The following is a 57,213-nucleotide window of genomic DNA, read 5'->3' on the forward strand; positions in this document are numbered from 1 at the left end:
TGCACTTTAAAAACCTCTGATAAAAATAGAATATATACTGTGTTTTTATAAATTACACATTTAGCGTAGATGAATTTCATTACATTCCCCACCCCAAACTTTTTTTTTAAAAAATTTTGCTTTTTTTCCTTGTGTGAACTAAGATGATCATCACTAAGTCTTTGAAAAACATGTTTGTACCACGTGATTCTTTAAAACATTTGTACCACATTATTCTTTGGACATTTTTGAACAACATGCATCCACAAACTGCCATTTGTTTACTGAAAACATTTTTGTACAAACCCAGTTTAGGAATTTGATCTGTTATTACACTGCTAGCGAGCAAAAAAATTTGCTTCCTTGAAATCCCCTTTTAAAAAATGAGAAACGATGAGGAGGATTTTCTGACTGTAAATCTAAAAAAGTGTCAATATGACACCGCATTAAGAATAGAAAACAAAAATAAAGTATTTACAGCTTTACAAAGGAAAAAAGAAAGAGGTCATCAAAATCATTTCCAGCATTTTTACAATTAAATTCCTTTTTTTTTTCCTTTTTTTTTTTTTTTCCTCTGGCAAGCTTTGATCTGGTGCCACACACACGGAGCAGGAGCAGCAGCACGGCTGGACTTGGAACCAAGGACCTGCCAGAAACCCCCAAGGACCAACCCCAGCTGCCCCAAATGAAAATAAACCCCGACCCCGAGCTTGAAAACACCTTTTCTGCTTTAGAAATGGATTACACGTGGTTACACAAAGACACCGACACCATGGGAACCTCCACTGTCCTACACATCCCCCCGTGACGGTGAGCTCTGCACCCTCTGCTACACCCACATCCCCCAGCCACCCCTCTGTGGGTGTCCCCCCCCCCACACCCCAATTCCTGCTTGGGAATTCCCTCTGTGGCTGCTCCTACCCATCCTACCCCCACCTTCCTGCTTGGGGTTCCCTAGCACCACTGTGGGTGCTCCTGCCCCCCACACCCCAATTCCTGATTGGGAATTCCCTCTGTGGCTGCTCCTGCCCACCCCACACCCCAATTCCTGCTTGGGAATTCCCTCTGTGGCTGCTCCTGCCCACCCCACACCCCAATTCCTGCTTGGGAATTCCCTCAGCACCCACTGTGGGTGCTCCTGCCCACCCACCCCCCTTCCTGATATGGACATCCCTCTGTGGCTGCTCCTCCCCACCCCACACCCCAATTCCTGATATGGGAATTCCCTCTGTGGCTGCTCCTGCCCACCCCACACCCCAATTCCTGCTTGGGAATTCCCTCTGTGTGTGTCCCTGCCCACCCCACACCCCAATTCTATATGGGAATTCCCTCTGTGGCTGCTCCTACCCATCCTCACCCCAATTTGCTAGCACCCACTGTGGGTGCTCCTGCCCACCCCACACCCCAATTCCTGCTTGGGAATTCCCTCAGCACCCACTGTGGGTGCTCCTGCCCACCCCACACCCCAATTCCTGCTATGGGAATTCCCTCTGTGGCTGCTCCTGCCCACCCCACACCCCAATTCCTGATATGGGAATTCCCTGCCCTCAGCACAACAGCTCCTGCCTTTGGGAACACTCAGCCTTTTTCCTACCGGGACACTCACAGTTTTAATAAAAAATAACAAACCCAGGGCAGAAGGGCAGCACAACCCCCACAGCTGCTGGGGCTGTGGGGCCAGGAGCGTTTCAGGGTGAGGGGGCCAGGGGCAGGGCCGGGAGGGGACAGGCAGGGCAGGGCTGGGAGCATTCCTGGGTGAAGGCAGAAACAGGGGCAGCCTCTGGGAGGGCAGAGCCCGCGGCAGCTCCAAGAGAGGATGACCAGGAGGGCAGAACCAGGGGCAGCTCCAGGAGAGTTCCTGGGTGAGGGCACAGCCAGGAGCAGCTCTGGGAGCGTTCCTGGGATGAGAGGAGCCAGGGGCAGCTCCAGAAGGGAGCCAGGAGCAGCTCTGGGAGCGTTCCTGGGATGAGAGGAGCCAGGGGCAGCTCTGAGAGCGTTTCTGGGTGAGGGCAGAGCCAGGGACAGTTCTGGGAGTGTTCCTGGGATAAGAGGAGCCAGGGGCAGCTCCAGAAGGGAGCCAGGAGCAGCTCTGGGAGCGTTTCTGGGTGAGGGCAGAACCAGGAGCAGCTCTGGGAGTGTTCCTGGGATGAGAGGAGCCAGGGGCAGCTCTGGGAGCGTTCCTGGGTGAGGGGAGAGCCAGGGGCTGCTCTGGGAGTGTTCCTGGGATGAGAGGAGCCAGGGGCAGCTCTGGGAGCGTTCCTGGGATGAGAGGAGCCAGGGGCAGCTCTGGGAGTGTTCCTGGGTGAGGGCAGAGCCAGGGGCTGCTCTGGGAGTGTTCCTGGGTGAGGGCAGAGCCAGGGGCTGCTCTGGGAGTGTTCCTGGGTGAGGGCAGAGCCAGGGGCTGCTCTGGGAGTGTTCCTGGGTGAGGGCAGAGCCAGGGGCTGCTCTGGGAGTGTTCCTGGGTGAGGGCAGAGCCAGGGGCTGCTCTGGGAGTGTTCCTGGGTGAGGGCAGAGCCAGGGGCTGCTCTGGGAGCGTTCCTGGGTGAGAAGACCCATGGGCAGCTCTGGGAGCGTTCCCGGCAGGAAGGGAGCCAGGAAAGGAGCCGGGGCAGGCTCCAGGAGCTGATTCACTGTGCTGAGCAATGCCTGCCCCAGCCACTGAAGCATCACAGACATCCAGACTTGGCAGGCGCTTCCTCAGCCTCGGGAGAGGCTCCTCGGGAGCAGCTGAAGTTCAAAACCCTTCAAAACCCTTCGAACTGCTGATTTCAAACATGCGGTCCCAGCCCAAAAAATACCCCAAATCCCCACCCCACCCACCAGCTTGCAGCCCTAGTGAACATCACATTTACCACTTTGGCCACCTAAGAAACAACAGGAATGAGCACTTTGGAATGAGGTTTCTCTTCCAGAGAAAAGTTATTTACAGGACAGACCAGGCTTTGGAAAGCCCCTGACCCCAGGAGCCAAGGAGTTGTCACCTACTCTGCACTGAGCATTGCCAGCAGTAAGGACACCACGGGAATATCCTTGGATCCACCACGGGAATATCCTTGGGCTTGGGCAGAATCCCTCAGCTGTGGCTCTGCACTCCGTGGATGCTGATGGATCAGCCTGGTCCCTCCTTCCCAGCCTGGAAAGCTCAGGGAGCTCCTCTGACCCACGCGGCCTCCAAGCCGCTCCGTGTCCAGGCAGGAGACGAGCTGACAGCCAGGCAGCAGCACAGCAGGGGAATCATTCCTGTGCCCACAGTTCCCCCAGGAACGCCCCAGGCCCTGCCCCTGTCCATGGCCATGCCAGACTGAGGGGTTCCAGCCAGGAATGAGCCATTTTCCAGGACACCCATGCTCTCCATGGAACGGAGCAGCAGGATCTGCAGCTCCAGAGATCCAGAGGCTTGGGCATAGCGCTCTGGAAGCTCACAGGAGTGGCCACTTTGCCTTTCCCTAACACTGAGAGGCTGCAGAAATCAGGATTTTCCCTGTCCAGCCCTAGCACTGCTCCTGCACAGCATCTCCTGGCAGGCAGAACAAACACATTTGGAATTTACTCTGAGTTCCAACCACTGCTTAACCCCACAGCTGGCTTTGGGCAGTATCAACTACGCTCTCAATCTTGGTTTAAAAACAAACATGAAGTTATTGGCTGAGGTTTATACCCTGTTTTTACCTGGCTGAGGTGCTACAATTCCCATTCTAACCGTGGGGCTGGAGTTTCCTCAGCCACCACCGTGTGATCTGTCTTTGATGCTGCTTCTCCTGGGTAAAAATGCAGGAAGATGGGCAAAGCCAAGGTCTTGCCACTTTCTCACAGAGAAAGCACGTGGCTGTTCCTCCCCAGTTCGAGGGCAGCAGCACTTTGGGATTCAGTTTTCTAAAAGGGATGACAGCATTTCCCAGTGCTCAGCTTTCCCCAAGAACCGTGGTCAGGAGCTCTCCCAAAGTCCTGTCTCCAGCCTACACCTAGGTCAGTTCATCCTCATGCTTCACCTACACGTCATGGAAGCAGCATAAAATGGAGTTATCTCTCTGTCTGCAAAGGAAAATCTGCAAACACTAAAAAAAAAAAAAACAAACCCTGAAAAAAAGAGACAAACCAGGGCTGACTCCCCTCCTAACCCAACCACTGGAAACAAAGGCATTGTGATACAACATTCCACCTCAAAAGAAGCTCTACAGACATCTAAGTGTGCAAATGTGGGTTTAGCTTTCCTTTTCCCAAGGGATAACTGTAGCCCAGCAGGGACCAAACATTCCATATAAATAAGGCGAGCTTTTTTTTTGTTTTTGCATAGAAGTTACTCAGTGATAGTCCCCCCCCAGTGACCCCTCCTGTGCCCCCTTGCTTTGCCACCGAGCTGAGTCCTGCTCCTCCAGCTCCTGGAGTCCAGAAGAAACCTTGGACACATCCCAAAGGCTCCCTCACCCCAAAAGGTGGGATGGAGAAAACCTTCTGAATTTTGCTACAAGCTGTCTCCAAACCCGCTGTTATTTTTAAACATTTGCAGTTCAATTTGGAGGCAATTCTTTTTTTTTTTCTTGTGCCAGACATTTGTAATTGCACCACAATTGTCTTGGTTTTGCTGCTCTTTTTGCCAATGTTGCTTTTGCCAATCAGTGCAGCAGCTCAATAAAACCAGCAGCTTATTGAAGTACCCAGAGCCTCTGCAGCACCATCCTCTGCTGCCAACCAGCTTTGGTTGTTTGTGGTTTGGTTTTTTTTTTAAATAATATATTTTATAAAAACACCTGCTATTAATATTCCACTGGAGCTCAAAGTGGCTCAGCTTGGGGCAAAGGCACAATTAAAACACCGTGTTTTCCTACAGGACTCTGCATTTATGGTTTGTAGAACAATAGAAATGTACAGCACCAATCCTTGGCTGGGAGGGGATGCGTGAGGAATGAGTCCTCAGAGTCCCTCTGCAGGGGCTCTCGAGTCTTTCACCTTTCCCCCAGCAATTGGTTTGGAATTTTTCTTCTCTCTCCATCTCCCCCTTGACTGGAATGCTCCCGCTTGCTATCAGCTGACCATGGGCTCCACGTCCGTCTCTCTGTCCAAATCATCCTGAATTTCATCTGTGTTTCCTGAGTCACTGCTGGCTACGGAGCTGGGGGATGGAGAATTCCTGCAGGGAAACACAGGGAAAGGTGCAGCAAAAAAGTCAAATATCCATGACTGAAGAAAGAAAAAAAAGTCTTACAAGAAAACAGTCACTTTCCCAATACTATTAAAAAAACTCTTTATTAACCTCAAACATTGGAGTTTCCCCAAGCTATTCAAAAACCCCTTTAATAACATTAAACTTCGAGTTTAGAGCAAATATCAGTGGAAAAATCAAGGTGCCACCCCAGCCATGCCCAGCTCAAACACAGAGCTCAAACCTGTCCCAGGTTTACTGATGGGAAATGAAGAGCAAAGACTCTCAGCATCCCTAATACCCAGAGCCCTGAAAATTGAAAGTTTATCATCTTGTTCTACCGGGGTTGAGCAAGAGATAAGAGAAATCCCTCATAGTGTAAGGTTCTTAACACATGAGAAGATTAAAAAACAAGTTCTTCATGTAAGTCCAGAGTCGAGATTTAATTTGGGGTTTTAAGAGTTCTAAATCTGAGATGTTAAAGAGTGGAAGTCCAGCTGAGCTGGAGCTCCCTGTGCTTAGGAGCAGCTGCTGAACCCCTGGGGCTGCTCCAAGGAACAGGAACCCCACACTCCCCCTTCCAGGGCTGAGCTGGGACACAAGATTCTCCAAAGGACAAGGCCACCAAGTGACAGTGTTGCCTTTAGCCCAGGCTGGCAGGAATTGATGCTTTTAAGTTTTAGCTTTAATATTTCTCAGATTCTGTGCTGCATTTGTGTGTAACTCTGATCTCCACACGGAGTGTTAGCAAGTTCTCCTCACAGATTAGTCAGACAAAACAATCCTTTTCCAGCCCCACAACCAAGGGGAACTATTGCAGCTTCAGGCCCAAAAAGTGTAAACAAAAGTGAATTGGGGGGAAGCAAACTGGGAGAATGTGACTTCATTCCCTGAAGCTGTAATTGGACAATTAACCCACAATATGCAAATGGAATAAACTTATAAAAGTGTGAAAACTGATCCCCCATGGTCCATTCTTGGGTGTAGCCAGGCTCTTGCCCTGCCCAAGGTGTATCTTTGAAGGCCTTTTCATGAATCCCTACTTTATTCCTGTAACAGTGTCCAGCCTCTGCTCTAGGTGCCCTCTCCAGCATCAGACCCAGGATGGATGTGCCTGGTTTTCAGCTTATTTTCCTACCTCTGTTGAGGTCAGGATGGAAGGCACTGGAGCTGACAGTTTGTGTTCAGATTTAGGTGTTTATTAAAATTTCTTACCAGTGTTACAGTCTCACAGCAGTGAGTTCTGCAGTTCTTCACCAACAAGGCACTAAACGGCCAACAAACTTTTGCTGCAAGGTCTTTTAAGGCTAAACTGCCCAAGTAAGAAATTACACCTGAATTATTTTTACTTTTAACCCAATAATTGATCCCTCAAAGTCTGCAATGCAGACTTTTCTGTCCAGTTACAAAATATCACTGAAACCCGTGGACAAGAAGGAAGAAGAAGGTGAAGAAGAAGGTGAAGAAGGTGAAGAAGGTGAAGAAGGTGAAGAAGGTGAAGAAGGTGAAGAAGGTGAAGAAGGTGGTAAAGAAGAAGGTGAAGAAGAAGGTAAAGAAGAAGGTAAAGAAGAAGGTGAAGAAGAAGGTAAAGAAGAAGGTGAAGAAGAAGGTAAAGAAGGTGAAGAAGGTGAAGAAGGTGAAGAAGGTAAAGAAGGTAAAGAAGGTGAAGAAGGTGAAGAAGGTGAAGAAGGTGAAGAAGGTGGTGAAGAAGAAGGTGAAGAAGAAGGTGAAGAAGAAGGAGCAACCTCTGCCCTAAAACCTCCATCTTGCTCTATAAATATATTCTAAAACCCCAAACTCTAAGTTTTCCACCCTGTGATATTACACACTTCTAATCAACTCTAATCAACCACAATCCCAGTTCTATCAATCAATTCTGGAAGCTTCTCCACGGCCCCAGGTCAATGCAGTGTTCTGCTGGGGGTCAGTCAGTGCCTGGCAGCACAGAAAGGCTGAAATGCTCAGCGTGCAGAGCTGCAGCAGGAGGGAGCAGGGAGGAGCTGCTGGGGCAGCAGAGGAGCCCTCACCTGTCAGCTGAGCCCTTGATGAGCCTCCTGCAGGTTTCCATCTGCACGTCCAGGCCCCGTTTCATGCTGCACATCTCCATGTACTCGTGCAGGTGCCGGTTCATGTCGCTCTTGGCTGTGGCCAGTTCCAGCTGAAGGGCAAACAATCAGCTTCAGGGCAGGAGCAATCCCACTTTTCCTGCACTTCTCTCCTTCTCCTGCACTCCTCACAGTGCCTCAGCTGCCCAGAGCCCACCCAAAGACCCCACAGTGCCCATTTCACTCACTGCTCCCGACTGCCAATGCCCCCACGAGCCCAGGAAGGGCAATCCGAGCTCCACGCTGCCTCTGAACAGCCCTGGTTTTGCTTTTTATTAAAACTTTTCTGTTGCTAACACTACCACAAAAGCCATCCTGCTGATTTTATGCCTTCTAAAGTAGCAGATATATCTTAAGTGTAATATAACTCTCCAAAAGCTTATAAGACCCAGCTCAAAAAAAAACCATTTATCACCCTGGAGGGCTTTTCCTGCTCTTGGCACCTTGTCATTAATGAAAGCAGCTCCAGGCAGGACAGAGATTCTGAGAAGCTCCAGCTGCTGTTTCTGGCCACCTGTGAGGCCACGTCCTGGGAAGCATTTCCCAGGGTGAGGGTGGACATGCAGAACAAAGGGGGGGAAAAGAAAAATCGTGTGTTTTATTCCCTTTGTTCGGCAGGTTCTCTCTCCACCAGCCTCAGATTTACGCTCAGTGCTGAAGCATGGAGCAATAATAGCCCAGAGAATGGCATTTAGAAAAATCCCCAGAGGGAAATGCCTTTGCATTGTTGGATATATGGACATTCCTGCTTCCCTCTGGGACACCCCAGAGCACAGCCCTGTGCTGTGTCCATCCATCAGGAACAGCTCCCCTTCCTCACCTCTATCTGCCCTATTGTCTCCTGGTACTCCTTGTCTCTCGTTTTGAAGAAAGACTCTGTCTCGTGGATCAAGTTTCCCAGGTTTTCTTCCTGCAGGGGAGAGGAGGACACAAAAAATCAGCAAGAAAATAAAGGAATTCAGGAATAAAGGAATTCTCAAGTTTCCCAGGTTTTCTTCCTGCAGGGGAGAGGAGGACACAAAAAATCAGCAAGGAAATAAAGGAATTCAGGAGAGAACTGAAGATTTTATTTAACCTCCCTGGAAATGCAGGTTATTGTGTTCTTTCCTGCACTGATTTTTTAATTACACTGTTTCACAGACTAGGAATATTCTTCTTCAATCTGGAATACCAGGAAAACACATTTCTGTGCCATGACCACAGCTCTGGACACGCAAAGTGAGGTCTGATCAAGGCTCCAGCAATTAAACCCGTGCACCTGCTGCATTCCAAAGCACCGACCCCCTGGATTTTCCTGAGCCTGATCTCACTTGCACAGACTGGAATTGCTCTCCAGCCATGAAACTTTTAATTTTGCCTGCACTGACCATGCTGTTACTCCCAGCTTTGCACTGGAATTCTCATTTTCCAGTTCCATATCACCACTCTCCAGTGCACGCACGGATTCCCACTGGAATTCCTGCACTGCTGGATAAAGCAGGAACAAATGCTGTCCCACAGGAAAGCTCCTCCTTTGGACTGACAGCACAGGCTGGGCTCCCAAACACACAGAGCTGCTTGGTGCTGCCCAAAAAGGCACCACAGTGTCACTGTTCCCTCTTTCAAGCCTTCAACCCTCTCAGTTTTCCATTAAAAAATGATCCTCAGTTTAGCACAGCTGCACCAATGAGTGTTAATGGGGTTTCCGTGCTCTGGCCACATGTGTGGCAGATTTACAGGGCTCATTGCTGGTACCCACACCAGGCTATCCAGCCTGGAGTTACAAGAATCATCCCTCTGATCCTTTTATATGCAGAGGAGCTTTAAGGAGGAAGGTCACAAAAGAAGGTGGTGAGGGCAGCGTGTAAGAACTTGAAAGGAATAAAACCCACGGAAGGAAGATTCAGGCATGTAAAGCACATGTTAAAGAGCAGGCACAGCCGGAGCAGTCTTTATTCTGAACCTCCATCTACAAGCCAAATCTACCCTTTCCTTGTATAATTTTCATTTAGAAGGATTTAAGCTTCTTAAAATCTTTAGAGTTTCCCCCGCGCGGGGCCGGGGCTCAGAGCTATTGCTGTGCTTAGCCAGGCACGCCCGGCTATGCAAATCAGCTGTCATTAATTCCTGCGCGAGGCTGCTCGTTATCACCCTGCCACTCTCCCTCTCCTCGTTATCACCCTGCCACTCTGTGCTGCTGCTATCCCTGTGCCACTCTGTGCCCGTTATCCCTGTGCCACTCTGTGCTGCTGCTATCCCTGTGCCACTCTGTTATCCCTGTGCCACTCTGTGCCCGTTATCCCTGTGCCACTCTGTGCTGCTGCTATCCCTGTGCCACTCTCTGTTATCCCTGTGCCACTCTCTGTGCCCGTTATCCCTGTGCCACTCTCTGTTATCCCTGTGCCACTCTGTGCCCGTTATCCCTGTGCCACTCTGTGCTGCTGCTATCCCTGTGCCACTCTCTGTTATCCCTGTGCCACTCTCTGTGCCCGTTATCCCTGTGCCACTCTTTATCCCTGTGCCACCTCTGTTATCCCTGTGCCACTCTCTGTTATCCCTGTGCCACTCTGTGCCCGTTATCCCTGTGCCACCTCTGTTATCCCTGTGCCACTCTCTGTTATCCCTGTGACTTTGTGCCACCCTGTACTGTGCCCGTTATCCCTGTGCCACTCTCTGTTATCCCTGTGCCACTCTGTGCTGCTGCTATCCCTGTGCCACTCTCTGTCCCTGTTATCCCTGTGCCACTCTCTGTCCCTGTTATCCCTGTGCCACTCTCTGTTATCCCTGTGCCACTCTCTGTGCCCGTTATCCCTGTGCCACTCTCTGTTATCCCTGTGCCACTCTGTGCCCGTTATCCCTGTGCCACTCTCTGTTATCCCTGTGCCACTCTGTGCTGCTGCTATCCCTGTGCCACTCTGTGCCCGTTATCCCTGTGCCACTCTCTGTTATCCCTGTGCCACTCTCTGTTATCCCTGTGCCACTCTCTGTTATCCCTGTGCCACTCCCTGCTCCAGCTCCCCGTGGTTTCTGCAGCCCCAGCAGTTCCCAGTAATCCCCAGAGGCTCCCTGAGCTCTGGATGGATGGTGCAGGAACGGGAGGTGGAGCAGGAACCCGCGCTGGCAGCCAGACACCCCCGGGCTGCTGCCTCAGCATCTTCCCTGGCTGCGAGGGATCATCTCCCACCTCCCCCCCGTGCTGCTCAGGATGCAGTAACACGGCCAATCCTGGCCATTCCATCATTCCCAGCTATTCCCAGCCCCATTCCCAGGCCAGTCCCAGCAACTCCCCAGCCATCCCCAGCCCCATCCCCAGGCCATCCACAGCCATCCCCAGGCCCATCCACAGCCATTCCCAGCCTCTTCCCAGCCCATTCCATCATTCCCAGCTATTCCCAGCCCCATTCTCTGCCAGTCCCAGCTGTTCCCAGCCCGTTCCCAGCCCCATTCCCAGCCATTCCCTGCCACTCCCAGCCCATTGGCATCCTTTCTCAGCTGTTCCCAGCCATCCTCAGCCATTCCCTGTCATTCCCAGCCCATCCCCAGCCATTCCCTGCCATTCTCAGCCATTCCCAGCCATCCTCAGCCATTCCCTGTCATTCCCAACCCATTCCCAGCCCATTCCCAGCTATCCCCAGCCATTCCCTGCCATTCCCAGCCATTCCCAGTCATTCCCAGCCCATCCCCAGCCATTCCCTGCCATTCCCAACCCATCCCCAGCCATTCCCAGCCCATTCCCAGCCATTCCCTGTCATTCCCAGCCCATTCCCAGCCATTCCCAGCCCATTCCCAGCCCTCTCCAGGCCGGTTTCAGAAGGCTCTGGAGTGGTTGGATTAGCTGCCTTTCCCTGGGATTTCAGGATTAAAAGGAAGCTGTTCATTATCCACCAGTGCCAGCAGATCCCCACTGACTGGGCAGAGGGAAGCCCAAGATTCAGGGGTCCAGAGGATCCCTGGGGCTTTCTGTGCTCCTGCAACCACAGGTTCTTTGTCTGGAATGGGATTCACACTCTTCAACACCTCCCCAGACCATGCCAAGGTTGCTCAGCTCCCCACAGGAACAACTGTGCAACCCCTCTCCACTTATTACCATAATAAAGTGGGAATGATAATTCACAGAGAAAGTGAGGTGCTGTGGAAGATCACAGAATCCCAGACTGGTTTGGGCTGGAAGGAGCTTAAAGTTCACCTAATTCCACCCCATCAATGGGCAGGGACACCTTCCACAGTCCCAGGCTGCTCCCAAGCCCATCCAGCCTGGCCTTGGGCACTGCCAGGGATCCAGGAGCAGCCACAGCTGCTCTGGGCACCCTGTGCAAGGCCTCTCCACCCTCACAGGGAAGAATTTTTCCCTAAAATCAAATCTAAACCTCCCTCCTGTCAGCCCAGAGCTTTAGAGAAAGCTCTGAAGGGTGACAAATTCCCTGATGGTCCTGGAACAGGCACCTTGGATCCTTCACCTCTCACTCAGTATTTGAAATGCTCAGTCTGAAGGAGCCAAGGAAGTAAAGTTTCGCCAACAAAGTGACTGCACAGACTGCAAATCAACCACAGAGAGAAGGCACTAAGAGGATTTTAAAATCAAAGTCAGTCTGTGTGGCAAACTAGATCAGCAGTGCAACACCCACAGGCTCAAATGGCTGTAAAGGAGTAGCTGAGGGTGAGTCTGTGCAGGGAAGAGTTGGAGAAGATAACGGGGATGAACTCACCTCTCCTTGCAGGTCAATGGAGGGGTTGCAGTTGGTGAAGTCCTCCCACAGCAGCAGCGTCTCCTCGTTCTCCTCCCACGTTAAACTGTCACAGTCGTCATCGAAATCAAAGGTCTCGCGGCTGGGAGAACAAAGAGCCATCACTGCAGCCCCACTCCCTCAGTCCTCTAATTAATCGTCTAGAAAAATGGGCTATGAGAGCTGAATGGGAACAATGCAGCGCTGGAAATCCTCACAGCTCCTACCAACAGCCTGGGGCACTGCCCAGGGCTCTCTCTGCTGGGCTCCCTGCCACCCCAGGGCACAATAACAGCTCCTCTTGGAGCTGCTGCTGGAGCACAGGGCCTGGCTCTGCCCTCCACATGGAGCTGCACAGGAGCCTCCCCTGCCTGCAAAGCCACAGAAATGTCTGGAGCTGTTCTTTCCTCCAAAGGAAAGGAGCCCAAACACAGCTGGGGGATGTCACAGGGCTCAGAACCCACGAGGATTTCACAAGGGAGCTCAGCCAAGGGCTCTCCTGCAACCTTGGAACAGAGCAGGGCTGGAAGGAGAAAGACCTGAAAGGAACCAGGGCTGGAAGGAGAAAGAGCTGGAAGGAACCAGGGCTGGAGGGAACAAGAGCTGGAAGGAACCAGGGCTGGAGGGAACAAAAGCTGGAAGGAACCAGGGCTGGAGGGAACAAAAGCTGGAAGGAACCAGGGCTGGAGGGAACAAAAGCTGGAAGGAACAAGGGCTGAAGGAATCAGGGCTGGAAGGAACAAGGGATGGAAGGAACAAGGGCTGAAGGAATCAGGGCTGGAAGGAACAAGGGATGGAAGGAACAAGGGCTGAAGGAATCAGGGCTGGAAGGAAGCAGGGATGGAAGGAACCAAAGCTGGAAGGAACAAGGGCTGAAGGAATCAGGGATGGAAGGAACAAGAGCTGAAGGAACCAGGGCTGGAAGGAACCAGGGATTGAAGGAACCAGGGCTGAAAGGAACAAGAGCTGAAGGAATCAGGGCTGGAAGGAAGCAGGGATGGAAGGAAGCAGGGCTGGAAGGAACCAGGGATTGAAGGAACAAGAGCTGAAGGAATCATGGCTGGAAAGAACAAGAGATGGAAGGAGCCAAAGCTGGAAGGAACCAGGGCTGGAAGGAACAAGGATGAAAAGGCCGAGCCCCTGAGATGTGCAGAGCAGCACAGACACTGCTGCAGCCGCTGAGGGCAGAGCACAGGGCAGGAGTGGCCTCTCACACCCTTATCTGCCCTGCCCTTGTGCAATGAAGGAAAGTCACAGAGCTCACAGCAGTAGCTGCTCCTCGTGGTGGTTAAGGAGCCCTGACAAAGAGCTGGAATTTCTCCCTGAGCTGCCTGGATTCCAGGCTGATGCATTTTTATGGCTTTAGCTCACTTCCTCTGAGCTGATAACATCTCAGGGCTGATAACAGCCTGATGTTGTCCCGGGAGGCTGCAGAGCCTGGCAAGGGCCAGGAGGTTTGTCTGGATCAGCAGCACTGTAAAAATGTCATTTTCAACACTTGGACACTCCTGATTGTGCCTTTTGCAATTCCACTTCTTCAAATTGTTCTCTTTTTCCAACATCTGTTGTGGTCAGAGAGCACAAAGGCTCCTGAGCTGACCTCACACAAAATCCACTTCAGTTCTGATTTTGTGCTACTTAATTCTTAAAAATCAAGTTCATTACAGCTAAAAAGCAGGTTGGTTTGTTTCTGTTAATGATACCAGCTCCTTGCTCTATTTCTAAGCTATTATTTTCTGCTTCACAAAGAGCCCAGGCCCATCCCCACCAACATTTTCACCCCAGCTTGACAGAACAAGGCTCCTGTAGCACTTTGTGCCACGGGTAGTAGGACATGGAGATCAGAATTTCATTAGCAGCACCAAAACCAACTGGTGATCACCGGGCAGGTTTGGGAACAAAATTAAAACCTAAATCCATGACCAACCTAGCAGGTGCATTTAACTTCTTGCTTTTCTAAAAAATCCACACACTGCTTGCTGCCACATTGAATTTAGCAGTGGAGAAGTAAAAAAAAAAAACCTGTATTTATTACACTGATTATTACTGAGGGCCTAAAGACACGTGAAAGGAGCCCTAACAAGGGGAATTATCAGAGGTTATCCCTCCCACACAGGGGATTCGGGCAGAAAGGAGGAGATGCTCCCCTGAAACAGAACTCCTGGCAGAGTCTGACAGCACAGGAGGAGCTGGTGGTGCTCAGACCCCCCAAAAACCCTGTCCTGCCCTGGCTGGGAAAGTGCCACCATGGTATTCTCTGAAAAATCCTCTTTGCCCAGGATTTTCTCCTGGGAAGCTGAGAGGCCTCAGAAAAGAATGAAAACAATAATTCTCTGATTGCTGGGAACGTGGTCTGGGGATTGTTTACCAACAGCTGCATCTTTGATTGGTTCCACGTGAATGGATTTTAATTAATGACCAATCACAGCCAGCTGTGTCATGAGCTTTCAGTGTCATTCTTGTTCAGCCTTCTGATGTATCATTTCTCTATAGCTTAGTATAGTTTTAGTATATAATTTCTTTTAATATGACATAATATCATAAAATATCAGCCTTCTGAGAACATGGAGGCAAATTCTCGTCTCTCACCTCGTCCTGGGGACCTCACAGCATCACAGGGAAGCTCTGGGAGTTCTGCTGTCCCTGCAGGGGCTGCCAGGGGACACCCCCATCCCCTGGGCTGCTGCCGGGGCCTTTTCTCTGCTCTCCCAAAAGACAACAGCACAGAGCCCAAAAAGCCTCACCAGGCTACACTTGTGGATATTTTGGGGGGTTTTAGGAGTATTTTGGGAGGTTTTGGGGGTCCCCACCTGCGTTTTGAGGCTCCCAAGATGGAATTTAGGAATATTTGGGAGTATTTGAAGGGATTTGAGGAATATTTTGGGGGGTTTGGGGGGTTCCCACCTGCGTTTTGAGGCTCCCAGGGTGGAATTTGGGGACATTTGTGGGTGTTTGAGAAGGGTTTTGGGGGTCCCAGGAGATCCCAGGCTGGGGTTATGGGATATTTGGGGCTATTTGGGGATATCTGGGGGTATTTGAGGAATATTGTGGGGAGGTTTTGGGGGTCCCCACCTGCGTTTTGAGGCTCCCAGAGTGGAATTTAGGAATATTTGGGACTATTTGAAGGGATTTGAGGAGTATTTTGGGGGGTTTTGGGGGTCCCCGGAGCCCAGGCTGGGGTTTGGGATTGGGGATGGGGTTTTGAGGAGATTTTGGGGGTGGGGAGTTAGGCTCCCAGGGTGGAATAATTTGGGGGTATTTGAAGGAATCTGAAAAGTATTTTGGGGGGTTTTGGGGGTTCCTACCTGTGTTTTGAGGCTGCCAGGGTGGAATTTGGGGACATTTGTGGGTGTTTGAGAAGGATTTTGGGAGGTTTTGGGCGTCCCAGGAGATCCCAGGCTGGGGTTAGGGGGATATTTGGGGCTATTTGGGGATATCTGGGGGTATTTGAGGAGTATTTTGGGGGATTTTGGGGGTCCCCACCTGCGTTTTGAGGCTCCCTGGAGGTTTGGGGGTCCCAGGGTGGGGTTAGGGGATATTTTGGGGTGTTTTAGGGGTATTTGGGGGGGTTGGGGGTCCCTAGCCTGGCCCTGATGGCAGAAGGGGACACAAGGCACAGCTCCAGCCACCTCCCTGAACTGCTCAGACAGCACCACGGGCTCACAGTCCCTCCTGGGCTGCTCCAAACTTCCTGCCTGGGAGCAATGTGGTTTGGGGTGAAGCTTCAGGCAAAATAAACTCCAGTTCTCCCGGGGTGGGAGACTGCACTTTGCAGCAACAGCTGACAACACCAACACTCCTGACATCTGTAAATTGTTGGCCACTGATCTTCCAGACACATGCACCACTCCCATTTGCCTGCAGCCCAACTGAAAAGCATCCCAAAAAACCTGAGATGTTTGTATCCACCCCAAGCCGAGCTTTCAGTCCAAGTTCTATCCAGCCAAGCAGCAGCAAACTCCAGAAATCAAATATTCAGCCCAAGATGCAGAACAGACTCCTGGTTTTGACTCTTTTTCGTTGCATTTTTCCCCTTTTGCAGCAAGCCAGAACAGCAAAACCAGTTTGTATTTCTTATATCCTCTGCAGTTCCTCCCACTGGAGGGAGGAGCAGAAATCCGACAATTTCATGTGAACTTCCCCAAAACCTCCTGGCCTGTGCCACGCTGCCAGCTCAGGGACTGCAGGCTCAGGCTGCTGTCAGGAGCAGTTTCTCAGGGGTACTCACAGCTGGTTGAACATCCTCTTCATCTCATCCGTGATGTTGAGGGAGCAGCTGACCTCATCGTCCGAGAAGCGCCCGTTGTCGGCGTCCTGCTCCGACAGCTCCTCGTCCGACGGCAGCTTCCGCTCCTTCTTCTTGGAAGCCACCTGGGGGGCAGAGAGAGCGCTGACTGCAGGGCTGGGCAGGGCAACGGGGGTGCAGGGAGAGCACAGGGGTGAGGCTGATCCCGGGATTCCCTGCCTGGCCTGAGCAGCGCGCACGGAGCACAGGAAGCAGGAGAGCGAAGCGAGCTGCAGGGGCTGCCAGGGCTCGGGGGACGCTCACGGAGCCAGCCTGGCACCTGCCAGGGGCCATGCACAGCCTGCCGTGAGCCAGGGCAAAGCAGAAGGGGCAGCAGGGCCCGGGCAGAGAGCAGTGACAGAACTCTCCCTCTCCTGCCGCCACCACAGGTGCGGCCTCCAGAACAGAACCCCAGCAAGGAACAGACAGGAAACCTTTCCAGAGAGCCTTTACTCCAGGGAGGAACTTCCAGAGAGGAACTTCTAGAGAGGAATTTCCAGAGAGGAATTTCCAGAGAGCCTTTATTCCAGGGAGGAACTTCCAGAGAGGAATTTCCAGAGAGGAATTTCCAGAGAGCCTTTATTCTAGGGAGGAATTTCCAGAAAGAAATTTCCACAGAGGAATTTCCAGAGAGCCTTTATTCTAGGGAGGAACTTCCAGAAAGGAATTTCCAGAGAGGAATTTCCAGAGAGCCTTTATTCTAGGGAGGAACTTCCAGAGAGGAATTTCCAGAGAGCCTTTACTCCAGGGAGGAATTTCCACAGAGGAATTTCCAGAGAGCCTTTATTCCAGGGAGGAATTTCCAGAAAGGAATTTCCAGAGAGCCTTTATTCCAGGGAGGAATTCCAGAAAGGAATTTCCAGAGAGCCTTTATTCTAGGGAGGAACTTCCAGAGAACCTTTATTCCAGGGAGGAACTTCCAGAAAGGAATTTCCAGAGAGCCTTTATTCCAGGGAGGAATTTCCACAGAGGAATTTCCAGAGAACCTTTGTTCCAGGGAATAAATTTCCCACCCCAGCAGCAGCAGCAGCAGCAGATTGAGGATCCTCAGCACACAAGAAGGGTTGGCTGAGCCATGGAAAAGCCTGAAAAGCCCCCAAGAAATGAAGCTCAGGGAACTCAAGGGACAGCCCTGCAAGGGGCACAGAGGGAACACACAGGATGATCCCAGATCCCAGAGGGATGGGAACACACAGGATGATCCCAGAGGGAAGGGAACACACAGGATGCATCCCAGAGGGATGGACACACAGGAGCCCCAAAGGGATGGGAACACACAGGATGCTCCCAGAGGGGATGGGAACACACAGGATGCTCCCAGAGGATCCCAGAGGGATGGGAACACACAGAATGATCCCAGATCCCAGAGGGATGGGAACACACAGAATGATCCCAAAGGGATGGGAACACACAGGATGCTCCCAGAGGATCCCAGAGGGCTGGGAACACACAGGATGCTCCCAGACCTCAGAGGATCCCAGAGGGCTGGGAACACACAGGATGCACAGCTGGTGCCAGAACCTCAAACACACAATCCACTCCCACCCTACAGCAGTTTTCCCTCTCCTTGGCACACCCACCATCCCTTGCTGGCCTTGTTCTCCTGGTCATTTTAACCCCTGCAGGCCTGAGCAGGAGTGTGCTCTGCAGTCACCTCTGAGCACAGACTCAGCAATTCTCCTCAGAGACAAGGAGGAGGCCCTGGCACCATACAGTGGCTCAACTTGAGAGAGAAATAATTCTCCCCTAAGGAGGTTTGAGTCTTTTGGGGAACACAGGGGGAAAACCATCAAACATTTCACAGCTTCACCAGCAGAGCCCACAAGGATCTTTTAGAGTGTTTCTGACAGCACTTGGCACACTGTGTGCTACCACTACACACAGAAAAGCATCAGATTGACTGAATTCTGAGCAAGACACATTTAGATGGAAGCAGAAGGAAGGTGGGTTAACCAGAGCTGAAACTGCAGTTGTGACAAGACCAGCTGCACTGGGAGTGACAGCCTTGATCCAGCAGAGCTGCCACTGCTCGCTTTTGGAGCAAATTAAAGGACTTTCCTTCGAGCTCCAAGGAAAGCAACTGGAGCAGCCAGAGCTCACCATCACAGAAATGTTATTTCTGGCCACAGAGCTCGAGCCAGAAATAAGAACATGCAGATGGCAGTTCCACGAGCTCAAAACCTGTCACTTGTGAAGGGAACAAATGGGAGGGAGGAATGATACAAACCTAGACCCTGCAACACTGCTTTATTTCCCTGCATTCAGTACAGACTAACATCAGACTCACAGCACAGCTTAAAGATCATCCTGGGACTCCTTTTTTGGTCCAACTCTCTGCACTTTGTGCTCCTGGTGCTGCAGCAGCTCCTGCAGCAGAGCTACCCTGACAGACAGCGGGGGAAACACAGCTACAGAGAGAGCGTTCAAGAAAAGGCAAATGACCTGGAGCACACTGCTCAGCACTGCTCCCTCCTGCCCTGCCCTATGGAAAATTCAGGGCCTAATCACCTGGAAAATCTTGGAAACGTCTTCCGAGTTGCGCTGCTGCGCGACATCGCACAGCTTGGCCGTGATATCGATTCGGCGGCAGATGTCCATGTCCACCTTCATGGCCTTTTCTTGGATCTTTGTGTCCAGGTCTGTCATGGGCTGCAGGAAGGACAGCAGGGATTATCTTCTATTATTAGACAGTTCAGGCAAGAAGAGATACCCCACAGTATCTCTGGAACCCCAGTGCTAAAGCTCACACCCTGCTCAGGGCAGGCAGAGCACGGGCAGCGCCCGGGCACAGAGCAGTGACACAACTCTCCCTCTCCTGCCACCACCAGCACAGAGCCCCAGCAAGGAACAGACAGGAAACCTTTCCAGACAGCCTTTATTCCAGGGAGGAATCTCCAGAGCCTTTATTCCAGGGAGGAATTTCCAGAGAACCTCCGTTCCAGGGAATAAATTTCCCACCGGGGCAGTCTGAGGACTCCACAGCTCACCCCTGATTCTAACAAAGTTCCAACTCAGAGGGATTTGCCACCTGAAAAAAACCTGCACCCACCCCAGAACAACTGCTCAGTGTGGCAAGGGGAGCCTCGGTGGGTCAGGAACAGGGAGGGACAATGGAATGCCCAGAGAAGCTGAGGCTGCCCCAGCCCTGGAAGCTGGAGCACCCTGGGACAGTGGAAGGAGTCCCTGCCCAGGCCAGGGGCTGGGGCTGGATTGTCCTGAACGTCCCTTCCATCCCAAACCATTCTGGGATTCCATAAATAACACTTTAAAAATGGAGAGCACCCCGTGTGCAGCAGAGCGGAGTGAAATGTAAATCCTGGTGAGGATGCAACACCTCCCCTCTTGCAGACACAAACGTTGTGCCTGCACAGAGAAGCTGCTGAAAAACCAGAATCCAGGCTCCACAGCAACTGCACACAGAGCATGGGACCAGCAAATCGTGGCTGGATCCAAAGAGATCCATGAAAACCTTGGCACAGAGAACACTCCTCACTGGCACTGACCTGGCTTCCAGCCCAGCTAAAGCTCTGCATGAAAATTTCTGTGTGAAAATACTGCCTGGTAGTAGCTCTAATTTCTGAGATCCTCCCACTCACACAGAAATCTGGCTCCTTATGAAGGAAGAAACACCCAAAGCATATTTTCCATCCTAGCTGAGACTTGCTCTCCTGGACAGTTCCACTCCTAAGCAACGCTTCCACCTGGGACACAAAAGTGCAAAAACCCTTTGCAGACCATTCTTAAACAACAAATCCCCTTTTCTAAGAGAAAAATTTGGGCTTTTTGTTGGTTTGATTTGCTTTTCCCCACCATTTTTAGTTTTAAATTATTACAGAGTCTTCTCCAGGCCCTGTGAACAACCTTTAGAGTTTGAGGCTTTTTTGGTTTAAATTTTTACACAGACTCTTCTCCAGGCCCTGTGAATAACTTTAGAGTTTGAGGTTTTTGGGTTTAATTTTTTACACAGACTCTTCTCCAGCCCCTGTGAAGCACCTCTAGAGTTTGAGGTTTTATGGTTTAATTTTTTACACAGTCTTCTCCAGCCCCTCTGAATCACCTTTGGAGATTTGTGTTTTCCAGACACTCTGAGGAAAATAAATCTCTCAACACTGACACAACCTCACTTGCTGAGCTGCTGATCCTTATCTGCAGGAAGGAAAGAGCCACGTGCCAACATTTTGCGCTTCTCTATTCTAAATATTTGCCCACAGCAAGCGCTCCCAGTGCTTTCCTCGGGTTCCCTCACCCCTCAGAGCCAGCCCAGAGCACTTTCCCCGAGCCCAGAGGATGCTTGCCTGCAGCAGCACCTCCCTCTCTGCACACACAGCAGCTCCTGGCTGAATGGAGTCAGGCCCCAGCCCCAGCAGCCTCTCCCCTCCAGGCTCTAACCCAGCACAGCCACCCTTGATTAACCACAGAAGGACACACAGCTAATTGCCAAATTTCCCATGAGCAGATCTAGCGGCCCCGAGAGAATGGATTTGACACCTGGGAGCGGGTTCTGCAGGTTTCTGTGAAGTCAGGAGAAGGCTGTTGTGTGCAAAAATTACAGAATAAATCAGCGTAACAGGGCTTATTCCTCAAGACAAATGGCTTCAGCACTACCTCAGACTTACTGAGAAAGGCACCTTAATATTCACCTGGCTTATCTTTCCAGATATCTGCATAAAAGAATTTTATCCACTCAGAGCCTAAAAGATCCTCTGGCTTTGAAGAGAGCTCAGTATCTAATGAGACATGAGGAAATTCCTGAGAAAACAAGACTTTTTTGTTTTGTTTTGTTTTGTTTTTAAAGCCATGAGGTTGAACCAACCCTGGCAGCAAAGCCAATACTGAAGCAGGATTCATCTTTCCAGAGTTCATTAAGGGAGATGGGAAGCATTTATTCCCCGCTGTGAGGGTGGGCAGGCCCTGGCAGAGGCGCCCAGGGAAGCTGTGGCTGCCCCTGGACCCCTGGCAGTGCCCAAGGCCAGGGCCTGGGACAGGGGAAGGTGTCCCTGCCACGGCAGGGCTGGAACAGGATGATCTTTAAGCTCCTTCCAACCCGAACCAGCCCACGATTCCACACAATGTGTTCCTTTAGGAACAGGATTTGTTTGCACGGCTCCAGGCAAAGTCCCCGTGCCAGCAGCCCCTGGAGCTGCCCAGGGCTGAGCCTGCTCCCCATGTGGGACTTCTCCAGCCCTTTTCTCCCAGCAGCTGTGGGGAAGGGAGGGAGGGCAGAGTCCTGGCTATGGGTAAGCAGCAGTTAATGCATCTCCACACAGACCAGACAGGAAGCAGGGGAGGGGGATCTGTCTGATGCATTCGATCCCAGCAGCCATCGCTAATTACACAGCAGCACTCGCTAATTACACAGCAGCACTCGCTAATCACCTGGCTGGGGGTAAAGCCATGTGCAGGACACACTCCCACAGAGGGCCCTCTGTACTTACATCACTCATCAGACCCTTAAAGACCACCAGCTCTGCCTTCAGCCTCTCAATCTTCTCATTCAGCTCCTCCTGCAGAGCTTCTGCTTCCTGGGCCTCCTGCAAGGGAAACACCCAGGAGTGAGAGCCCAGCCCTGCTCCCCACTCAGCCTGAGCAGGCTGGCTAAAAAGGGGGTTCGAATGGAGCTCCATTCTTTTGGGAAATTTAATTGTTACCCTCTGTTGTAAATTGCACTCCCTCCTCCCACTTTGTCACAAACTCTGTCACAAACTTTGTCATTTCCTGCTCCAGCTTCCCAGCGTTAGCACCGTCCTCTACAGCAGCACAGCTGCTCTAGCCAGAGGGCAAATTTTTAATTAAAAGACAAACAAAATGCTGAGCAGCATGAGGAGAGCTGCAGAAAGCCCTGCACCTTTCACCCCACAGTGCCCAAACCTCACCTCTCTCAAGGTCTCCACCATGGATTCCAGGCTCATCCTTCTCGTCAGCTCCTCTTCCCATCTGAAAGACAAGAGGTGCAAAGGGTCAATTCCACAGAAAAGCGGTTTTCCCCCTCAGAATGACACGTTCTGATGGCTGTGGGAGGAAATGTGACAGTTCCTGGAAATGCAGAGCAGATGGCGTCCCTCAGCCAGAACAGGGAGTCTGTGAGGGAAGGAAAGCTGTCTCAGCTTTTACTGGGACCAGCATTCCTCCAGCAGAACCAGGGGATCACAGAGCTCTGGGCTGGGAGGGAGCTCCAAGATCCCATTCCAGGGATCCATCCCCTCCAAAATCACCTTCCACTGTCCCAGGGTGCTCCAGCCTGGCCTTGGACACTGCCAGGGATCCAGGGGCAGCCTGTGCCAGCCCCACCCTCAGAGGAACAATTCCTTCCTCATTTCTAACCTAAATTTCCCCTCTTTCAGTTCATTTGATATTTGGCTGCAAACGAGGTGGGAAGTTTTTGGTCCAGAAAGAATCAGGGAAGTTATGCCAATCAAAAATGTTACAATTTCCCAGTTCAGTCCAAGCCATCCATGTGTTTCTGTGCCTTCTGTATCCAAATCCTCACTGATCTCCGTGCCCCAGCCTCTTCCCAGCCCTCCAGCTGCCAGGAGAACACTCCAAGGAGTCCCCAAGCGCTGGGTGCCCACCCTCAGTACTGGGGGTGCCAGGGAAGGAGACAGAGCTGAAATTGTTTCATTAAAGCTCACACAGTGGCTGAGGTCACTATGGGGCCCTGAGCAGCCTGGTCTGTGGAAGGGAGTGAAATAAAATAACTTTAAGGCTGCCTCCAACCCAAATCCTTCTGGGGTCCTACAATTGTCTTTATAATTGTATTTTATATTGTATTGTATTCTATATTGTATTGTATTTTATATTGTATTGTATTTTATATTGTATTTTATGTTGTATTGTATTGTTTGTTTTAATTCTGTTTTTGAGCACTGAAACCCTTTACAGCAAACCCCAAATCTGACCATTTTAACTGGAAACATTCTGGATAAACGCTGATACACACCCATAGACTTGGGTTTGAGTCGGGCAGGAGAGGGAAAGCCAAGCGTGTGTCCCTCTTTGAACAGGCACCAGTGCCACCCCAGACCCGCCTGTCTGCCGGGACAACAGGAATTACCCTCCTGGAAAAGAAGCTTTGGCTACCACAAATCACAAAGAATCCCGTGAACAGACTCTCCACGTGCCACCACAACCATTCCTGCTGCTACCTCAACACTCCTCGGAGTTTCAGCTGGAACTGTGAGGCCAGAAATCAAAGAAAACACAGTGGTTAAATCCACCAAGACGCAGAGACTCAGCCCATTTCGCAAGGCACAGGGCACTGGGGATGGATGGCTGCAGGATGAGCCCATGGAGGCTGATCTGGTGCCCCTGGGCACAGAGCTCATCCCTGCAAGGACCAGAGGGGATGTCTGGCCAGGGAGGAAATCTCTGAGGACGTTCATTCCCACCCCAGCCACCCTTCCCTGCTGCTGGGGGACAGAACACCCAGCAGAGCAGCCTGTGAGAGCTGCATTTGTGCAGGAGTGCTGCGAAGGATGAAAGTTTGGCAAGAAAGTCTCACAGATATGTGTGCTTAGCAGAAAGATTTTTAAATGTAGAGTCTGATGAAGGAATAGAGATGGAATATAGAAGAAAAGAATTGCTGAGCCAGTCTTGCTGGATAACCAAGGAGGCAAAGGGTGTGTTAGTTAGAAGGGGTTTTTATGACTTAGAGAAAAGGATAAACCCACCCCAAACAAGAAGATGTTTTTACCAAGCAGAAAGACAGCACAGGCAAACAAGTCAGCAAATGTTGCAAGTAGAAAAAAGGTCTCAGAATTTTCCACTGCAAGAAAACTGAAAAACAACTTCTGGCTTAAACTGTAATGTACTAACTTTTAGTGATTGGAGCATAGTAACATTAATCTGGTAATTATAGTAGTTATGATAGGCTATAGATAAAAGTTAAGGTATAGATTGGTTCTACCGTACTAAGATGCTCAGCAAAGAAAAGTCTAGAATGCATTGTAACCAAAACCAAAGGGTCTCCAGGCCTGCCTGCAGCTGGAGCTGCCAGCTGTGGGCACAGCTCTGTCACACACAACCCTGGACTGCTGCAACCTCTTGGATACAATAAACTACATTTTGGGGAGCCACCTGGAGTCCTGCATCCCTCATCCAGGCTCTTGCACAGGAGGACTTGTTGTGCATCTTTTTACCAGCATGGATTCACTGCCAAGCAGGGGAAAATATTTAGGCTGGAATTTGCATTTGTCACCAAACGTTGCAGCTCGGATTTCCATGCCCTGGGTGGGTTCTGTACTAATTACATGTGCATTGCTATAAAAATAGCAACTTTGCCTTTCACGTTCTAGTATCAGAGGCAAGAAGGTGAAATTAATTAAAGCAGGCAATTATATTGGCAATGTGTGAGCTGCCTCTCCTGTTACAGGGCAATCATCCCTCCTGCCTCTGCTGCCAGTGGATGGGAGTCGAGCAGACGCTGCAAAAATTGATCTGCTGCTTCTCAAGGTCTGAACTCCTGCGAGGAGGGATCCTGGCTGCATCCAGCCCTCCTGCTGAATTCCTGCCTCCTCACCCTGCCTTCTGCAGAGGGAGGGAGGGATTTTTGGAGAACGTCATCTCTGTGTTTTCCCTGACTCTGCCAAAAGGCAGGAGAAGGGATTTGAGTTCCTCCCCAGCAGGTCAGCCAGGGCAGCTGCCAGAATTACACATCCCCTGCTCAGACCAGCCTCCCTCATCCTGCAGGCAGCCCAGCAGCTCCATTTCTTCACTTGGTGCTTTTTGCAGAGATTTACAGCCCTAATTCCTGCCCAGCAAACCCAAACCAGTGTCTTCTTCAGGACAGGGGAAAGGTGCCACCCTCCACACACCCTCCTACAGTCCCTGTGGTTCTCTTAATCACAGTAACAATAAAACCATCAGTGATTTTTAATCAGTTCCAACCAGTTTTTCACCAGATTTTTTTTAAAGTTCCTGCCTGACTGAAGGGAATTTTCACAGGTCTGGCTAGGAGGGTCCTGCTAACCATTAATGTCAGAGCACATCCCTCCCACCCACCACCAAGCTGATTAACCTCATTTACCAGCTCAGAATGCCAATCTTACTTTCCCCTCACACTTAAACCTCGGGAGAATATTCACAGTGAGGAGAGGACCGAGCCAGGCAGGGGATGACAATGGAGAGGAGGATTAATTGTGCATCTCAACTTCCAGGGAGGTGAGACAATAAGAACATTGCTCATTCTGTGATCATCCTGTGTTTGCTGCAGCACACCCGACTTTAAAGGGACCTTGGCAGCTGTGCTGCTGCACATTCCCAAAATCCAGGAGTCAGGGCACTGAGAGGATGCTAATTATGGCTCTGCTGCCTTTATTATTCACCACATTCCATTATTCTCCTGGTCATTTACATTAATCAGTATTCCTCTCCTCAGTTACCATCTGAGGTCAAATTGCAACCCCAGCAGGTCGTGGGTGCCCCTGTGCTCCCTGGCACACAGAACCAGGGGGATGCAGCCCAAACTGCCCCAGAGGGCCCCAACAGCTCCAGGAGCTCCTCCATCCCAGGTGAGAGGGGAGCACCTCCATCCCCAGGGAGAGAGGAGCACCTCCATCCCAGGGAGAGGGGAGCACCTCCATTCCAAAGGAGAAGGGAGCACCTCCATCCCAGGTGAGAGGAGAGCACCTCCATCCCAAAGGAGAAGGGAGCACCTCCATTCCAAGGGAAGGGGAGCACCTCCATCCCAAAGGAGAAGGGAGCACCTCCATCCCAAAGGAGAAGGGAGCACCTCCATCCCAAAGGAGAGGAGAGCACCTCCATCCCAAAGGAGAAGGGAGCACCTCCATCCCAAAGGAGAAGGGAGCACCTCCATCCCAAAGGAGAGGGAGAGGGGAGCACCTCCATCCCAAGGGAGAGAGGAGCACCTCCATCCCAAAGGAGAGGGGAGCACCTCCATCCCAAAGGAGAGAGGAGCACCTCCATCCCAAAGGAGAGGGAGAGGGGAGCACCTCCATCCCAAGGGAGAGAGGAGCACCTCCATCCCAAAGGAGAGGGAGAGGGGAGCACCTCCATCCCAAGGGAGAGAGGAGCACCTCCATCCCAAAGGAGAGGGGAGCACCTCCAGCTCTGCACAGCAGGAGGGGAGCAGGAGCTCCCTCATCCCTGAGGGTCCCTTCCAGCCCAGGAGACTCCAGATCCCACAATTGTGCAATAGCCAAACTGCTGGGAAGCCAGCAGCCTTCCCACTGCAGCAGGAGACGAGCTGCTGCTGCTGCTCCCCAAGCACACTTCATTTCTTGGCTCACATGCAGCAATTGCAATGGTTTCCAGCTGCAGCCAAAAATCCTTTTTCTGACTCAGAAACGTTGCCATCCACAGCTCCCAGACTTTGGGGCTTTTAATTACATTTTTAGTTCTTTCTTCTAAAAAAAGATCAGCGACATGAATTTGTTCATGCCTAAGCCAGGCTTTTTTTTTTTTTTTCCCTTCTTTCCCACCTTCCAAGGACGTGTCACTCCCATCCAGCCACAAATAAAGGGCAAGCCTGACTTTTCTGAAGCCCTTTTTTCCCAGATGTGACACATCACATTCTCACATTCCAGGGCCATTCCGTCACTCCTTCAGCCCTGCCTCGCTGTCTGAGAGGAGAACAAAGGAAGCCCGGGAAGGACACGGGGCAAACAAACCCCCGGAGCAGTCAGGATTAGCGTGGCTCCAAGCAGTGTCCTTGCAAAGCTGAGTCACAGCACAGCTCTGCTCCCTCCGAGGTTGGGAGAGCAGCAGGGAGATGGACACACCTGGGGACAGCAGCGCTGAAAAGCTTCCCCAGCTTCTCCAGCCTCGGTGTTCATGGAATTGCACCAAGCTCTGCACTGGCACCAGCCCCAAAACGCTTTGCCACTGATGCCTCAGGTTTAGATTTTCTGGTTTTCACATTCTGAGCTCATATCTCAGGTTTTAGATTTTCTATTTTTCACATTCTGCGCTGATATCTCAGGTTTTAGATTTTCTATTTTTCACATTCTGTGCTGCTTTGGTGTGCGGGTCTGAGCTTCACATCAGGGCCTGGTGAGCTCTGCACAGAGCAGGGAGACAAAACAATTCCTGCTCTGCTGGCACCAAGGACAAACGATCCAAATCTCAGCCCAGAGCACAAACACCGTGGGCTGGAGAGAGAAAAACAAGGATGGGACTGCACGGGCTAAAGCTGGAATGGGACAATGAACTGCAAGGTGCAAATGGAGCAGAACTGATAAAAGTGAGAGACCCCGTGAGCGGTCGTGCATTTTGTGGCCATTTTGGGTTCACTTTGTGACCATCCTGGATTCATCTTGGGTTCATTTTGTGCCATTTTGGTTCCTCTTGGATTCATTTTTTGACTGTTTTGGTTTCTCTTGGGTTCAATTTGTGACCATTTTGGGTTCATTTTGTGACCATTTAGGTTTGTCTTGGGTTCATTTTGTACCATTTTGGTTCATCTTGGGTGCAGCCCTGGCTGGGCTCTTGTGCTGCCCAAGGTGGATCCCTTGAGGAGATCCTTTCAATAAATCCCTACTTTATTCTTTAATTCTGTCCAGTTTCTGTTCTAGCTCAGCCTTCCCAAGGCATCAGCACTGCCTCAAAACCCCTCTCAAGGAACGAGATCCTCCTCCTTCCTCCTGTCCCGGTGCCTCGTGCAGCTCAGGAACACAGAGCGGGGAAGGGCAGCAGATTCCCAAAAACCCCTTTGGAACAGCAAGTCAGTTCCAGACAGGTTTGCCTTGCAGAGAGCTGTTCAGTAATTGACTTTTGGAGGGATTTGAGATGCCTGGTTTGATTTAACCAAGGAACAAGGCGCTCACAGGAGGCACCAGGTACAAACATGCCGGGTTCAGAATGGTTTTGCTCAAGGCAGAAAGGCACAAACAGAGCAGTTGATCATTAATGACGCCTGATGGTATCAGCTGGGTTATTCTTTCATTAAAAATACCCCTCCCTCAAGGAATAAAACATTCATCAAGTCATACTTAATGACAAAGAATTTATTCCATAGGTAAACTCTTCAGGAAGATCCTTTTTTGTAGGGTCGTGGAGGGAAGAAAATCCCCAAAAAAGGGAAGGGAAGGGAAGGGAAGGGAAGGGAAGGGAAGGGAAGGGAAGGGAAGGGAAGGGAAGGGAAGGGAAGGGAAGGGAAGGGAAGGGAAGGGAAGGGAAGGGAAGGGAAGGGAAGGGAAGGGAAGGGAAGGGAAGGGAAGGGAAGGGAAGGGAAGGGAAGGGAAGGGAAGGGAAGGGAAGGGAAGGGAAGGGAAGGGAAGGGAAGGGGCTCCAGAGCTATCAGGTTTAAGTCTACAAGGGGAAACTGAAGCGTTGGTTTGAGCAGCAGCCATAAATTGCCCATAGAGACAGGAACAGTTCCCAAACAGCAAGAGCCAGGACACTGAGCACCCCAGGAACAGAACCGCTGCATCTCCCTGCAGCACCCAGCGTGGCAGCAGCTGCGCCCAGCCCTGCTCTGCCGGGGCACAGCAGCCCCTCCCCTGGCACAGCCCGGCTGCCAGGGATGCCCCCGAGGCCGTGCCCCATCCCAGGGCCAGCCCTGTGCTCCCACGCTGCTCCAGCGGGGCTGGGCTGCTCCGGGGCCCGGCGGGCACCTGCAGGAGCCTGAGCACGAGGCTGTGCCCACAGTGGCACCACATGGCACCCGCAGGAGCCTGAGCACAACGCTGTGCCCACAGTGGCACCACATGGCACCTGCAGGAGCCTGAGCACAACGCTGTGCCCACAGTGGCACCACATGGCACCCGCAGGAGCCTGAGCACAACGCTGTGCCCACAGTGGCACCACATGGCACCCGCAGGAGCCTGAGCACAACGCTGTGCCCACAGTGGCACCACATGGCACCCGCAGGAGCCTGAGCACAACGCTGTGCCCACAGTGGCACCACATGGCACCCGCAGGAGCCTGAGCACGAGGCTGTGCCCACAGTGGCACCACATGGCACCCGCAGGAGCCTGAGCACAACGCTGTGCCCACAGTGGCACCACCTGACCCACAATGGCACTGTGTGCCCGTGCTGGCACCGTGTGACCCACACTGGCACTGTGTGACCCACACTGGCACCGTGTGACCCACAATGGCACCGTGTGACCCACAATGGCACCATGTGACCCACACTGGCACCGTGTGACCCATGCCATGCTGGGCATGTCCCTGGCAGCGCCCAGCCCCTGGCAGTTGCCCAGGCCTGGCCCAGGGGTACAGGATGTGCCCACAGATGCCACCCCACAGGCACAGCGCAGCCAGCAGCAGCTCAGGGGTCACTGTGCTGGGCACTGGTGGCACTGCCACGGACCTGGCAGCCCCCAGATGAACACGTGTGATCCCACCCAAAGGATCCAGGCCTTGACCCTGGCACCAGCCAGGGCACGCACCTGGGCAGGGGTCTGGCTGCTTGGAATGGCAAAGGATCGTGTTCCAGACCTCCCCAAACAGACCCAGAGACACCAAAGCTCTGCTGCAGTGCCAGGTCCATTTAACCATTTGTCAGCCATGGGAAGAGCCACCTCTGCCCCCTCCCCAAACCCGTCCTGGGGCTGGAAGGGAGTTTGGGATTGTAAACACAAACAGGAGCTCCAAGGGTCTGAACCACGCAAAACGGATTTCATTTTAAATAAAGAACTCTGGGAAGCCTCCCTTACTTTCCATGGAATCCCACAGTGGCTTGGGTTGGAAGGAGCTCAAATATGATCCCATTGCACCCCCTGCCACGGGCAGGGACACCTTCCACCACCCCAGGGTGCTCCCACCCCATCCAGCCTGGCCTCGGACACTTCCAGGCACAGGGCAACCACAAACTCCCGGCTCTTGTTAAATAAAACAAGAGACCAAAAGGAAAAAACCAAAACAAAACAAAAAAAAACAAAACAAATGAACAATTCACCATTCTCTCTGATTTTGGAGCCCTTGCCTAAGAGATCATTTTCCTTCCAGTTTTCATTTTGCACTAAATTAGACATAAAATTGCATCGACCAATTAGATTGTTCACAATTGCTACCTCTGTCTAAACGAGCATTTTTAAGATGCTGCACAACACAGGGATTCCTCCTGATTAACCCAAGCGTTGATCGTGTTGATCCCACATGCCCAACCTCATTGAGGCAAATTAAATGTGACTTGATGGGCTCCATGGAGAACATATTAATTTAATGGGAAGGGCTGATTCCATTAGAGCCTGGCTGGAACAGAGGATGCAGCACTCAGTGAAGTTGTGTTTCTGCCTGTTGCAACGCCCTCTCCACTGAAGCTCTTTGGCCAAAAACCATTCCAAGCATCAAAATTCCCAAACATCAGAGCCACGGGGGAGTTTATCCTGAATCTATTGTGAGAAATCAAATCTCTGCCCAGCAGAACTTCCCAATCATCAGAGCCATGGGGGAGTTTATCCCTGAGTCTATTGTGAGACATCAAATCTTTGCAGAGCAAAACTTCCCCAACAACAGAGCCATGGGGGAGTTCATCCCTGAGACATCAAATCTCTGCCCAGCAGAACTCCCCAAACATCAGAGCCATGGGGGAGTTTGTTCCTGAGCCTCTGTGGTGAGACACCAAATCTCTGCCGAGCAGAACCTGCCCCCTTTGCGCTGCTCCTGTCGGGTGTTTCCCCATAAAGGAGAGGTTTAATATTAAAGCCTTATTCCAGACCTGGGCTCTACTTAAAGCAGCAAGCAGACCTTTGAACAGCAATTCCTTGTGAAGAAAATTGCTAAAAGGAGTTACTCTACAGGAAAACATTGCCTAATTACAGCCCCTGATTACACCCAGCGAGGCAGATGCTCCAGCCTGCCAGTGGAACCACAATAAAAATCATCTGCAGGTTCCTTTGTGTCTCCTCCTGCCCACACGGGCTGTTCAAACAAACCCAGGTTTAATGACACCACAGGTCAACAACATCAAGTAAAAGCAGCAGCTGTGCCTGCATTCCTTCAGAGGGAAAATTAGGGGGCTCTCAGCAGAGCAGGAGGAGCCACAGGGGCTGTGACACCCTGCAGAGTCACGGCTCCTGGGTGAGCCACCCTGCACCACACTGCTCTGCGAGGCTGCTGGGGAAGATGAAACAGGAAAGCCTTATGAATATGATTGCCTGGCAAAAGATTTTGAGAATACAGAAACTATAAGCGAGATTGAAATGAAAGCAAGCTTTGAGATACCTTAGTTACTGAACAACAAAATAACAATAGTGTAGCCAGCTGAAGGTAATCCCCTTGTGATGGAACAACACCCTCTGCTTGCAGACAGGCCCAAGGGCCAGAGCAGACCCTACAGCTTGGCAGAAGGGGCACAAAGAGGAGTTTTTAGGATTTAAAATGTAGCACAGTATGGTAATGTAGTGATTCTTATAGGCTGTATGTAAATGCTATAGGATTTGTATATTGTACTAGATTGGTTAGTGAAAATCAGAATATTCAACAGAGAAAAAGATTTATTGTATTGTAACGAGAACTTTGCTCTCTTACCCCTTTTACTCTCGTATCCTTTTACTCTCTTACCCTCTTACTCTCTACCCTCTCATCCTCTCTCTCCCTCTCCTCTCTCAGCCTGCTCTGAGCTGTGGCTGGCAGCTCCCAGCAGGGCCCTGCACTTGGCCCTTTGCAATAAACCCCAAATTCCAAGCCCTTCAGAGATCTCTGTCTCCGTCCATCCCCACCGTCCCACCCCCCAGTGCTCCTACAGGAGAGCACTGTCCTCTGAACCCTGCACCAGCTCAGGATCCCTCTGCTCGTCCCTGCCCAGCCCCTTGCACAGAAATGCACCCCCAAGGACACGAGGAGCTCCCTCAGAACCTCCTGTGGGAACCCAGAACATCCCTCTGGCTGTCCAGGACCCTGCCAGGGGGCTCAGAGACCCTGGCACAGAGCCCAGAACACCTGTGGGTTTGATTATGGAGCAAATTACCAACCTTAGCTGAAGATCAGCAAGCCACAACAGTTTAGGTAGAATAATTGTGAAGTTATCACGGGGTGGAAAAGTAGATTTTGGGGTTTTTGGTATGGGGGTTCAGGAGGCAACATGGAGGGATCTGGGCGTGTCCAGCCTTTCTCCTTCTTGGCCTCCATCTTCTTCTGTGATGGTGGCACTTTTGGATTGGTTTAGAGTAGAAGCTCACTGTCTAACATAGATGACAGGTATTGGGAAGTAATTGTAAACATTGTACACGTAGTTTTTAGTATAAACACATAACACTGCCCTGGGGCAGGCAGAGTGCCTGGAACTGTCCTGTGGACGGACCTCGGCAGGGCAGGAGAAAGAATTTTATAGGTAAGATACAATAAACAACCTTGAGACCGAGAAATGAAGAGCTCTGACTCCTTCAAGCGCCGGGCTGGGAAAAGAGACTTTCTAACACATCTCGGGGTCACTGTGAGCAGCTGGAGACCCCGAGACCTGCCCAGCACGGCAGGTGAGGCTGCTCTGGGGGTCCCAGTGTGCCCCACACCCTCGGGTTGCTGTTGTTCATTGCTGCCCCGAGATGTGCACGGTGTCTCTGCTTCGGCCCGCGCGGCTGAAGGACGAGTCTGGACTCTTCAGTTTTCGGTCTTGAGGTTGTTTATTAATTCTTATCTATAAAATTTTCTTTCTGCCCAGCCGAGGTCTGCTCAGCAGGGCAGCCACAGGCACTCTTTGTGTTGTCCTTTTATACTACAAACTACGTATAACATATTTACACTTAATTCCCAACACCTATCACCTGTGTTAGACAGTGAGCTTCTACTCTAAACCAATCCCAAAGTGCCAGCATCACTGCACAAAATGGAGAACGAGAAGAAGAAAGGCTGGACACACCCAAGTTCCTCCACCTTGTCCCCATAACCCCCATACCAAAAATCCTAAAATCTACATTTTCACCCTGTGATCGTTTTGTTATTACACCATTCAAACCTGTGTGACTTTCATGTCCTCATACCAAGCTGGTAACTTGCTCCAGGGGTCAAGATCAAATCCCCAGGTGTTCTGGGCTGTGTGCCAGGGTCTCTGAGCCCCCGGCGGGGTCCTTGGCAACCCTGGGCACCCGGAGGGATGTGCTGAGCTCCGACACCACACAAGGGAGGAAACCCCCAGGAGATCCCCTGGCCTTGCACAGACCTGCTGATGGTGGACTTGAGGTTTGCTCAGTCTCACACCCAGCCAAGTGAAGGAAAACCTGATCACTGTCCTGGTTTCAAAGCCATTCCACAGGAGAGCCCTGAACTTCTGTAAGTAGAAGTCTGGACAGAAAAGATTTGTACATCTCAGCTTCTTCTTGCCTAATCCCATTCCTTACTCTCCTGGAGACAAAGATCAGGCTGAAGGCAGCAGAACCCAGCCTGATTATCATCACTGATGTGCCTATTCCACAGCTGTAAATGATTTATAACATTGTTTACCAGGTGAAACCCATGAGGATTGTCCAAAGCCACAACTCCCACCCACGATGGCCAGGAGTACACGCTGCTGAGGAGAACCTGGCCGTGGAAATTCATTCCTTAGTTAATTCCTTCCCAAGGTTTCATGGAAGCTCACAGCACCTGTGCACTGCAGCCTGGCCCTTCTGCTGCTCCTGAGCTCAGGAAACCAGAGCTGCTCCAGAGCAGCTTCACCCTGAGGAGCAAAACCACAAAAGGCCTCTGCCTGTGCAATCTGTATAAATAAAGCATCCACACTCGAGAAATTGGGAGTGTAATTAAAAGTACATTTTATCACACCTCCCACCGTTGTGCCATGGCAGGAACACACAGTTTCCTGCAGAGAGAGGATTTGGGGTTAGTCATAAACTGCTCTGGCTGATAAGGCACCACCAGGTGTGCAGAAAGGCTTAGGCTGTAACTTGTGATGCGATAAGGGAGACAGAACGGAGAGAGAATGAGAACTGAACTCTGCTTTCTGTCTCTTCCTCTGCACGTTTGTGCCCAAGCTGTCCCAGCCTGAACCACAAGAAGTAACAGACCAAGCTGGATTGGATTTCCCAGAATCCCAGGATGGTTTGGGCTGGGAGGGACCGGAGAGCTGATCCAGTTCCAATCCCTTTGCCATGGCAGGGACACCTTCCACAATCCCAGGCTGCTCCAAGCCCCGTTCAACCCAGCCTTGGACACTTCCAGGGACCAGGAATCCTCAGCTTCTCTGGGAACCTGTGCCAGGGCCTCACAGGGAATGACTTTTCCCCTCTGTTTTACCCCTGGCAGGCTGCAGGCAGAGCCAAGGCTGGTTTTATTTTCCCTCTGCACCAGCAACTTAAATTCATTTTTCACTCCTGTCAAAACCTTGCTGACAGTGTTTACAACCCCTGAACAAATGCATGGCTCTTAAGCACGAACAAATCATTCTGCAGTGGGTTCTGCTGCAGTTTCTGACAGCTGAAATGCAGGTTTTGGGGAGGCAGAGCTGCCAGGGATGGGGAGAGGGATTTATGCAGCTCTGCCTCCCATTCCCAGCCATTTCCTGGGACTGCAGCAAGCCAGAACTGCTCCCAACAAAAGAACCTGGTGGGAAACAGCAGCCTGGGAAAGGTCTGTTCTGGGGGAGAGGGAAATCCCTGGGAAATCATGGAAAAGCAGCCAAGAGAACAACCACAAACAAGTGCACAATGACAAAAACATCAATGGGAACGCTGGACAAAAACATCAGTGGGGAAGGGGAAAATGGGCAGCACAGAGAAGAGGAGCCTCTCCAAAGCCAGATACCCCTAAGAAGTAAAAAAAAAAGGGAAATACGGTGATGAACTTTAAACTCCCAATTTCTGAAGCTGGCCCTCGTCTGTTTGAGACAGCCTTGGAGCAGAGACACCCCAGGGACACGTGAGCTGCCAAAAAACTGAATTGGCCAATTATTTTTTCCCTTTCTCTATACAGACTTTTGTTAACAGCAAAGGGCAAATTTACACTGGGCACATCCTGGTTTCAGTCTGGGAGGATGGCATTGGCATCACATTTCCAAGGTCTTCTCCCATGCTGGTGCTTTCTGAGGGGTCTCAGGGTGCTGCTGGGAACTCTTGGACTGGCACAACTGGGGAACAGAGAGGGAAAGGAAAATGGTTTGGGTTGGATGGCACTTTAAAGACCCTTTATTCCAACCCCTGCAAGGAAGGGAGAGGGGAAGTTCCACAGAACTCAACTAAAACTGGGAAGAAATCCCATTTTTGCAGAGCCCCAGCAGTCTCTGCACCACACAGGTTTGTAGCTCCTCTCTGATCAAACCGTTTTCTCCCCAAGAGCAGCTCCACACTGCTCTCTGCACATTACCAAACCCTTATCTGCTGTGCCACCGAGGGATCCAGGGAGTGCTCCCCAGGCCTGGGAAGCCAACGCTGGGCACAGCTCAGGAGCAGCCCCACGGAGGCTCCCAGTGCTGCACAAGTGCTGGCACAACTGCAGATAAAGCCATCACTGCAACTCCTTTGCAAACAGGGAGTCTGAAAAGCACAGGATTACATTGCTGGGAGTGCTGCTGGCTACAGTTCATTATCAAATCTGAATTCCCACCAAAGAGAACCTCCAGCAAACAGAAGCACTACAAACCCCCTGCACTAACACAGCCCCTCATGAGCACACATTTATTTACATTTCTTTTACAGCTCTGCCTGTTGACAAGCTGCAATTTCATGGGGTTTAGTGTGGGTGCATTCAGGTGTTTTATCCCAACACTGTGGCACAGGCAAATATCAAAAACTGCTGGGAAAATTCAGCTGAATAAACTCACTGATGACCAAGCTCCTCGAAGAAAATACGACCAAACCTCAGCAGCAGATGCTTTAGAATCATTAAGCCTGCAGAAGATCCTGGGCTCCTACAAAACTTCAGCAAAGGGCAAAGAACAGACAAGCTGAGCCTGAAGAAAGCACTGATTTAAGCCAATATTTTTTTTAACTTCCCGCAGAAGTCCCAAACGCAGTTATTCTCTGCTGAGCCTGAAGAAAACACTGATTTAAGCCAATATTTTTTTTAACTTCCTGCAGAAGCCCCAAACCCAGCTATTCTCTGCTCCTGAGAAGGTGCTCTGTGTCTCTCTCTATGGCATGCAGGGGTTAAATTCCACCCTGAGGGTCTGGCAGCCAGGCCCAGGCAGCCCTGGACAAACCAGAGGCAGAAGCTGGACACCCTGAAGGAGTTTGTTCTGCCAACCCTGCAAGAGCAGGGCAGGAAGAAGAAGCCCAGCCAGTGCTTTTAAATCCCATTTCACTCATGCGATGCCTTGGGACGGCTGCCTAGAACAGAGGCCAGACAAGATTGAGAGAATGAAAGTGAATATTTGTTAAAGGCCTTCCACAGACACACCTTGGGCAGGCAGAAGCCTCCAAGGCTACACCCAAAATGGACAATGGGCACGAGATTTTCAGACAATTATAAATTTTTAGCCCCATTTGCATATCAGGGGTTAATGCTCCAATTACAGCTCCAGGTAATGAAGTCATTTACCCCCAGTTTGCTGCCCCCCAACTCATTTTGTTTATACTTTTGGGGCCTGAGGCTGAAGGGTGTCCTTGAGTTTCAGGCCTGGAGAGGAATTGTTGTGTCTGAGCAGAACGGGAGAGCAGCAGCTGAGAGAACAGGCTGTGGAGTTCAGAGCACTGAAGCAGTGCAGGGTCTGAAAAACAGAAAAGCCAAATCCTAAGGCATCCAATGGACTATTCATCATCTGCAACTCTTCTGGTGCAAGTGCCAATGGCAGAAACTTGTAGGGAAGGTGAAAAGCAGCTCAGAGAGCTGGGGCAGACAAAGGGAGGGAACAGCGTGTAAGTGTGCCTTGAGATGCCTTCAAAGAGCTCAGCCCATCAGTGCTGACAGCAGAGCCCAGCACAGAATGGCACAGCACAGCACGGCACAGAATGGCACAGCACAGCATGGCATAGAATGGCACAGCACGGCACAGAATGGCACAGCACGGCACAGAATGGCACAGAATGGCGTGGTACAGAATGGCACAGCATGGCATGGCACAGAATGGCACAGCACGGCACGGCACAGAATGGCACAGCATGGCGTGGTACAGAATGGCACAGCACGGCATGGCACAGAATGGCACAGCCCAGCATGGTACAGAATGGCACAGCATGGCATGGTACAGAATGGCACAGCACGCATGGCATAGAATGGCACAGCCCAGCATGGTACAGAATGGCACAGCACAGCATGGCACAGAATGGCACAGCCCAGCACAGAATGGCACAGCACAGCACAGAATGGCACAGAATGGCACAGAACAGCATGGTACAGCACGGCACAGAATGGCATGGCACAGCACGGCACAGAATGGCACAGAACGGCACAGCACAGCCCAGCCCAGGATGGCACAGCACAGCACAGAATGGCACAGAATAGCCCAGCAGAGCCCATCTCAGCACAGCCCAGCATGGCATGGCACGGCACAGCACAGCCCAGCCCAGCCCATCATGGCACAGCATGGCAGAGCACAGCACGGTACAGAATGGCACAGCCCAGAATGGCAGAGAATGGCACAGAATACCACAGCACAGCCCAGCCCAGCATGGCCCAGCACAGCACAGCACGGCACAGAATAGACCAGCCCAGCACAGCATGGCACAGGTTGTTTACAAGGCAGCTCCCGGCAGAACTGGAGCAGTGCTTGGAAGGGGGGATCTCTGGGAACGGGGGATCTCTGGAAAGGGGAGATCTCTGGGAAGGGGGGATCTCTGGGAAAGGGGGATCGTGCCTGAGTCACGGGATAATGGCTGCAAAATCCAGCCTTTGTTTGTTTGGGGACACTTGGAAACTGCCTCGTGCTCCTTGGTTATTGAAATGGAATAAACCAGCAGGAGATGGGCACAGGCATGCCTGGACTAAATGTAATAGGGAAAAGATTGAAATTTTAAAAATGAATAAAAATAATACAAAAATCTTATCCCAGCCTTCAAGAGAGCCTTGATAATTTGCTAAGATGCAGGAGTTGCCCTCCATGCCCTGGAACCTGGTGTTAAGCAAATATTTGTAAGGAATAAAAGCTCTTTGCCAGCTGCCCCCAAACATGACCTGGAGCTCCCTGCACTGGAGATGTCACTGCCTCCATGTCCTGAGGTCCCCAAAGCAGGGGGTCCCACCCTGTTTCACCTTCCCCCACTTCTTTTTCCTTCACCTCCCCTCCAGAACATGAACTTAGGGGAACATAAAGCACCCAACAATCAACCCCACAGGTCCTGAAGGGCTCTGCCAGCACCAGGAGGCCTTGGCAGGACTCACCTCGGAGGCCAAGCACCACAAGAGCTTTGAAATAAAATCCAGAACACGAGCCTTGACTTGATTTTCAAGGCTCTCCCTCAACTCTTTAAGTAGCATGAGAAGAACCCACATTTTTTCACATCTACCTGTATTTCCCCTTCTCTCACCTTTCCTTCTTCTTTTGCCCTGAATTCTCAGTTCTTTTTTCTGGTTTGTGTTTTGTTTTTTTTTAATCCCCAGAATGCAGGAGACTTCCAGAGCTTATACAAACATTAGTACAGGGGAGGGATCTCGGGCAGGAGCACAAAGAACCAGAGAAACAAAACCCACAACAAACCAGTCTTGAAATCCTAATCAAGAACATGCTGTAACAAAGCAGAATAATTCCACACAGCTCCAGCCTGGCAGCCACCCTGAGGAGGTGACATAAGAGCGTGCTCTAACATACAGCATCACCCTTTTAAAAATACATTTGTGTTTTTATGGTGCTCAGGACATTTCCTTTGTCATTTCTCACCTCCTACTGCCACTGAGGCTCTCAGCACCAGCAGAGACTTGGCCAAAGTTCTGGCAGCTCAGACAAGGAGCTCCAGGAGGGATTTCAGGCCATAATAAGATCTAAGCTGTCGGAAAGTCCAGGCAAACTTCTGTGGCATGTTTTTCCTTTCTCTGCCCTATAAACAGCCCGTGGAAGCTGTCCTGGAGGCTGCCAGGGAGCACAGTGCATTCTCTCAGCTGCTGCACATGACTCTGGGCAAGGCTCCTCCATCACAGCTCCCAGCATTGTCCCCCAGGCCTGTGGCTACAGGAAAGCTTGCCCATGTAGGGTGAGGATTATTTTGTTCCACAACTCATTTTGTTTCACTGCCTTGTGACTTCAGGGCGGTCTGGTAGAGAGGGGAACGTGGATGTTTGAGCAGGGTCGTGGGTCTCCTGCTCTCCAGACAGAGCTGGGATTCCCTGCCACTGGAACTGCTCCCACCAAGGTCTCTGCTGAGGAGGGTGAGCCAGGACAGGTCTCAGTGTGACCCTGGGAGCAAACCAGGGCTGTCCCCCTGACTGCCAGAGCTGGGAGCCCACCCCAGCCAGGCTGCCAGCCTAACTGAAGGGTTGCTCTCAGGGACACACACCTGAGAGACAGGACAGAAAGCCCTGGGATGGCACAAGCCTGCTGGGGAAGATGAAATGGGAAAGCCTTATAAATATGATTGTCTGGCAAAAGATTTTGAGAATATAGAAACTATAAGCGAGATTGAAATGAAAGCAAGCTTTGAGATACCTCAGTTACTGAACAATGGGAAAACAATGGTGTGGCTGGCTGAAGGCAATCCCCTTGTGATGGAACAACACCCTCTGCTTGCACACAGCTCCAAGGGTCAGAGCAGACCCTACAGCTTGGCAGAAGGAGTCCAAAGAGGAGTTTTTAGGGTTTAAAATGTAACACAGTATGGTAATGTAGTGATTCTTACAGGCTGTATGTAAATGCTCTAGGATTTGTATCTTGTACTAGATTGGTTAGTGAGAATCAGAATATTCAACACAGAAGAAGATTTCTTGTATTGTAACGAGAACCTCACACTCTTACCCTTTTACTCTCTTACCCCTTTTGCTCTCTTACCCTCTCATCCTCTCTCCCCCTCTCCTCTCTCAGCCTGCTCTGAGCTGTGCTGGCAGCTCCCAGCAGGGCCCTGCACTTGGCCCTTTGCAATAAAGCCCAAGTTCCAGACCTGGCTGCAGAGATCTCCCATCCCTGTCCATCCCCCCCCCAGCGCTCCTGCACAAGCCCCCCAGGGCCAGCGCCCCTCCCACCACCTGCAGCCACACAGCAGCACCTGAACCCAGGGATGTTCCATCTCCTCCCACCCCAGCACTCGGACAAATCCCCCATTTTTGGGAAAAACTGAATCCATCCTGTTGTGCAGCACTGAACTGTGCAATGAAATGTGCACGGGCTGAGCTCAGCTCTTAGAATGGAACCTGCACAAGGCTCAGAACGCTCAACATCCTCTCTCATAAAAGGCTTTATTTACTTTCTGATTCCGTGAGTAAATGCTGTCTATAAATAGCCCTCCCTGCCCAGCCACGCTGCTGTTATCACCTCAGTCACTGGGAAAGGCCCTGATAAGACCAAGTGATAATAGATGGGGATCACCCTTCTGTGGAAAGGAACCTGCTGGAATTCATTACTGCACGATTTTCACTCCCCTCTGCAGCTCTTCAGCCTGAAGCAGCAAAAATAATGGAGTGCCCATGCCCTCCTCACCTTGTCTTTGGGTTTATCTCCCTTTTCCACCACATCCTTTAGGAACCAGCCTCAAAACAGAGCCAAACTCAAAACTGAGAGCTCGGCTCACCCTAATCTCTGTCCCAGCCCTAAATACTTTTACTGAACCCACTAAAGAACAAAGAAAACAATGAGATAAAGCTTATCTGCTCCCAGCAGTCAGGAGCACAGGTGGAATACACACCTAGGGCACAGCAAAGCCTCCCAACACTGCCCTACACATGCATTATCTCTGTGTGAAGAGCTTTATGACCTTTGTAAAAGTAAATATATTTAAGTGCAGCTTTTATGTGCAGTGTGGAGGTTCTGACCTCCAAAGAAATAAACTTTTCTTCAAGGGCTCCGCTGCCACTGGAGGGAATGCACAGAACTCCTACAGTGCTCCTATGGATCCATTATCTACATTTCCAGGGTTTTATTGCCTTTGAAAATGTAAATATATTGAAGGGTAGCTTTCATGTGCAGTGTCAGGGTTGTAAGAACACGAGGATTAAGCAAGGGAAGAAATAAAAAGCTCTTCAAGGGCTCCGAAGACACTTGAGGAACACACAACACTCCCAAGAGTGCTCCTATGGATCCATTCCCTTATCTGCATTTGGAGAGCTTGATTACCTTTGAAAATGTAAATATACTTTCTGTGCAGTGCCAAGATTGCAACAACACAAATGTTAACAGAGGGTAAGAAATAAACTGCCCTTCAAGGGCTCCGATGGCCTTGAGGAACCCCAGCACCCCTGCAGAGCTCCTGCAGATCCAGTCCCACATCTGCATTTAGAGTTTTACTGCCTTCACAAAGGTAAAGATATTTAATGTGCTGTGCCACAATTGTAACAACACAAATGTTAGCAGAAGGTAAGAAACAAACTGTTCTTCAGGGGCTGCATGGCACCTGAACACCCACAGGCTCCCCAGGAACAGAATGTGCCCTGCTCAGGCTGCCCTCATCACCTCTGGAGCTCAGGGCTTCCAGTTCATCATGGGGACTACAGAATCACCATTAACTACAGCACCCTGCCATTGAGAGGGATGCAAATGAATAAAGGTCACAGCAGGGGTATAAAATTCAAGATGAGGCATTTTTAAATATTTATATAAAGGCAGAACGGTCTCCAATTCACACAAACAAACCAGGTGCTTTTGCTGCCTCGGTTGCACAGATCTCCAAGAACTGGAGTTGTTTAGTACTTGAATTGTTAGCAGTGGGGGACATAAACAGCCCGGGCAGGGGCAGCCCTGGGGTATTTGTAGAGGGGAAGGGATGGGCAGCAGCAGAGTTCCAGTACAGACTTGGTTTTCATGGAAAACCAGACTGGTTTGGGTTGGAGAGAGCTTAAAGCTGATCCAGGGTCACCCCTGCCATGGCAGGGACACCTTCCCCTGTCCCAGGGTGTTCCAGCCTGGCCGTGGGCACTGCCAGGGATCCAGGGGCAGCCCCAGCTGCTCTGGGCAGCCTGTGCCAGGGCCTGCCCACCCTCACCCTTTTGGGAAGGATTCCTCCCCAAAATCCCATCTAAACTGTCCCTCTTTGTTTAAAACCATTTCCTGTCCTGCCCCTCCGTCCCTTGTAAATCATCCCAGCCCACACTTCCTGCAGCTCCCTCAGGCACTGAAAGGCCACAATTAGGTCACTCCAGAGCTTCTCCAGGATGAACAATCCCAATTCTCCCAGCCTTCCCCCACTGTGCCAGGCCAGGAACAGGGCTGGAGTGGCTGAGGCAGTGACCTCATTCCCCTGCCCCACAATCACAGGAGGATGGAGCTGAGTCACGGACCCAATCCCCCCAGGGAACAAACCCCTGCCCCCAGGCCTGGAGCTCAATCTCACTGGGAGTTTTAGAGGAGAAAGAGCAAACTGGAATTAATGCTCCGCTGAAAGCTGGGAAAAGGAAATGCTCTGCCTTTGGAAACAGAGGAACATTCCTTTAGGGCTGAAACAAACCCAGAGCAGCTCAGTGCTGCTCCACACCAGGCTCCCACTCTCCCCTCCATCAAATAATAAGTGGAAAAAACAGTGAATTCCTTCTTCCAGCCACCAAAAGGGAGCAGGGAAGAGCCTGCCTGCATTGCACATGCACTGAGAGAGGGATCCCCTGGCCCCGAGGGAAACCCCAAAGGGAAACCCCAAAGGGAGAGTGTTGTTAGTTGTAAGATGTTTACAAGAAGGGTGTTTCTCCTAGTGTAAAAAGTAGTGATTGAAGACCAGTCAACTCCACCTTTATCATAGCTATCTATAAAAGAATGTGTGGTTTCTAATAAACTCAACATTTTACCTTCTGAGACTTCATAAATCACTTTGTTCACCCATCCTCGATGCACTAACAACACGAGGGGAGGGGGAGGAAGGAGAAGGGGTTGATTTGCAGATTTCTCTGTGCTCCCCCGGGGCAGGCAGCCCCTCTGCATGCGGGACAGCATGCCCAGGGTGACTTTGTCCCTGAACAGGGAAAGGGAAAGCTGCTCTCCTGCTGCCAGCCAGCAGCTCTGCGCCAGGGGGGAATACAGATTAGCAGGAACACGTTTTCCAGGCCATTAGGGAATTTTTAACTGCTCTGCACTCCACATTTCTCCCTTTCATGAAACAAAATAATAAAAAAAGAGAGGGGGGGAAAAATTTAAAAATAAAAAACCCCAATTTTTTAACAAGTAAATAAATAAATAGAAATTGCAGAAAGAGCCAAAGGTGAGGTGATTCTGGCATAGTCATTTGGGGAAAAAAATTGACAGAAGAGTTGGAAAATATTCCAGACTGCCCAATGCTTCAGCATATGGAAGAGAAGGAAATAAAGTTTTCTCTTCTGCCTGCGAGAGGGGGGATTTCTTGTAGCAGTTTTAACGACAGCAGCTGTTTGAAATATTAAATATTGACATTACAATATCCCCACTGTGATTCAATATTAATGCCCCCCCTGCCTATTTATGGAATTCAGTAAATTTCCACCAATGCCTGGTTTTCTCTTTAACCAGATGTGACTCGCCAGGGTCAAATTCTGGGACTGATCTGACACGGGCCTGCTCAATTTCAATTCTGTGCTCTGTGGCAGAGGGAGCTCCATTTATAAAAAATAAATAAAATGGTATATAAAATGGCATCGTTGTATTTTGTCCCCTCAGAGGCAGATTTTACCTGTAAGAATGCACAGGCACAGACTCTTGCAGTGGAATCCCAGGTTTGGAACCAGTCCTGAGGCAGGATCCTTTGATCTCGGGCTCCAGCCTGAGTCACTGCATTGAAGGCAAGGGGGATGCTGTAAATCATCACTTCCTTCAGCATTCCCTGCCTGAGCGAGCCACTGCAAATTACCAACTTCCCTTGCCCACATGAAGAGGAGCAAGTTAATTCCTCCTCTTTTTAGTCCAGGATCTTGGAGCTGTCAGGTTTTCCAGCCCTTTTCCAGGCGCTGATGTCTGTGCACACACAGCAAACAAAGGCAGGCACCCCTGAGCGCCCAAAGCACCAAACACAGAGCTCTGGATGAAACTCACCTGCTCCCAAACCCTGAAGAGGGGGAAATTTTAAGTGGTTTGGGAAATTTTAAGTGGTTTGTCCACAGAACCAAGAGATTTGGGAAGTTACATGGAACTGAGGTGCAGGCTGTAACACCGAGCCTTGTTTCTGACTGGATTTCAGTGCAAATTCAGAACAAACCCCCTGAAATGAGCAGCACATTGGAGATTAAACCCAGCAGCAGTGCAAGGCTCTGATCACACACAGGGCAATTCCACCTCAAAGCAAGGAATGGTGCTGCTCCCAGGCAGGAATAGCCAAAAAGGGACCCCCTGAAGCTGTCCCCAGTGAGAAGGAGCAGCCCAGGCACAAAGAGCCAACATGACCTGGGGAGTCCCAAAGTGCCCTTGGAAAGGGCTCCAAATGAGCCAGGTCTGGGGGAAGTGGGGCACAGGGAGCCAGAGGAGTCACATGGAGCAGTGCTGGATGCAGGGACAAAGGGCTGCAGGGACTCTGCTGGGATTTCAGCGCTGGCCTGGCTCCCTAACGAGCTGGGCACTTCGTTAGCGGGCACAGAGCTCCATTCTGTGCCAGCCCTCCCCTCCTGCAGCACCAGAGCCACAGCTGATGTCATTTCTGCACAGGGAGCAGCAGCACTCACAGCAGGGGCACAGGAGAGGCTCCCAGGCCTTCGAAACCACGGCTGAGAATTTCATTTTTAACATTTTTAATTTTCCAAACACAGCACCGTTGTAATGCAGTGGTGGTAAAAATGTGCCTGTGCCCCAGCTGCCACAGCACTGCAGAATGTCAGGGAACCTTTCCCAGGTTTCCTGAAGTCAGGTAAATCACCTGGAAAAATCCAGGTTTCATTTGAAGCAGGATGATCTGATAATCAGGATAATCTGATAATCTGATGATCCAGGACCAGAAGAGCTCCTGGACAAGGTGACACCAGGGCTTAGGAAACACCAGACAAGTTCTTGATTTCTTTGGCATCAAAACCAGACCCCACCCTCCCACACGATCCCTTCAGCATCAGCAGGCAGCCAAAACATCCCCAGGTGCCACATCCACACCGTTTTTGAACATGCCCATGGATGGTGACGCCACCACTCCCTGGGCAGCCTCTGCCAGGGCTTTGGGAGCTTTTCCATGAGGAAATTTTCCCTTTACCCAATCCAAACCTCTGCTGGTGCCACACAAGGCTGTTTCCTGTCACTGCTCCCTGGGAGCAGAGCCTGACCCAAATTAAGGCATTTTTGACAATATATTTGAAATTCAAGAAGCTCTCAGTGTGCCCAGGCTGTTGTCCTACTACAACAATATTTTTGTCCCTTATTCCAAATTTATCATGAAGTGGAGGCAAATTGCTTCCCTTCAGATGTAAGAGTGGGAGGTTCAAGGTTAGAAATGCGAGAAAAACACACTCAGCTGTGGCTGCCCCGGATCCCTGGCAGTGCCCAAGGCCAGGCTGGACAGGGCTGGGACAGTGGGACGTGGCCCTGCCATGGCAGAGGGTTTGGAATTGGATCTTTAAGGGCCCTTCCAACCCAAACCACCCCGTGATTCCATGATTTCCCTGCTTCCCAAGCCAGATCAGTCTCATGCCATTTCTTATAATTTATTGCCTTTTATTATCACTTCTCACTAATCCCTTCAGGGCTCTTGGAGCAAGGTAATTTTTAATAGGAAGAGGTCACAAAGCTACGCAGGAGTTTCAGCCACTCTGAACAGTGCACACACAGACACTGTTAAGCTTTTAAACTTCAAAAAAAAACCTGGAAGAAATCTCTTCCTTTCTCATACAACCACACACAAAAAAAGAGTTTGTTTTAAAAGAGTTGGTTTTAAAAGAGTTGGTTTTAAAGGGGCTGGTTTTAAAGGGGCTGGTTTTAAAGGGGCTGGTTTTAAAGGGGCTGGTTTTAAAAGGAAGCTGGTTTTAAAAGGAGCTGGTTTTAAAAGGAGCTGGTTTTAAAGGGGCTGGTTTTAAAAGGGGCTGGTTTTAAAGGGGCTGGTTTTAAAGGGGCTGGTTTTAAAGGGGCTGGTTTTAAACACCCAAGATGGAGATTTAGAATCAGAATATCCCAAGCTGGAAGGGACCCACAGGGCCCCTGCAGGACTAAAATACAACATCCTGTGAGTATTTCTAGCACAGAAAAAAGTAAACTTAGTCAGAGAAAAGCAGATGCAGGAAACCAAGCCGAGAGCTGGCAGAGCAGCACCACAAAGGCTGAGCCATAAAAAGCAGCTGCTGAGCTGGAGGTGGCTGCAGAGCCTCCCCTGGCCCCAGGTCCAGCACTCCAGAGGCATCTCTGCTCCAAAGCCCAGGAGAGGAGCTGGAATTCACTGGTTATCGCTGGTTCCTGTGTTTGCTTCCACCTCAGCCCACACTGCAGCAGCACCTGGGGAGATTCTTTGGGTTTAAGATCTGAGCTGTGTGAGGGGTTTGCTCCCAGAGCTACTCAGAGCTGAGCTGTGCTCTGAAAATCTGGGGTTTTATTGCCTTCAGAAAGCCCAGAGTGAGTCACAGGAGGAATCAAAAGGTAAATTCAACTTACACACACACAGTCCTGTGGTTCTCCTACAGCAGGGGAAGCTTCTTGAGAAACAAGGAGAAGTTTTTTCCTTTAAAACTCCAACCACAACACGAGGGGGGGCGGGATTTTTCTCCTCACTGAGTTCATCTACAAACTCATTATGTTAATTCTAATTTAAAGACAAAGTTCAGAACAACAGCAGCTCCTTCAAGTCACTCATAACACACTCAGCCCTCCCATTACAAACCAGTTGAAGGCACACACAGAAACTTCTTTGTCTATTAAATTTTCCAAGCACAGCCCCAACCCCAGCGTGGAGCACTGCTAGAAATCAGGATCAAAGAGAAACACCCTCCCCTCCCCACAAACCTTCTCCTGCATCCCTACAACCCAGAAGTCCCAGTTTCCAGCTGGAAAAAAAGAAATAAACCTGAGATTTGTGAGAGATACCGCGTGCACCCTAAATGTGTGTCTCTGCAGCAGCATTTTTGAAGGAAAGATGGAGTTATTTAGGGAAATATTTCTCTTATGGGGCTTCACAAGCAGTGCCACTTTCCACCCAGCAATTACAACTGGATATTTGTGCCACACAGCCAAGGGTTTTTTTTCAAATCAGGCAATTTTATCCCTTCTCCACAAGGAAAACTGATGTTCTCCCAGGCCAGGGAAAAAGGGGCTTTTCAAGCCTGAGTCTCAGGTTTCAGCAGAGCCAGCATTTAATATCAAACTTCACATCTTGTAAGAGGCAGCCAAAAAATCCCCCAGACCAGGGATTTTCCACTACTCTGGAAGCGGTGGAAAATCCGGAATTTCTGTGAAAAGCCACATTGAAAAAATAATTATCCCTCTAAAACAGAAAAAGAAAAGCAGGAACAGCAGAATTAAAGAGGTGGCTTTCCACAGAGATTGTTCCTGCCATCCCTGTGACCAATGGAGGCAGGGACAGGTCTGCCACGCTGGTTACATTCCTCCAGGGGGATGAAAAAATTATTTGTTTTTGATTGGGTCTATGCAGAACATTTGCATCTTGTTACCGCTGATATTTTAGCCTTAAAAGTTCTCAGACATTCCTCCAGGGCTTATCTTAAGCACATTTTTATTAAGTTCCCTTCTCTAAAAAAAACAAGCTCCACTGAGTTTTGACACGCGCTGCCTTTGACAATGATAATCTTTGTCCTTCCCAGCTGCAGCAAATTTAAGATAATCTCTTTTCCAAGTGGACTTTATTAATCTTGCCAGTGAAATACCATCCTGAGGTAAAACAATTATTTCCAGTTCAACCCTTAGTACCAGCTAAGCCGGTGCTGGAAAAGACAACCAACATCTGGCAGACTCAATATCTGCAGCAATTAAGAGTAATCGTGGAACCATAAATATACAAATCTGTGCTGGGGCTGGGCTCGGGGACAGCCACCGAGGGAGGGAACGGCTGCAGCCAGCTGGGCGGGCCACACGCAGGGACACTGGCACTGGGACACGGCCACTGGCACTGGGGCACTGTCATTGTCACAACTGCGCTGCCACTGGGACACTGCCATTGTCACTGTCACTGGGGCACTGCCACTGGGACACTGTCCTTGTCACACCTGCACTGCCACTGCCACTGGGGCACTGTCATTGTCACACCTGCACTGCCGCTGTCACCGTCACAGGGGTACTGCCACTGCCACTGTCACACCTGCAATGCCACCGTCATACAGGTACTGTCACACCATTGTCACTGGGGCACTGCCACTTTCACAGCAGTACTGTCACTGTCACACCTGCGGTGCCACTGTCACAGGGGCACTGTCACACCTGCACTGTCACTGCCACTGGGGCACTGTCATTGTCACACCTGCACTGCCACTGTCACTGGGGCACTGTCACTGTCACAGATGCACCGCCACTCTCACAGCAGCACCATCACTGTCACATCTACACTGCCACTGTCACCATCACAGCAGAACTGTCACTGTCACACCTGCACAGCCACTGTCACCATCACAGCAGCACCATCACTGTCACACCTGCACTGCCACTGTCACCATCACAGCAGAACGTACGTCACACCTGCACGCACTGTCACCATCACAGCACTTCACTGTCACACCTGCACTGCACTACCATCACAATTACTTACCTGCACGCACTGTCACCATCACAGCAGCACCATCACTGTCACACCTGCACAGCCACTGTCACCAACACAGCAGGACTGCCACTGTCACACCTGCACTGCCACTGTCACCATCACAGCAGAACTGTCACTGTCACACCTGCACTGCCACTGTCACCATCACAGCAGAACTATCACTGTCACACCTGCACAGCCACTGTCACCATCACAGCAGCACCATCACTGTCACACCTGCACAGCCACTGTCACCAACACAGCAGGACTGCCACTGTCACACCTGCACTGCCGTTGTCACCATCACAGCAGGACTGCCACTGTCACACCTGCACAGCCACTGTCACCAACACAGCAGCACCGTCACTGTCACACCTGCACTGCCACTGTCACATCTACACTGCCACTGTCACCATCACAGCAGAACTGTCACTGTCACACCTGCACAGCCACTGTCACCAACACAGCAGCACCATCACTGTCACACCTGCACTGCCACTGTCACCATCACAGCAGCACTGTCACACCTGCGCTGCCACTGTCACCATCACAGCAGCACCATCACTGTCACACCTGCACTGCCGCTGTCACCATCACAGCAGCACCGTCACTGTCACACCTGCGCTGCCGCTGTCACCATCACAGCAGCACTGTCACACCTGCACTGCTGCTGTCACCACCACCATCAGAGCAGCACCACCACTGCCACACCTGCACTGTCACCGTCACAGCACCATCATCACTGTCACCGTCACAGCACCACCGCCACTGTCACTGTCCCCACGCTCTCTCGGACGGTGACAGCTCAGCCCAGGGAGCCGGGGTGGGGACAGTCCCGGCCACCACCGCCACACCTCGCACGTGTCACAGCAGAGCCCCCTCGGTCAGTGATTAACAAGAATTAACTAATTGAGGCGAGAATCCCGCTGTTCTCCCCAGAGCCCTCCCTGCGGTGCCCCGGGGCTGTTGAGGCTCCCGAGTGTCCCAAAATGGGGACAGAGATCCCCAAAGGAGCCGGGCCAGGGCTGGGCTCGCCCCGGCCGCTCCCCCAAAGCAGATAAAGATAAAAGCAGATAAAGATAAAAGCAGATTTTTCTCCTGAGTAACCTGAGGGGACCAGCCCCAAACGCAGGGATACAGAGCCTGGATCCCAGCCCTGCTCCTGGAGGAGCCGCTCTGCTCGGGCTCACCCCCGAGCACCTGAAGCACCACGGCTGATTATTATCATTATCATTATTATTATTACCATTATTAGTATTCTGCCTAGAAAAAAAAAATCACTTCACCTGAGTGTTTTAAATTTAAAAATGTTACTCTGCTCCGTTTGCAATTAGCTGTCCCTGAATGTGTTTTTTATTGAGCTGCTTCGACTGCAAAAGTGCAATTTTGCAAAAACGCAATTTTGTTTTTTCCTGCTAAAAGGGTAACAAGAGGTAAAAAATGACAAAAGATCTGATAGATAAACAATAAATTATCTGATTTGGAGTCAGATCTATGTCCAAAAGCTCTTCTAAATGCAAGCATAGCTGGAAAAAAATAAAGAAAATTAATCTAACTTCATTTTTCCTCTAAAACTCCTCCAGTTGTTGACTCCCTCACTGAAGTCATAATCTGGTGTAAAATCATGATTGATCATTACTAAAAAAAATATGAGATTAAGGCAGCACAATAAGTAGAAAATGTGCAAATTTATACATCATTTGAGAAAAATATCATCACCTGGAGGAAAAAGCAAAATCAGTTGTGGACTGAAATATCTGCTGGGTTCCTCATTTTGCTTCAGATACAAACAAAAGCCAGGGTAAAATATGATCAGTGTGCTCGACTGACAATGCCCTCTCCGAGCTCCAGTTTGTGGTGTTACAACGTCCAAGGAAAATTATTTGAGGGGAGGGAACAAAGAAATTCACCAAATTTCCCCCAAATGAAGCCACTGCTAATCCCAGAAACTGCACAGGCAGAATTCCATTGGCAAGAACATCCTGGATGATTCAATGGCAAGAACATCCCATTATTTCACAGCAGCAAGGCTGCTTTTCCTTTAAAAGAAAGGAAACAAAAGGGGTTATTTCCCTTCTGGGTTGCACCCCTGCCTTTCCCAGTTCCCAGGTGGGACATCAACAACACCAGAGACATCCCAGGTGAGCTGCACACCCAGCACTGCCCTTCCATCCCCTGCCTGGCTTTTCCTCACAGCCAAATACTTCAAGCCACAAACATTTGGTAGCCACAACCTCCTGGACCAAGTGGCCACCCTGGAAAGGGGGAAAAGGCTCCCTCGCCCCAGGAGATAAATGGAATTATCACTGTCTGCTTAAGGCTGTTTGGCTATGGGCTGGTGGCTCCACAAAGGCTGTGGGCTCTGCTGGCTCTCAGACTGAGCAATAAAAAGTTCTTTTCCTTTTCCTTCCTTCTTTCCCTGGTCACACACCTGGGCTGGGAGCCTGTGCTGGTGCCCAGCGCTCCATAAACCCCAAGAGCCCCAGCAGGAGAGAGGCACAAGGCTCCTTCTGTTCCACCTGGAGCTCTTTGGGCTCCCTAAATAAACCCAGAGCATCCAAGGGATCCCAGCAGGGTGAGGGAACCCCAACGAGGGCATTTAGAGCTGGCACACACACACAGAGGTGCCAGGGCAGCCCAGCCCTGCAGGGCGGCCGACAAAGCCTGCAGCACCCAGAGCCCAGGGCATGGAGCCCAGGAGGAATTCTCACAGCTCAGTCCTGCTCCCTGAGCTCGCCCAAGGCAGCTCAAGCCCCAGAGGAAAAAGCCAAACCCCCAAAACCAAGGGTGTGCTGTCCATGTGGCACCGAAGGTCACAGAACAGTGACCAACTCCAGTTCCAGAGAAACGAGCATGCATCAAACCCACACTGCAGACACAACACCACCAACGTGCGATGGAACGTGTTGATACCTGTTAATTACTTCTATTTTCCCCACAAGGAAAACACCTTTCAAGGGCAAGAATAAGATCTGAGGTTCCCCTTTGCTCTGCTGAATTCATCTGGTTTATGCAACCCCCGAGTGTGCAAGAACACAGACTGAGGGGAAAACGTGCTTTACACAAGTGAGTAAAAGCAGAAAAATCAACTTCGTATCAGCAGAAAGGCTGAACCTCAAGGCCCACAAGTCCCCTCTTCCTCCAGAAGCAGGAATAAATCAAATATCCACGGAAAAAGGAGAAGCAGCCCCCAGTTTTGGTGACACAACCCACACCCCACATGCTGTGGGATCCCCTTTCCCCGTCCAGCATCACTTTTTGTGCTCCCTGCTCCTCCCATTCCTCGGGACCGGCCACAGAAACCAAAACCAGCCCGAGCCACCACGGCAGCCACGACTGCGGGCTGGGAAACGGAGAGCAGCTCCTTTCTCCAGCCACAGCAGGGACACAGCACCCGAGGCACCGGCCAGGGAGCCGCTGGGCACCAAACCCGCCCAGGAAATGTCCGTGAGCTGATTCCAGGTTGTTACAAAAGCTGACCCGAGTGTGCAGGGAGCTCACTGCAGTCTGCAAAGCCGGGCAGGAGGGACCCGGCCCCGCTCCGCAGGCCACGGAGCCGGGAAATAATGCGGGAAATAATGCGGGAAATGAGGACGGATAAGGGGGGTTCTGCAGGGAAAACCCCGGCCCTGTGAGCAGGAAATGCGTTTTGAGGCTAAAACCGCCCAAACTGCAGCCGGGAGAGCGCACGGCAGCCCCGAAGGACAGCAGCTCCTCAGACAATGCAGGAATCTCCTGCAGAAGCCCAAGTACATTTTTTTCCCCTCTGGCCTCCATCTCTGCCACACCGAACAGCGATCCACGGGAACGCCATCCGTCACCATTCCACCCCAACCCACAGGCCAGGGGACACCTCCAGACCCGCCGGCCTTACAAAGGCTTTTGTTTTGCCTAATTCCGAGCAACATCTCGGAGTGCAAACCCTGCCCTGCAGTATTTGCAACCCAAATATTGCAGCACTGAGCTAATTTCAGGGAGCTGGCACACACCAGCAGCGACTACTGGAGTAATCAGACCAAAAAAAAAAAAAATGAAGGCGAGCTAAATTTAGGAGTAACTATGCGATGCAATATTAATAACGGATTATTTCCCTTAAAAAAACCCAGATATATATATACGTATATCTATATATATATGTATATATTTTTTTTAAATTAAGCTGACAATGCCCCTTGCAAGATCCAGGCTCTCCATCCCCCCAGGAATGGATCTCACAGTTTTCTGGGTATCAAAGGAGGTTCAATCCCACCCCCCCCAGGAAAAAAAACGCTCCAGGACCCCGGGGCGCATCCCCGGCCCGCAGCGAGCCCCGGGCAGGGGGAGCCGGTGCCCGCTGTCCCCGGGCGCTCCCGGGGAGGGCTGGCCCCGTTTCCCCGCAGTGCAGCGCGGACCGCCCGCATCCCCCATCACTCACTTCCTCTTGTACTCGTCGCGCTCCCGCTTGACTTTGGCCAGCACGTTGTAGAGGGCGCGGATCTCGGGGGTGATGGTGTCGATCTGCACCCCGACGCCGTCCGGGTGCACCCAGGACACGCCGGGGCCCTGCACGGTCTCCAGGCCGCCGCCGCCGGTGCGCCGCACCTGGGTGTAGCTCCAGATGGTGCCGGGCAGGCGCCCGTAGTGCGGCGGCGACGGCAGCGGCCCGTGCCCGGGGCCCGGCGGCGGCACCAGCGGCGGGGTCCCGCCGTCCGTCTGCACCGCCTGGTCCCGGGAGAAGGTCTTGTAGCGCAGCCGGCGGTCGCGCTCGCTCTGCTGGGCCGCCAGCTGCTTCTCCAGCAGCCGGTTCCGCCGCTCCAGCTCGTGCACCTTGGCCAGGAAGCAGCGGAACCGCACGTTCAGCCCCTTGAGCAGGTGGATGTTGGAGCCCAGGTCGTTCCGCAGCGCCGCCGTCACCGGCGGGCCCCCCCCGGCCGCCGCGGGGCCGCCGCCGCCGGGGCCCAGCGGGCAGGAGGAGGCGGCGGCGGCAGCGGCGGCGGGGGGAGAAGGCGCGGGCCATCTCCCCCGAAGAGCAGCGAGTTCATGGCGGAGGGGCGGTGGCGGAGGGTCCGGCGGTGATGGACGGGCCGGTGGTGGCGGAGGGGCCGGCGGTGATGGACGGGCCGGCGGTCCCGGCGGTGCGGAGCGGCCGTGCCGGTGCCGTCGCTGTCTCTGCGGCCGCCGCCGCGCTCCGGGGGCTCTGAGGGCTCTGGGCGGGAGCGCGGGCGGGACCGGCCCCGCCTCCACCCAGCGCCGGGGCCGAGGCCCCGCCCATGCATCAAACCACGCCCTCTATTTGTATTACCACGCCCTGTCTCTCCATACGCAGCACGTCATTTACATAACCACGCCCCATTGTCGGATCTCTCTGCTGTTCCATAGTCACTCCCCTCATTTCCATAACAATGCGGCTCATTTGCATGGCCCCGCCCCGAGGTGCCGCAGCCGCTCCCTCCACGTGTCCGTGGGGTTCTGTGAATTCTGAGGATCCCGCGGGGTCCCCGCGTTGGCGGGCGAAGGTCCCTGAAGGAGCCCCGGGCCCGGCCCAGCCTCCCGGGACACCGCGGGGCCGGGGATCCGGACCGAACCCCGCGGGGCCGGGCGGGAGAGCGAGAGTGTTCCCCGGGCAGGAGAAGGGGTGCGGGGACACCGCAGCTCCTCCGGGAGGTGCCGGGGATGGAGGGAACCCGCAGGAGAAAATGCATCGGGAACGGGGCTGGCCGGGCAGGGGGGAACGGGTACCAATGGAAGGAGAGAAATGTTGGGTATCAGGCAGCAATATAATTTTGAATATTGGACACAATATAATTTTGGATATTGGACACAATACAATTGCGGCTGTCGGGCAGCCTGCGGGGTGGCAGAGCCTGGCACAGGGGCACACAGGAGCCGGGGCTGCCCCACAGGTGGCAGCGCTCGGGGCGGGCTGGGCAAGGCCTGGAGCAGCCGGGGGCTGGAATTGGAATTGTCCCTGTCCGTGGCAGGGTTGGGGACAGAAGATCTTTCAGGTCCATTCCAATCCCTCAGCGCTCTGTGATCCCACGGTTAGGTCAGATCAGACTGAATTATAAACCTTGGATTTTGTTATCCCACAGCAGAGCCCTGCCTAAGTGCTAAATAACGCTGATATTATAATAATTAAGTTATTAAATGAACATTTCCCAACTGCTGCTCACGGACCTCTGGGCAATCAAAGGATATTGTTTAATTGAACGATGGGATCATTGCTCTGCTGGCGATGATGCAAGGGAAACACGGGGACAGCTCAGTCAGGATGGTGGAAAGCTGCAGGAACACTGCTCACCCAAATGTCATTTCTGAAATAAAACCGTGGGACTTGCTGGTTGTATTTATATTTCTATTTTAATATATAATTTATTTCTATTTTAATATATAATTTTATATATTTGTATTTACCTTATATAATAATTTTTAATTTTTATTTTTAATCTATTTATTTATTATTTCTGCAGTTAGATGTATATTTCTATATTTTTGATAGATCTTATATATATTTATTTTTATTTTTAATATTTTAGATGTATTTTTAATTTTTGCATTTATATTTCTATACTTTGATATATCATATATATTTAGATATTTATTTTATATGTTTATATGTTTATATTTTTATTCTGAATTTATATTTCTATAATTTGAAAGGGTATTATATTTATATTTATATTTATATTTATATTTATATTTATATTTATATTTATATTTATATTTATATTTATATATGTATATGTACATGTATATGTATATGTATATGTTTATTTATAATTACATTTGTATTTATATTTATATTTATATTTATATCTATATCTATATTTATGTCTATATCTATATTTATAAATACTTTTATATTTATATTTGTATTTATATTTATATTTAATTTATATCTATATCTATATTTATGTCTATATCTATATTTATAAATACTTTTATATTTATATTTATATTTATTTATATTTATATTTATATTTATATTTATATTTATATTTATATTTTATATTTATATTTATATTTTAACCCCACTTGCTGAAACTCCAGCAGCACCTCCAGCCACGCTGAGCACCGAAACCAGGGCTCTTCAAAGGGCTCTGTTATTTAATGTGTCACTAACCTGTGTTTTGTCAGCACCTCCTGGAAAAAAAAAATAAATGTGCTGGGTGGATGTGCTTCATTAAGGGAGTGGCTCAAAGCAGCGCCTGAAGGATTTGTCTGTGCCCAGCACAAACCCTGGGCTGGCTTTGGGGGTTCCAGGAGCTCTGGGTGCCCCCAGGCAGGGCCAGGGCTCCATCCCAAACCCATCGTCCTGCCCAGGAATGTTCTCCTGCTCTGGGCTGCCTTGCAGAGCCACAGAAACACCCAGAAAAGGCAAAATTGGCTCAAACTGCCCGGATTGAGGGCACTGTTTGGGGCAGCAGCTGGCCAGGGGTGGGTTTGTCCAGATTTGGGAAATTCCACGGCTTGGAACCACCTGGGGATGGGATGGGATGGGATGGGATGGGATGGGATGGGATGGGATGGGATGGGATGGGATGGGATGGGATGAGCCTCAAGGTCCCTTCCAGCCCAAACTGGGCAGGATTTTCTGGATTTCCCTGGGTTTGGCACCTCGCTGGTGGTGCTGGAAGGAGCTGAGGGATTGCAGAGACCCATGGTCAGCAGCTGGGGAAATCCAGCTGAGTTTTGGTTTAATTTTTTATCATTTTTCCCCCTTCCTTTTATTTTTTATAACTTTTATCCTTTTTGTTTTAATTTTTTATCATTTTTTCCCTTGGGGAAGCACCCGAGGGGGGATAAACCAGGCAATGAAGGGTTTGGCTCCTGCCCCGTGATCTTGCAGCTCCCTGGATCCACCAGCACCCATCCCGAGGTCATTAAATCTAATTATTCCTTTACCTAATGAGCTCCAGCCCCTCCCTGGGACAGCCACGGTCACCCCCAGGGTCCCCCCGTGCTGTGGCCTCGCTGAATCCCCCTGAATTAATGACAGACATTAATTAATTCACCCTGGCAGGGGGAGATGGGAACGGCCACCCTGTGGCTGGGGATGTTCCTGCCAGGAGAGGGGAGAAATAAGGGAGCCCTGATTGTTGGGCCAGGCAGGAAAAGGGCCCTGGAAAGGGAAATGGGGCTGGTGCTGAGGGCAGCGACTCTCCATGGCAATGCCAACCATAATGACAACACACATTTGTTTGTTTGTTGGGGTTTTTGTTTGTTTGCTTGATGGCTTTGCTCCCACCCGCTTCACCCAAACTCAGGCTGGAGCAGGATTGGGGTATCCAGGCCCTTGCATTTGGTTTTGCACTCTTTTTTTCTGGTTTTGCACTCATTTTCTTTTCCCTTTGGCAGCTCCCTGTACTCCCCAACCTCGGGGACCGTTTTCAGAGCTGCTCTCTAAAAATGGGCTCCGATTTTTAGTGTGAATTTTCCTGGGGCTGGCTGCATCCTTTGAGGCTCTGTTAGTCTGGCACTCATGGAAAGTTATTTTTCCTTGGTAAAATCACCA

At 50.9% G+C, this 57,213-nt stretch overlaps 1 protein-coding gene across 1 annotated transcript; it reads right to left on the reverse strand.

Annotated features, from left to right (window-relative positions):
• Positions 1 to 4,334: 4,334 nt before the first annotated feature.
• On the reverse strand, positions 4,335 to 53,873 carry IFFO2 (intermediate filament family orphan 2). Its single transcript, XM_030963814.1, is given in 11 exon segments — positions 4,335 to 5,107; positions 7,147 to 7,277; positions 8,045 to 8,134; positions 11,910 to 12,030; positions 16,156 to 16,298; positions 18,721 to 18,861; positions 21,648 to 21,743; positions 22,086 to 22,146; positions 53,134 to 53,690; positions 53,692 to 53,721; positions 53,723 to 53,873. Coding segments are annotated over 11 exon segments (1,494 nt in total). The 5' UTR covers positions 53,741 to 53,873; the 3' UTR covers positions 4,335 to 5,001.
• Positions 53,874 to 57,213: the final 3,340 nt, after the last annotated feature.

This window comes from Camarhynchus parvulus, chromosome 21, assembly GCF_901933205.1.
Source record: "Camarhynchus parvulus chromosome 21, STF_HiC, whole genome shotgun sequence".
Taxonomy (NCBI): domain Eukaryota; kingdom Metazoa; phylum Chordata; class Aves; order Passeriformes; family Thraupidae; genus Camarhynchus; species Camarhynchus parvulus.